The sequence below is a fragment of the Carassius auratus genome, chromosome 9, assembly GCF_003368295.1.
Source record: "Carassius auratus strain Wakin chromosome 9, ASM336829v1, whole genome shotgun sequence".
In the NCBI taxonomy this organism is placed as follows: Eukaryota; Metazoa; Chordata; class Actinopteri; order Cypriniformes; family Cyprinidae; genus Carassius; species Carassius auratus.
The window spans coordinates 21,735,351-21,807,439 of NC_039251.1; the positions used below are offsets into that span (position 1 = coordinate 21,735,351).

General features: G+C 36.3%; 4 protein-coding genes, 1 long non-coding RNA gene and 1 pseudogene across 7 annotated transcripts in view; 5 read left to right on the forward strand and 1 right to left on the reverse strand.

Annotated features, from left to right (window-relative positions):
* Positions 1 to 208: 208 nt before the first annotated feature.
* Positions 209 to 12,873, reverse strand: LOC113108726 (gap junction alpha-5 protein-like; annotated as a pseudogene).
* An 11,042-nt stretch (positions 12,874 to 23,915) lies between these two features.
* LOC113108727 (gap junction alpha-8 protein-like) lies at positions 23,916 to 27,601 on the forward strand. The gene is made up of 2 exons (XM_026272009.1): positions 23,916 to 24,300; positions 24,637 to 27,601. Exon 2 carries the CDS (start codon positions 24,650 to 24,652, stop codon positions 26,798 to 26,800), a length of 2,151 nt encoding a protein of 716 aa, XP_026127794.1. The 5' UTR covers positions 23,916 to 24,300; positions 24,637 to 24,649; the 3' UTR covers positions 26,801 to 27,601.
* Positions 27,602 to 45,350: 17,749 nt separating this feature from the next.
* LOC113109367 (uncharacterized) lies at positions 45,351 to 46,740 on the forward strand. The gene is made up of 2 exons (XR_003292945.1): positions 45,351 to 45,861; positions 46,343 to 46,740. It is a non-coding gene; the product is annotated as an uncharacterized LOC113109367 (long non-coding RNA).
* Positions 46,741 to 49,014: 2,274 nt separating this feature from the next.
* On the forward strand, positions 49,015 to 53,329 carry LOC113108728 (phosphatidylinositol N-acetylglucosaminyltransferase subunit A-like). 2 transcript variants are annotated; one of them, XM_026272011.1, is made up of 7 exons: positions 49,758 to 49,888; positions 49,974 to 50,135; positions 50,252 to 50,406; positions 50,746 to 50,878; positions 50,968 to 51,100; positions 51,753 to 51,959; positions 52,313 to 53,329. In XM_026272011.1, the coding sequence occupies exons 2-7, from the start codon at positions 50,095 to 50,097 to the stop codon at positions 52,571 to 52,573; spliced, it is 930 nt and encodes a 309-aa protein (XP_026127796.1). In that variant the 5' UTR covers positions 49,758 to 49,888; positions 49,974 to 50,094; the 3' UTR covers positions 52,574 to 53,329. The 2 variants fall into 2 exon arrangements, with proteins under 2 accessions (XP_026127795.1, XP_026127796.1); XM_026272010.1 differs by having other exon boundaries at positions 49,015 to 49,888; positions 49,974 to 50,406.
* A 197-nt stretch (positions 53,330 to 53,526) lies between these two features.
* Positions 53,527 to 57,535, forward strand: LOC113108729 (ankyrin repeat and SOCS box protein 11-like). The gene is made up of 7 exons (XM_026272012.1): positions 53,527 to 54,412; positions 55,557 to 55,636; positions 55,826 to 55,933; positions 56,024 to 56,174; positions 56,260 to 56,394; positions 57,132 to 57,317; positions 57,399 to 57,535. The coding sequence occupies exons 1-7, from the start codon at positions 54,316 to 54,318 to the stop codon at positions 57,521 to 57,523; spliced, it is 882 nt and encodes a 293-aa protein (XP_026127797.1). The 5' UTR covers positions 53,527 to 54,315; the 3' UTR covers positions 57,524 to 57,535.
* Positions 57,536 to 67,768: 10,233 nt separating this feature from the next.
* The window catches only part of sytl5 (synaptotagmin-like 5), a 14,243-nt gene continuing 9,922 nt past the window's right edge, over positions 67,769 to 72,089 (forward strand). For both annotated transcript variants that reach the window (XM_026272013.1, XM_026272014.1), the window contains exons 1-6: positions 67,769 to 67,915; positions 70,148 to 70,354; positions 70,519 to 70,634; positions 71,367 to 71,475; positions 71,858 to 71,960; positions 72,059 to 72,089. The exon at positions 72,059 to 72,089 is cut by the window's right edge and continues 99 nt beyond it. In XM_026272013.1, coding sequence (XP_026127798.1) covers positions 67,791 to 67,915; positions 70,148 to 70,354; positions 70,519 to 70,634; positions 71,367 to 71,475; positions 71,858 to 71,960; positions 72,059 to 72,089 — 691 coding nt within the window. In that variant the 5' untranslated portion in view covers positions 67,769 to 67,790. The remainder of the gene's footprint in view (positions 67,916 to 70,147; positions 70,355 to 70,518; positions 70,635 to 71,366; positions 71,476 to 71,857; positions 71,961 to 72,058) is intronic.

The window sequence follows — 72,089 nt, forward strand, 5'->3', positions numbered from 1 at the left end:
GACTCAGGGCTATTTAAGGCATGACATTTCAGTTTGTGGGTGTGCAAAAAACTACAGGTTTTGTGCCAGCTTCACAAACTGAATAAAACCTATATTTCAAATAATCTTTTCAGATAATATAGCTTATGTATGGTGTAAAAATACTGGTTTAACTTTATAATGTTTAGGGGGGGGAAAAATCATCACGCATGCATTATTAGTGCTGGAATATTTTTATTGTGTACTGTAAACAGATCAGAGGACACACCGTGTGACCGCAATCAAATAAAAAACAAAATGAAGTGAAATAAAGCTTAGATGTCATTAATTGTGAAAGAAGGATTTCCTAGACCAGCTCTAGTCATCTGTCATACATTTGTCATAAAATAGTTTTTAATTGTAAAAAATTCATACACTAATACAAGATTAAGTATTACATAAAATGAAATAGAGATGACTACATCTGAAGACTAAACAATGTTTCAAAAGGTGAGTGACAATAAATCATCTTTCTGAATGGAACACTGACAGATAATTTCATTGACACTTATTGAGATTTGATGACATTAGAGGACATACCTATTGCAGACATCAATAAAGTGCATGCTTTGATAAATACAAACCCTGCTTACCATTAATAAAAATAATTCTATTCAGACTATTAATGCAATTGTGTAAGCTATATCAAATGATGATATTTTATTAAGCTGTGATTGCTCTTGTCGTCTTTTCTTTTTGATCTGTTCTTTTCAAGGCACTTTATCTTGGCCTACAGTTTGTATGCTTTTATAAAAAAAATACCTTTGCCAAATCTTTAATATCAACTGAATATCAAACTGATTTGAAAGTTCCTCCGTTGTGATATCTCATTATAGGCTCACTACTGTAACAAATAAGTTGTTTGTTAATAATTCACACATATTTACATCAATGATAGTTTGATAAAAATATAAAAAGTATCAGGATACTTCATATTATTCTGTTATTTATTTCACATATATTTTTGTAAAACTGTAGAATAATCAGATAAATTCTGTAGCCTGTAACCTTAATAAAATGATCACACATACAGCAGGGCATGTTTTTTTTTTCCTGTTCATTTAATACTTACTTTTTTTTACAATGATCTTTTCTAAGGTATAAGTGCTTTATTGCTTTCTGGCTCAAAATGTGTTTGATTTGAGTGTTGAATTGCAAAACAAAAATAAAAAATAAAAATGATTCTTCAATATGAAACAATATGAATCAGTGTGCAAAACTACCCTGTACTCTCTTGTAAATGTTGCAAAGTTATTTTAGTAGTCCTTCCATCTTCCATCCATCCATCCATTCATCTAAATATATCAACACCCTTTTATTCAGACTTTTTGATCCACCCTATAAAAATCTACATACACTTACGACAACAGTTTCAATGAAACCATATTAAATGCTCTGATACAGATTCTCTGCCCTACACTTTCCCATTATCCTCTGATTCATGCTGATATTTAAGCCTTTCTCATCACAAATAAGTGAAATATCCCATGTAACATACCAACACACAAAAATACTCATACACACACAATAATGCACACCCCTTGTGTCAATATCTCTCATCTTAAGGCTAGTTCACACTCCCAGCTTCTTAATCCTCCAGGACGGTCCTTTAACCCAACCTACACAGCCAGATCACCTGGTCTGACTCGGTTACTACTAGTACCACTAGTCTTGCTAAGTCGGCGCTTGTCTTTGAAGCAGCCTGGTTGGGAGGATGGTGTGGAGGGGGCACTGGGTGTCATCTCACCCGGGACTCGAACCTCAGGGCTCTCGTAGCTCATCTGCAGGAAGTCCACAGCTGGCTGAAGATCACTGTGGCTGTGATGATCTCGCTCTGTGGCCATGTTGACGGAGTTCTGCTGGTGAGCCAGGCGGTTGGTGAAGGGCTGGCAGGTTTTGTGGATGTTCTGAAGATGGTGGTGATGAAGATGCGGGGGTGATGTTGGACCTGGGCTTGATGCTAGGCACTGGTTGAAATCTGGGGGTGGGGTGCAGGTTTGGGAGGGATGTGGCTGAGTCTTCTCAGGCAGATCTATTGGAATACTTGTCTTGCTGTGTAGGACTAAAGAACCAACTTTGGTGTTTTTGCCATTGACATCATTGGCGTGTTTGTCAGCATATTTTCGAAGGCATTGCTTGCACTGTTTCCATGCAAGGTGGTACAGTTCTAGCACGCTCAGAAGCAGTGAAACAGCCGCCACCACCAGCATAAACACAATAAAGACGTTTTTCTCAGTTGGACGGGACATGTAACAATTCACACGGTTGGGACAAGGTGACATGTCACAAGGATACAGAGCATTCAGGAAGATTCCATACATCATGTACTGGATAACAATGAAGGTCACTTCCATGATCAAGCGGATCACAATACTCAGGACGTACGTCCGTAGCAGCGCACCCTTTAGGCGAAACGTTGTCTTTGTATCATCAGCCTTTTTCTTTCTGTTCCAAATATTGCTTCTCTCCATTGCCGTCCTCACCCTTCTCCTCCTGCTCCCTCTGTTTCCGCTTCTCCTCCATGCGGACGATGTGCATGGCGTGGCCCATGTAGATGAGGGACGGTGTTGATACGAAGACAATCTGCAGCACCCAATAGCGGATATGGGCAATGGGGAAAGCTCGGTCATAACAGACGTTGGTGCAACCGGGTTGTAGTGTGTCACACATGAAGTCGGACTGCTCGTCGCCCCATGATGATTCCGCCGCTGTGCCCAGCACCAGGATACGGAAGATGAACAGCACGGTCAACCACACCTTCCCCACTGATGTGGAGTGCTCCTGCACCTCTTCCAGAAAATTACCCAAGAGACTCCAGTCCCCCATCACTCCACACCAATGCTAAGAGAGAGCAAAAAAGGTAAATCAACACTGATATTGACCCATGAAATGGTGTCATGGTAGCAACATTTGAAACCTATTTAATGTGTATGGGTGATTGATGGATAAGTATTGCTGCTGAATATATGATAACAAGGAAGGCTGAGTCTCTTCAAAAATGCATTTCAAAAGAACGTAACAACAAAGTTGATAAATTTTACTTTTGTTTAAATCAGTTAGCCCACAAATAAAATTCAGATGCACATGTTTACTATTATATTATTATTATTATTATTATTATTATGCACACGGTCGACCAGTGGAGTTTTACAGTTTTTTCAAATGCTTACATACATTTTCAAAACTTTGCCTCTTTTTCTTTCAAAACTTAAAACACAAATCCAAGAATTGCACACACAAAATTAAAAAAATCTTTTTTTTTTTTTTTTTTTACAAAATAAAGCACTGCATTCAAAATAGCACAAACACATCTCAAGAAATCAACATTTGCCATAATATTAGGTCCTGTTAAAATTAGTGTTACAGAATTGTGTGTTGCGTTTTGCAAAAAGTGCTTTATGAAATTGAAAACTGAGTCAAAGGTCGATAATTAGCGTATGGTTTTGCAGATTTGTTGTGTGGTTTGGGTGATTGAGTGTTAAGTTTCAGAAATTGTGTGACATCGTACGTAAAGATTTTGTTTGTGAGGGGTGAAAAAAAAAATCTGTAATCCACGCACATACAAACTGACCAATAAGAATGGATATTCAAGTGACACAATGTTGTTTGCTACCATTTAAAATTCTAATGAGAAAGGCACCAGGATATAGCAAAATTGGTCTCTTTCCAAGAAAATCGTGCTTTTTATTATTTACAAGTAATCTTATTTTAAATCCTGACATCAAAAAAGTCTCTGTATCAAAGTGAGCAGTAACCATACAGGCCTGTACCGTCAACTTTTAGACTAATTGTATTGCGACATCAAGCCTAATGTGATTATAAGGTAGAGAGAAACTTTAGTTGGATTTAGTCAAAATGGATGAAGTCCAAATTAATGAGGAATCCTCACAAGAAACCTCATTTAAGTGAGACAAATCAACAGGGATGTACATTTCCCGCAGGGACTAAGTGAAAAATGGAGTTCAACGCTTATGTGAGTAGATGTTTGATGCAATGGGGCTCTCTATGTCTAATTGTTAAGTCTGTAGATGGCGCTGTTCTGTTAGTTTAAGTCATGTTGCTACAGTTTTTTTTTTTATTCGCTTTGGTACTATTTTCACAAGTAAGGTGTATTTTTTCAGAACTCTTAGTACAAAAATCCAAACAGATCACAATTTTAACATCGTTCGTCATTCTTTCTAAAATCTAATCTCATAATTTCATTACAGTTATACATATTTCCATCCACTCAATCATTCTTTCAAAACATAAGATTATTGTACATATATATTGAGAACATTTGATTTCATCATCAAAACACAACAATATGATCTAGGCTACTTTCAATTTAGTTATTTTAATAATCAGTTCATTCAAGAGCAAACAATGCAAGATACATCTTTCAAACCACCTTGATCAATTAATTACAGTAATACAGACAATAAATGCCATGTCAGAAAATATACTTACATTACCTAGCTTGCATAAATCTCATAAAATCCATAATTTTTGTTAAAGTATTCATACAGTGTGTTACTGTATCAAAAGGTGTTATGAAGGTATGACATGGCCATAAGGTTTTGTGCTAGAACAGATTTTACTGGCAATACAGTATGACATATAACTGAATCAATCCTGTAACTGCACTTTCCAGTTGTGTTATAGTAATGTGCAGTCTCTAGCATAGTAAGGCCTCTGTGTAAAGTATCACATAGCATTATGTAATGTAAAATGCTGTATTTGATGCCATCTGTCTCCCTTCTTCTGATACATCTCTGATCTTTCTAGCTCCTCTCTCTTGTTTCCCGCTGTATGTTCACAAATGGCAAAACACATAGTTTTACAAATGAGGACATCCTCAAAGTTGTGTGTGTGTGTGCGTGTGTGTCCATGTGTCATAGTTTGTCCCCAAAATATAGGTAAGTACTAGGTACACACACACACACACACACAGGTATTCCTATAATTATTGTGACATTCCATAGGATTAATGTGTTTTAGAGCATGCTGTACAAACTGTAAATTCTATGCCCCTACACTAACCCTACTCCTAAACCTACCCTTACAAAAAATTGTATTTCTCATAGACATTTTGTCCCATAACAAAGGGTTTACATGAACAACACACACACATGTACAAAATAGTGGTTATCATCTATGATAAATCACTTATAGTGCAAAAAACAAACAAACAAAAATTCCTTACATTTGATTGTCAACAAATGATTCACTGACTGACCATTAAGATGAGTTAGATTAAACAATAGACAAGTGTATGAAACTGAATGAGAAATGATATTGCTATCTATTAGTTTATTATTAAAAACCCATCAAACTTCTTTTTGTGAAAAATGTGCTCGCTGCCAAATCTAGAAAGACTGTTCTTGTGATCCACTTAAACATTTTCAGAGGTTTCACATGCTGTGCGTCATGTATTGTATATTTACAGTATAGAGCCTGAGAGGAGACCACCGTTCTAATTTTAGTCTGGCCTGCCCCATTTTTGGGGGTAGGATGGGAACAGTGGTCTTGGCAGGGTAGGTCAGGGCAAGGTGATGCCAAGGGCCCGGAGAACTGCCACTCTGAATGACCCTGTCCAGGCCTAGATAGAGTGATCATTTTACCACAATACAGATGTCTGTCAGCTATATCATGTGTGCCAGCCTTTGTGCTCCTGTTTTTGTTTCTGTATGAGTGATGATGCTGCATGGACTAACTGAACCTCTCAACACAGAGACAAATCAAACAACATGTCAATGTTCCAAGTTCAGACAACTGTGGCAGATCTATCTATCTATCTATCTATCTATCTATCTATCTATCTATCTATCTATCTATCTATCTATCTATCTATCTATCTATCTATCTATCTATCTATCTATCTATCTATCTATCTATCTTGAAATCAAATTTTCTTAAGCTTTTTTTCACCATTATTTTTTAGATATTTTGGGAGAACAAAAATAAAAACTTTCCTAAATAGATGCTTTTTATAGTACTGTATATTCTATATTACTTAAAGTAAATAAACTCCTTCAAAAGTTTCCTCTCTGTTTCTGTAAAGCTGTCAAACATGAGCTCAGGTGTATTAATCATAGACACTATCATTAACACTGTCCAGTGTTGCTCTGCTTCCCAAAATATCATCAGTGAGCACTGTCCCATTTCCATAAATGCCAGTCCAGCCACGTCAATCTCCCTTTAAATAGTTCACTAATTCCGCAAAGCATCTTGTTTATCTCTTAATTGATTAGTTAATTCTAAAAGAAATTGATACAGTTGATCTAAATGCTTAAAAGGTGTGAGAACAATGAGAAAGTGTGTTGTGTCTTTTGCTCTGACACACATATTGATCTTCTTTTCTTTGGGTCTGCATGTGCCTGTTTTAGTTGTTTTCTTTAGCACCAGTTAAGGTTACCTCGGAAAGGGCTTTCGATTTAATGCTATTTACAGGATGTTGTCACTCAAATACCCATTAAACCTCAAATGTTTAATGAAGCACAACTGCGGCCACACTAGAGAGTTCACTTTTAAAGTGTATGTGTGTGTATGTGTCTGTGCCTGTCTCTGCTCTCACACCCATCCTGTACCAAACCCTGTTTTGCTAGTACTGTCCAAATAAGGTCAGACAGTTTTGAGCAGAGGCCCTCCTACTTTTTGAGCAGATTTAAAATAGTCAGATTGTCTGATTAGTATTTAGTGAGAAAATTAAAGAAGTGGGCACTAAGGAAATAACTGGAGTTTATAGTATAAAGCAGCCTATTTTGTTGCACTCACTTTAATGTATATGCTGATTTTATTATTACTTTTTATCATCTTGAATTTTTTCTTTTATCTTTTGGGAAATATATAGCTGAAAATGTATATTCCTTAGTATTTTTTGTTAAATTGTCCCAAATGTACTTGAGACATTAATTTTAACCTGATAATTTCCTGTGCATGGCAGGGTCCTGTTCTTTAAAATAGCTACTCAAGAATAGGGCAGTGAACAGCTGACTGAACAATGAAATCTTACTATGTGTCAAATCTAATTATGAAAATTTATCAAACGCAAAGAGGAAATTGCTGTCTTAAAGGGGTTGGTTCACCCAAATTTTTTTTGATGAAATCCAAAAGCTTTCTGATCCTCCATAGACAGCAAGGAATACCACGTTCAAGGCAAAGAAAGGTAGTAAGGATATCGTTAAAATAGTCCATGTGACAGTGGTTCAACCCTAATTTTACGAAGATATGAGAATACTTTTTGTGTGCAAAGAAAATAAAAATAACGACTTTATTCAACTATTTATTTTCTTCTGTGTCAGAATTCAACACAAGTTCACATCAGAATTACACCACATGCGTGTGCATTCCTCTGCTTGCAAACAAGAAACAGTGCATTTGATTTCTACGTCAGCAGCACCACATGCATGCATTGTGTTACTCTTGTGAATGTGCAATGGAAATGGACATGGAAGAAAATAAATTGTTGAATAAATAAATTGTTGAATATGAATGTTGATTTCTTTGCACACAAATTGTTTTTCGTAGCTTCTTAAAATTTTGGTTAATTTTACTAATTTAACTAATGCCACATGGACTATTTATTCTTTTTGGGCCTTGTATGTGGTAGTTGCGTTGCTGGATGGTCAGAAAGCTCTCAGATTTCACTGAAAATATCTTAATTTGTGTTCTGAAGATGAAGGTGCCATAAAATGCATTGATTCAATATTTTAAATTGTTCCCTAATGTCCCCAGAATGTGTATGTGAGGTCTTATCTTCAAATACCCCACAGATCATTTTTTATAGCTTGTTGAAATTGTCACTTTTAGGGTATGAGCCAAAATGCGCTGTTTTTGTGTTTGTCCCTTTTAAATGAAAACAAGCTGGTGCTCCCGCCTCACTTTTCAGATGAGTGCGAAGCTTCAAGAGCTCATGCTCGTGGGCATACTGCTGATACAAGTAACTGGTGGTGACCATGTTACTAACCTCACATTGCTTCTAAATGTGATTTTTAACTACCACATTCCTATTCACGATCATTCTGGTAGCAGGTGTAGGCTGAATTATGAAAACAGGCAGAGAAAATGGTAGCTTTAGCAACATTAGCCTTACAGAGAGCCAAGAAGCTCTTTTGGAAAACAAAATATGATGTGTGATGCTTACTTTGTCTGTCCCTCTTTCAGAAGCAATCTTTGTAAAACTTTGTTAGGACTTTTCAGTTTTTTTTTTTTATTTCCTTCAAAAATGAAATTTCACCACCATGTCCTCAACAGTCTATGGAGACTGCTATGTCGGTGTGTGCATCCCAACACAAGACACTTGTAATGGCTCTTTGGCACTGAAATTGTACCTCCAACAGCTACAGCAAGAGAACAGTAATGGTTGACTGCTGCTTTTCACTCAGGGCTGTGTATATGCTAATAGGGCAGAGAGCGTCACAAATGGGCGGGACTTTCCAGAGTATGATGTCATCGTAGTGAGAAATTTGGAATTGCTCGACTGTTTATGATTTACTGGGATTATAAAACAGTGAATGGGTGGATTTTTACTATTAGGCTGGTTGTTTACTATTAGGCTGGTTGTTTTCACACAATGTGGCCACACAACTGTGTTCAAACACCTTATAAAAGTGATTTTTGCATTCTATGGCACCTTAAAGAATTTGCAACAATATGAGGGTGAGTACTTAATGACATCATTTAAATTTTTGGGTGAACTATCCCTTTGACTTTGTGTGCAGCAAAGCACAGGCTTTATGAATAACACTTTCTTCTAGCATTTATAGTGCTTGTTTGTCTTACTTTCTTTTCTTTTATACTAGAATATGCAAATTTGCCAATTGTGCACTCTGGTTCCTAAGAAATTCAGCGTTTCTTGTTCAGTTATGATGTTGCTAATGCATGCCATCTCAAAGGTGTTTTTTATGTGGCAGTGGCACAGTCTTTCCCCAGGGGCTGGATTCAGGAAACATTCTTAATAAGAAATTTCTTATCAACTGCCATTTTCTTCTTATTTGTTAACTTAAGAAAAAAATTAAGAATATTATGTATTCCCAAAAATTCTTCTCAAGAATATTCTTATATTTTTTCTTAAGATGTTCTTAAGAATATATTTGATATTCTTACGAACTTCATAGATTTTATTTTAAGATAAAATTTTCATAATTTCATCAGCTACGGGAACTCTGTAAAGTCGGGTGCATGTGTTATGTTGGCAAAGGCTGTTCAGAATGGCATCGGTGGGAACGGAATCTTAATCATTAAAAAAAAAAACACACACAGAATGAGGACGGATATATCCATCTGAGTCACACTGACTGGGCGATCTCTGTCGCCAGAGTGCTCTCTCTTTTTCATTCTGTCTCTCCATTTTCCTTTTTTTTCCATCTTCCTTTTCTTCTTCTCTTAGGAAGCAATTTCAAACAATATGATTTCCTCCAGACTTGCTACTTTAAGGGAAACAAGTCTCTTAGGGTCTACAAGTGCAAGGGTGTTTTCATTCCCAAACAGAGCAAAAGAATGACACGAGATAAGAGTTCATTTGTGCGGATTATTTTGCATCTGGTTAACGCACAAAATCATAAAACCAAAAAACTCTTATCTTGAGGTATTATTAGAGGTGAAAGATCGCTGTATTTCTTGAAGATAGCAAACAATGGGACTTCAGAGCGCATACACGGGTTGGTGAGATGAATGACAAACAGGAAGAACTTTCACCTACTCTCATATGATTTTCTGTTTGTGAAAGGAAAGAGGTGACATTGGTCATTGACCTTAAAGGACCTTTAATGTATCTACTCACACACTATTGTAAGCAGGTTAAATACAGAGACATTTACCCCTCAATACACAAAACCAATGTATCTGTAATTTGATATTAATATGTATTTATTAATTTATTATTAATATTTAATATTTTTGCTCCTGCTAATTAATATATTAATAATGTCATAATTTATGCAAATAAGATAGATAGATAGATAGATAGATAGATAGATAGATAGATAGATAGATAGATAGATAGATAGATAGATAGATAGATAGATAGATAGATAGATAGATTTTCTGAACTCTTCTTAAGCTTCTTTTAAATTGTTTGTTAGGAATCATCAGAGCTTCCCTTAGCCCTCAAGGATTCTTTGTCTATTCTTTATGACTGTAAGCCACTGTCAAACATTCAATAACAAAAATAAACTTAGAATAACATGCAGCCTCGCACTCCCATTTGCATCAGTTTAACAAGCTGGGAACATTGCCACAACGCCTTTGAAACATTCTAGTAGCACTTCACAAAGGTGCCAGGCACTATTGGCAAGTGATGGCATACTGCTTTTTCTCAAAGTGATCGTGTTGCTGCGGGCACACTGATACTCACACCATAAGAGGCTCTGCAATGCCCACGCATGCGGCTGCCCCCATAACTCTGAATAAATATTTATTTAAGCCCTTTCCCCTCAACCTGATGTCAGGGACTAACAGAATTAGCATGACACCACAGACTGTAGTCATATCTTTGTCCCAATATACCAGAGATGTAAACTAGGCAAGACACAAAGGCAAACACTTTGGACAATATAGTTCTAAGTTTATCCTCTGCAGAATCTGCATGATGTTTACCTTTTTTTTTTTTTTTTAAACAAGAGGCATCATAAAAATTGCATATATGAATAAATGATGAAGCTATTGCCAGATATAAGCAGTTTAAAAGTTTGGGGTCAACAACATTTTTTGTTGTTGCTTTTGAAAAAATAATACTTTTATTCAGCAAGGACACATGATATTGCTCTAAAAGGTAAAAAATGTATAAGGTTAAAAAAAATTCTGTTTCAAATAAATGCTGTTCTTTTAAACTATTCATCAAAGAAGCCTGAAAAAGCAGAACAACTGTTTTCAACATTAATAATAAGAAGAAATATTTCTTGGGCTCAGACTCTATTAGAAATAATGATTTCTGAAGGATCACGTGACACTGAAGGCTAAAGTAATGGCTGTTGAAAACTCAGCTTTCCATCACAGGAATAAATGAAATTTTAAAACATATTAAAACAGAAAAACAGCTACTTCATTGTAACAATATTTCAAGATATTATTGTATTTACTGTCTTTTTGATTGATTAAATTAAAAAACAGATTGAATTTTTTTTGTTAAAAACGTTACAACCAGTCATAACCTAGCTCTGCGATTACCTAATTAAATATCCATGTACACTGTGAAGTCACAATTACTGGACAAAGAAAGCTGTCATCATTTCCAGTTGAAGTCTAAATGTGTATATGCACTTGTGTTACTGGACTTGAACGTGCATACTAATGCTAAATGCATGCTTTAAACAACAAAGGACAGAACAACTGTTTAAGCCAGGCATTCCAGGACTGACACAGACCACTTTAATGGATGGAGAGGTCAAGGATGAGATGCTGAGGTTAGCCATATGAAGTGAGAATACCCCTCGCTTACTCAGCCCATTGCAGAACCCCATTATAAAAAGACACCCCCACATATCAACACCTGCCATCCAGTGAGATCCCTCATATGGGTCATGAAGGCAATCCTTTCTCTGCTTGTCAGGCTGCTAACAGGGTGATGTGTTTCCTTACATGGTGGTTCTGTTTCTCTCTTCACAGTCAAAGCAACTGTACTGACTGGTCTTATTAATCAAGACAGACACCACTTCACATCACATACAGGGCTTTTGTACTTTGTTATTGGGAAATGAAAGATATAGGATATATTTAACATACAGTGACGACTCTTAAAATGTATTTGGACACTCAAGCCACTTTGTATAAAGGTATGAATGCCACTGCATAAAGAAACAAAAACAATAAGACCAACAGAATTTTCAACTTTTAAGCAAAATATTTCACAAAATAAAAAAAGGTTGGATTTTTAACAAAAATGAGGGGATTAGGTCGGAAATTGTTTTTTTCTAAATTCTAGCATCATTTGTTTGTAGTTGCAACTTGGTTTGATATTTAATTTAATATTAATACATTTGTAATTCTAGGTTAAGTTGAGAATTATCTATTTATATAAGTTAAACTAATACACCAATCACAGCACAGGTGATCTAATTCGCTTTTCTACTTATTAAAATAGTCTTTGGCCAAAGTACCAAAGAAATATAATCCAACGTGATGTCATAATGTGAAATGAGATTTGATTCAGAATTCTTATTTGTGACATTGTAAAATGAATAAAAAAAAAGAAATGACATAGAAAAATCTCTAAATAAAAAAGGAAACATTAAAATGTAAAAAAAAAAAAATCCATTAATAAATTTTTAAATATTCTAAATATAATTACAAAATATTTAAATATTATATAAATAACAAAAATCAAATCAACTAATACAACAATACATTGTACAATGTCTAAAAATTATTTAATAAATAATTTAATATTTAAATATTATTTTAAATATCAATATTTTAACATTAAATAATAAAAGTACCAAAGGATCTCTGTTTGTTTTTTTTGTTTTACAAAATTCTGCATTAAACCTCAAAATAATGGAAATAAAGAAAATAATGGAAAAAAAAAGAAATGATTAAAGTGATGCATAAAAGTGAATTACCTGTCTGACTTCTGAGACTGTCTTTGGTTGAGTCTTCTGTGGTCTTGTCCTCTTCAGATGAATGAGTGGGCTGTTATTCTGTGGCCCGGCGCTCCTGTGGATGCAGCTCTGTCTGTATGACAGTGGGGATATACTGAGCAATGGAAAAAAATGGCAATGTAGCTCTATAGAAAACACTTGAGCAATTTCTGGAGTTCATATACAGCACAGGCACCTTTGTGCCCGTCTCACTGTGGGAATAAAGCACAAGCGTGGGACACTCTGAGAAATACTGGGCCATCTCAGGGAGTGTTTCAAATCCCCTCCACTCTTCCTTTCCCTCCTCCCCCTCTCTTCCTCCATCCCGCCCTCTCTCTCTCTCTCTAGTTGACCCCCCCACCCCACCCATCCCAATCTAAACCACCCCACCTGCTCCCCCATGAGAATGCACTTGGTGGCACTCTGTTCTGGTGAGAAGAATACCACAGGGTAAAGAGAGGAAGTCAGATTGTAATAGAACACAATGGCTGTTCTTCTCAGGCTGTGTGTTGGTGATGGGATGTGATGCCTTGTGCTCGTGTCACTTTATGTGTTTGTTGAAGTTTGAAGTTTTACCCCCTGTCCTGACCCTTTCATGCAACAACCACACAAAGATATCGCACCACACATGCACTTCCACATGTAAACTATGACTTCCATTTTAACAAGTAGTTCTCTCCCTCTTTCTCTATATTTATAATTGCATGAGGTTGTGTTAGGGATGCACCGAAATGAAAATTCTTGGCCGAAACCGAAAACCGAAAAAGAGAAAACCAAGGCCGAAAACCGAAACCGAAACACCGAAAGAAATTATGCCAATTATTAGTACTATTGCATTTATTGCTATGACCGTGTACTAACTTTACTAAAATTAAGACATTGCAATTGCATAAATTAATATTAAAGTTTCAAAGATAATTACAATTACATAATTTATTTTAAAAAAACATAAAAATACATAATTACAAATGATGCAAATATTTATTAAGCACATTGCAACAATGCACAGTATAAAATAAAATTCAAACTAAACATTTATCCCACTCATGTGTATATTTAATAATAATGTACAGGCCTACTGGCCTGCAGAAAGGTTTTAAAATGAACAGTTCTCTCATAAAAACAAAGTGCATTTAGGTGAAGTGCATTTGAAATTTTTCTCTGTAGCACTAGAAAGTGCATTACTTCTCCAGTTGGCAAGACTGTTATCACTTCTGGGGATGGGGACTTCAGACAGATAACCATCTAGCTGTTAAGCAGTTGAGCTCCTGCACTTGGCGCTTCTCCGTCTCCACGCGGGTTCTCCGCATCCAGCGCGGCCTGGATCATTTCTCGTGCGCGCTGCCTTATTTCCGCATCCAAGTAATGATCTTTATAACGCGGATCAAGCACATTCGCGATGAAGTGCAGAGGATCCGAAAAGATCTCGGTGAGAAGTGTGCTAACAGACTCTATAGGACTGTACTTTTCTTTGTTTTTACTTCGTGGTCCGTCTTAATCTCTTTGTTAGGAGACGCTTTAGTGCTGCGAATAAAGGAATAAGAAGAGAGAGAATGTTCTCACTGGTGTTAAGTGAATGTCGCGGGGAGCTCGTGGTCTTTGCTATGCAGGTGCACGTGCAGGTCGCGGTTTCTGTTTGCGTCATCACAACATTTCGGCGTGTTGTTTCGGTGATAAAAGTCTATCGGCCGAAAACCGAAAAGGCCATTTTCGGCCGAAAATTTTCGGTGGCCGAAATTTCGGTGCATCCCTAGTTGTAATAGCTCAGTGCAGTTTTTATTTACAATGCAAAAGCACACTAGTTAAATCAAATCAAAATTATTATTTCATATATAAGGGACATTTCAACTGAATCAGTTATCACAGTGTGATATTTTACAACATTTTAAATTTCATATTAAAAGGGGGAAAAGGGTCTTGAGTGTGGGTAAATAACAACAGGTTTTTTTTAAGAATGTTTGAATGCTTTATTCTTTTTTTTTAAACTAAAATCAACTGAAACAGATTATCATTTAATTTTTTGGTTGTTGTACATATTGCAGTAATTGGGGCATTAAATGTTCAGCGCATGGCACTAAAAGGTTAATACTCTTATTGTGTTTGCAAAACAACATACTATTTCCACCTACACTAAGCCCTCCGACAAATCAACCAAAAGTGTATTTTATCATGACACGTGTTTCACAGGACTTATTCACAAGCACTCCACTGCACAGGTGAGCTACTGAGCAAGTTTACTACATCAGAAAAGTTATGCATACGGAGATGGATATGTGATGTAAATGTCAAAACATACTGATTTTTAAAACATACAAAAAGTGTTTTGAGGTCATATTATTGTGCAAGGAGCCTCACAAAGTAAATTGTGTGTGAACTTTTTGGAGTTGTAGATGTTTTTGGAGGTGTAAAATGTAGGTAGATGCATAGGTTGGCAAATTATGACAACTAAAGCTGAAATTATTGGCACCTATAACTCACAAAATGGGCATTGAGTTATATAGCAACACTCTGGCAATTACCACGACATCATAACATCCTGCTTGTGAGTTTAACACTCACATTATCTACAGAAAATGTACAAGTGTAGTAGTTTTTCTTCATGAGCTGAACAATACGATGCATTACAATTCAAAGTAACAACAATGATTGTATCAGTACACTACATATAGGATAATAAAATCTTGTACCTGATTACATGATCCCTTTTTCTTCTTCATTCAGGTCTCCTTTTCTCTCCCCATCACTTAGTCTTGTTAGGCTACTGTATCCAAGGGAGAATTAAATTTAACCAACTTTACGGAGACTAATTTAAACAGAAGCCTGAGCTATAACCCCTCTCTCTCTTCACTTCTCTTTCATTGCTTCTGCTGCTCATCGGCTGAGAGCCAGAAGATGTATGTCAGCTTTATATAATGGCAATCTTTTAGGTTTCATTCCTCCTTGCTTAAGGGGCTGTGTGTGTTTATGTTTGTGTGCACGTGTCTGTCTGTGTGTGTGTGTGTGTGTGTGTGTGTGTGTGGTATTTGAGTACTTCTCACAGCTGGGTGCATGTGTGTTTGTGTCTCTGTGTGTGTGTGTGTGTGTGTGTGTGTGTGTGTGTGTACAGCATAATGTGCACAATGATGGTAATTTGGTGTAAGGCACACCAAAGATTACAAAGGGCTGATGATGTTTTTGTAATTAACAGATCACTCACTTATTAAGAGCCATAGAGAAATAGAAAGCAAGGAAAAACAAGCAAATGGAAAGCTTTCTTGAGAAACCCCAAAAGTGACGAGGGACAGTTAACAAAGGACATAAATATAAGGGGTGTACAGAAATTGTGTCAATATATTTAAGAGACTGAAACATAAAACAGATGCATTAGATGCACATATTGTGTTCTTCATAAAAAGAACAAATCAGCACAATTGTGAAATATAACAAATCTATACCTGTTACACATGCACACATAATGCCCTCATGACTTTTGTCTCAGTCACCCTGTTTGTAGAAAAAATGATTGGTGGATGTTGGCGAGTGGAACAAAACAATATCTACGTCATATGCTCGTGTGACCCATTTTAATGATGCTCACAGAAATTCTCCAGACATCGGTTCGACATGCAACAGTTATCATCAGTCTGGTGATGGCACTGAGGATTAGGTTAGTGACGCACCATAAGAATAGGTTACAAATAGAGTGTAACATCTTCATTAGGTCTCCAATTCATGACTGCTCTTAATTCTGACCCTCGATATTGTGAATTTTGTATTTAGTTTATACTATAACGAATAATCATGTATTTCAGACAATGTCAGCATCCATTTAACAGAATAAACCACATTAGTCATCAATTAAAATAACTTGGAATTTCCTCCAACATTATTCCAGTCTTCAGTGTCACGTGATCATCTAAATATCATTCTAATTTGCCGATTGCATGCCCAAGAAAGAGTTCTCATTATTTTCAAAGCTGAAAAACAGTTAATAGTAGAAACTGTAATGCATTTCTTTCTGTTTTTATGAATGGAAAATTAAAAAGAACAACAATTATTTGAAATAGAAATAGTTATTTTACCATATTTTTCACTAATGTCCTCACAGTTTAGAATTAAGTTTTGGATTACTTTTTTATACTGAAATAACCTTGGTGGAATATGGCTCCCTTTCAGTCTTAAATGAACATTAAACATGCACAGACAAAATCATGAAGAAAAGAGAGTGCCACGGATGCCTTCTATGCCCTGTTTAAATCCCAGAGCCTCCTGCCATCTCTTGACATTTATCTTTTTGCCTTAACTAGAAAAAATAATCCTGGTTTCAGTATGTGTGTGTGAAGAGAGAGAAACAGCCAGAATCAACAACTAAGCAACTTACATATGCATATTATATGTCTCATAACTGAAAAAAATGTACAACTGCTGCAAAATTGCATATACGCATTTACACATTTGCTTATCAAAACAATCATGGATCACATAATTAGAAAACAATTTCCAAAGTGTATCTCAGATCTTCTATACCTATTCTGAAACACACACAAAAATTCTGTACCCTTTACTGTAAATATGCTACATATATGATATACTGAAACATAGCTAAGGCAAAGCAAGCAGAGATGTGCAAAAAGCACTTTTAAAAGCACATTCCACCCCAACAAAAACACTGCAATCAACACTTTCAGAGCCGGCCCAGGAAAGAAGGAGACTGACAGACGTTATTCTAAGAGAAAGGAGGAAGTTGGACATGCAGATGCTCTGTTTTTCTGCACTGGAACTGAAACATGGATTTCGGTGGACAGACACGACCATTCAGACAAACACAGGAAAGGAGCCACCTTGAGACAGTGACTCCAGGCATGTGTAGGCTAATTTGGCTAATTTCATTGTCAGTTCAGCTAATTTAATCAGAATGGCACAAACAATGCCAAGGAGCAAACAAAAAGACACGATATATAGGCCACCCTGAATGCACTGTAAGTCACTTTACATAAAAGCCAAATGCATAATTCTAAATGTCAAATGAACGGGCCCTGATGTCTAGTTTATCCTGATGATAAACTTTAATTTATAGTCCAATAAAGGTTTAACCTTTTTTAAATTTCTGTTTGCATTTTATTTCTGTGAAACTGAAGCAAAAATATTTGAAGTTGCAACAGCTATAAAGACAGACACAGAATGACATAGTGAGAACAGAAATGAAGAATGAGAAAATAAGACAACAAATGGAGAGAGAGTGGGAAATTTAGGAAAGATGGAGAGTGCTTTTCATGGCGTTAGTTTGTCACATCCTCTGATAACATTGTTTTCTGTAGTGGTTCAGTGGTGGGACATCATATTTTTAAGCTCGGCATCTAAATGGCCATCAGCCTCTTTTCCTTGTATATCCTCTACTACTCCTTTGACCCTTCTAGAGGGGCATTGTAAGGGGGACCCCCTGGATCACGATTTTAGCCAGAGCCTAACAAAACTTTTAGTTCCATTGACTTCCAATCATACGCATGTGAATGCATCAGACCGGAAACACAACTCCGTGGAAAGATATTTCACATTTCACTGCATAGCACAGTTCAAGCTTGGCCTGCGAATTCGCATCACGTTGTTCATTGTTCATTTTTGGGTGAACATTACCATTAAACCCACAATAAAAGCCACTTATACCTAAAATTACAAAAATTCTATGGCTTTTTATGATCTTTTAAGATCCAGAGTTTTCCCACAGACCTTGACTCCATCGTTGCCATTCACTACTTTCTCCTGTTTATTCTGTTCCTCATTCACCCCCCTTCTCTACATTTTGTCCCCTCATCTTTTGCTTCATCCATTGTTTTAACAGCATCTCAGCATTGGCTCCCTAGAGTGACCAGTGCTACACTTACAGGAAGTCCAGCGTCTGCTTCCTGTCAGGTTGAAGAGAACAATCAATCATTTCCTCTTTTGACCTTCACAAATAAGTCTGGCCATGTTATATGCTTGTGTGTTTATAGTAGTTTGTACATAACAGGGCTAGAGAACATTTACACATGTGAACCAGACTTCTTGACCGTTTACAAGTGGCTCTTATTGTACTTGGTGATCTCTGTTTCCTTTTTTTCTGTTGAACAGCAGTCAGCACAGATCTATAAGGGAACCTGGATAATAAGCTGCTTGATATGGCATAGACTGACTGATAAAATATCCTTGTTTGTGTATTAGATAATCATTTGATTTGCCAAGTTTGCAAGATTAGCTGCATTAAATCATTGTACGCTTTTCAGATTTGTTGGAGATGGCAAAATTTAAAACATTAATAGTACTTTCAAGGTTCACACACACATATAATCTCTAACAATAAATAATAATAATAATAAAAAAAACATTTCATCTTCAGATATATTATTAAAAAATAAATAAAACAATACTTTTATTGTTTCTCAGTTATTTTGGTAAAACAAAATTAATGATGAAAATGAATAGGGTTAAACTTAGACTAAATACCACAGCTTAATAAGGAAAACTATTTGAATGGCTATGTTGTGTCTTGTTACTGATTGGTTTACCAAACCAAATTCTCTAAAACAATAGATTGGTGTTGTGAGTCATAACTTTCTCAAGAGAACTTTCAGAGAGTTGGTTCTCTTGCCTTGATTTTAAAACTGGCTCAGTTGAACTGAATATTATTAATTCCCTGGTATTAATGCAATGTGAATGACTCAAACAACAGAATGCTGAAGCACTGGTTTAAATAGTCGGCTCCCACACTTTTCGGCAGTTTGTGCTTTTGAACCCTTTGTGACAGTAACTTCCATAGGAAATCACTTGTTCATTAGAAGTTTTGAATTTCAATTTGAGGAAGGGGAAGCTTGTAGCTGCTTGTACGTATGCCTGCCGCAGCTCGGGTTCCCTGTCTGTCATTCTTTCTCATGCGTGGAGTCTGTTTTCCCAGTGGAGGTTTCTAACATTATTCTGGAATTTGTCTCTAGTACATTACTCTAGTAATGAAGTAATCAGAAATGGAGAGCTATTTTCCTTGCTTACATTTTTATTTATTTATTTATTTGCTCTTATTTTGTTTTGTTTTGTATTTTATTACTATATTACAGAATGCTGTTGTTTTCCGGATATTAGCGAGCTGTATACAACACCAGCAGCACAATTGCTTTTATTCAACTGTTAAATTAGAAGTTAATAATGAGCAACTTACATTTTAAACACAATATTGAGATTTGTTTGATCCGTTTTTACTCTGCAAACAAAAATATTTGAAAACGAAGTAAAATCTAAATTGTCAGTCCCTGGCTCCCAACAGGAGAAAGTAGTGGGGTTTCACTCTTGAATGAATCAGTCGCCCCTTTCACACATACTGATTTTACTGGTAAGTTACCGTTAAGAGACCATGTGTACACAGGACCTTTTCAAAAATACTGTTTAATTAGTTCACAGCAATTTTCCAGTATGATAAGTCGTAAACATTTCCCGTCAATTACCTGTAAATCTCCTCTGTGTAAATACAGAACAAGAATACCAGAATGAGCATGTACAAATTCAGAATACACTAATGTAAAACATCTATTCTGGGCCTATTTAACTGCTCTGGGCCAATCATAACATTCTGATGCAGATGACGCATTTACTGTGTGCTGTGTAGTTCAATTTGAAGTCGTCTAATATGATGTCCCTGGGCCAAAAGCAGCTGCATGAATGTGAATATCTGATACAAAAATGAAAATATCAACAAAAAAAACTGAACATGCATACCCCTCCATGTGAACAAACACATCACTGGGAGGTGAAGACTTAGATGCCATTTCTGGTCAATGATCTCACAGAATTAAAAAAGATGTGTGAACAGTTCTTTACCAGGCTAATGGTGCTCTTTAAAGAGGCTAATGTTTTTTGGCGGTTAAGTGAATGACCATTTATCAACTTTTCAAATATAGATCATAGATTTCAAGCATAGATCACAGTAACGTAGCGCTGGTGCCTTTTTAATTCAGATGAAACGTCTAATGCATTATAAGTGAGTGGCTATATTGTTGTCGCAGGTTTCATTTCAGTATGGTCAGTTAAGCACATTGGTCCGAGAGTCTGGCATATCAGCAGGTCAACAGAGGTGAGGGTGTGTCAAATCTGTCTAGAGGAAGAACGGAGAAGGCCAGGTCTTTCACCTCCGTCCAAAATCAACATTTGTTCCTGTGGCATACACAATTGTGGCTGGGCAGCGCCGGCCGTCACACCCATCGAGGTGTTCTTTATGACCACAACCGGTCGACCAGCACAATGACCTCAGCGCAGTTACCTGCTCCATACACCCATAAACACACCACGCGTAATCATGCGAACACACACACTAATCAGGAATTTAGGTTGGCTCAGACTGATGTCCGTTTGGGTGAGTCAAAAACAGTGTGTATAAACTGTGATCGCTGAGAACAGTTTGTGTGTACATGGAGGGAAGTGAAGAGAATGCTTTGTGTATTCGGATAAATTAATTAAACAATCATTGGAAACGGTCGAAAATATAATTCCCAGAGGAAGTGAGGCTCAGTTCAGGAATAATGAGGAGAAATGAAGATATATGCTGGAGGTGTGAACAGGGCTGAGAGTTCATAGGAATGATTTTATTTCAAAACTTCAAGTTTAAAAGTAATATATATATATGTTTGTATGATAAGTGCCCTTTTTCCTTAATATCTAGAAACGGGACAAATACGACCTTTTCTATTAGAAGCCTTTAATTTTAGTGGAGAGATTTAAACAAAATCTTTCATATTTCATTGTCACAGTGTCTTTTGAAATGATAATCATATTTAAATCATCCCTCCTTAGCATCGTCATCCTCTTTTTAGCAGTGAAGAGCTGCTGAAGTCTGCATTCATTCAGCTGTAGGAGATTTGCCATGTTAGACAGAGTTAAACATTGCTTTGACTTCAATTCAAATGGTTGTGTCTCTGTTTGACATATGAACATTGTTAGGAAAATATAATTTCTAGACTTCATTTAGTAATCTTCAAGCATACTTAATATTCTCTCTAGGCTGGACACTGTGTATTTTTAGGTAGTAGGTACTTTACTGTACCTAAAGTGCATAATTCAACTGTACAGTGCCCCAGAAAAACATTTGGCACTTAAGTCTCACTCGTCAAAGATGTATTCATGTAATTAAATACATTCAGTTAAACATCCAATTAAGTGTCATTTATAAACAAATGGTGCCAGACTGCAAAGGTTTATATGAATTTCTGAATAGTCCATAACACTAATTGTGTTAGCTTAATTAATTAATGTTTTTATTTTAGAAAAGTCAATATAAGTTTAAATTAATATTTTAAAGGAAAGCAATAAATGTATTATGGGCCGATTAGCATTTGATATTTGTGTTATAGCTTCACGAGCGTCTGCTGCATTGGCACAATGTGAGCTCACGCCTGACTGCACATGCTCCATAGGCTCAACGCTCTAGAATGACATCATGTCTTTCTGTGTCATCCTATCACTATTCATGTGGCTTATCCTGCCAGTGTCCACTATATCAACACACAAACTCCTCTAGGGCACAATTACCAGGGTCCGAAATGCAGGTTATACCATGAAGTCAGTGAAAATATTGTATAGCATCAGTCTTTTCCAGTTTGATATCAATACTTTTTATTTTTAATGAATTAAAAAGATGGGTTAATGTATGTAAAATTTGAATATTATTTTCTTCCTAATGTAAAATACATAATAAATATTGTATTGATACAATTCTAGTTCCACGTATTATTCTAGTTCTCACGTATCATGTTGTATTTGCAAATACTTTCTCATTAAAAAACAAATACATTTTTTAAGGCACAGTTTCTCTCCTGTGTTGACATGAAATAATAAATTGAACATTTTAAAATGCAACATACTATAATAAACGGCAGATTATGATTAATAGTGAGAGGGTAACATAGGACAAAACTTGTTAGAAAAGTTACGATTTTGATGAGACATTTGGCATCATAATTTCATTAAATGATGACACATTTAAAAGATTTCATCCGCTAGGAAGTTTATTCTTATATAGCCTATCAAACACACAAGGACAACATAAGTGACAAAGACTTCAGTCTTCTATTAAGCGGTTAGTTAATTATGCTCTTCTCTTTATCTTGATGTTTAGTCCTAATGTACACAGCAACCAGTCAAATGTTTATGAGAGATACTGTGCAGAATGGGGAAATGAATTGTGTGACTTGGAATAAACTCTCTGTCTATGTGGCATGAAACATTGCCCATTGACTGTCAGTCATATTGTTTTCCCTTCGAAAACTGTAGCGCAAACTGTTTCCCCTGACAACAATAATTCAACAGTTTAGATAAGTGCTAAACAATCCCAAACTTTAAATAAACCATTCCTGAGTATGATAGGGTTTTGCCAACTGTTGCATGTGCTCTCTCAGTCAGGACTGCTACAGCATGGAAAACAGTGATCTGGGGGTCTCAGAGACCCCTCAAAATGACAAATATGCTCATTTTTTGACCTTTCACCATTGGGTTTTGTGTAATGCTTGGTGTGAACCAACACTGTCAAGAATGTGTCTGGCCAATGATTCAGCTGCGCAGGAAGTTTTAAACAGGGTATTGTTGAAGTTTATCCATGTGTGTGCGTGTGTGTTAAAGCTTCCTGGCCGATATCATAAATATGCCATTGCACTGTTGCCCCGTTATCACAAAACCATTAAACCGTATACCTCCAACACCCAGTTTTCCTGCATGTGTGTGTTTGCCCAAATTCTTTATTATCACCATTTCCTAAGGCTGTCTCACTTGTGAAATATCGCTGTTGTCATAAGGTCGGTTGGCTCCAATACACAACCAACATTTTGTTGAAGATTTGTGGGTGGATAATTTACTGTGTGTATCCCACTACAGTTAAATGCAAACACTGAAATAACAAGAATCCTGCTCCACCTAATACGAGAAGCTATGTCATGAAGTCTATGTCACAGTTTCCTAATTCAACACATGAACAATACAGTACATATTTTATACTGTTTTCTGTGTGGGTCAGTATTCATTTCACTATATGAAGTATATATACTGCTGTTCAAATGGCTGGGATATTGTTTGTTGTTTGTGTAAGAAGTGTCTTCTGTAGGCTGTGCTACATTTCTTTGATACAATAAAAACGTTTCTTGGATATATTCTGGTTGTCAAACTCTGTGGAACATATACCTATTTTAATGTGTAAATAATGAAATCGATATATAATGTAAATTTTTATACTAGATGTATATATATATATATATATATATATATATATATATATATATATATATATATATATATATTATCAAAAGAACAGGACATTTAATAATCACAGATTGGTTTTAATCATCTTATGTATACTTACAGCATGTCATAAAGAAGCAGAACATTGCTGTGGGCCTCTTGCCCAAATTTTATTTCTTTTTTTTTTTAAATGTGTACATTTGGGACAGGCTTGTGGATGGTGTCCTGTCCCTCTGGCCCCTCTGGCTGTGGGTATGTTGATCCTATTGTCTTCTGCATCAACACTCGTGGTCTGGTGCATAAAGGGCATCTGGTTAGCAGCTTAGACTCTACAGCAGGCATGAAAAGCAGCCATCATAGCCCATTCACTCACATCTGCTCAGTGGTGCGACAAGGACGAGGACTGAGTCTGGCTGACTGGGGGACAGGATTTCAGTTTGCCCCACAGGCCACAGGAGCAACGGACTGAACTGGACTGCACTGGACCCACCACTGTGCAAAGGTGACTATATAGGCTCAGTTAACTTTAGCTCTTCATTTAATGCAATCGTTTTTTTTGTCCAGGCCTAAATTGTTGAATGTGAGCCTGTTGGTGATGAGTTTTGGCAAAGTCTTAAAGGTGTTTCATCGTCCTGTTTGTAAATGGTCTGCTCCGTCTAGTTTTGTTTATCAAGAATTTTACTTATTAATTAATTTAAAAAAATCATAATATCAATCATAATGACAATGGTTTTATTATTAAATCTTTGTATAACAAACCAAAACCGCAAGCGTATGATATATCACTCTTGGACCATCTTGTTTCTCCCTAATTCCCATTTGTCTTTCTTGTACACAGCTAATACACAACCATGGGAGACTGGAGCTTCTTGGGTAATATTTTGGAAGAAGTAAACGAACACTCCACTGTGATTGGCCGCGTTTGGCTCACAGTTCTGTTCATTTTCCGCATTTTAATTCTGGGCACGGCGGCAGAGTTTGTCTGGGGAGACGAGCAGTCCGATTACGTATGTAACACTCAGCAGCCAGGTTGCGAGAATGTGTGTTATGACGAGGCCTTTCCAATCTCCCATATCCGCCTATGGGTGTTACAAATCATTTTTGTATCCACACCTTCACTTGTATACGTCGGCCATGCTGTCCATTACATCCACATGGAGGAAAAGCGAAAGGAGCGTGAAGAAGCTGAGGTTAGCCACCAACAGCAAGTAGGTGAGGAGCGTCTTCCACTTGCAGATCAGGGAAGTGTTCGCACCACCAAGGATGCCAGCACGAAGGGTAGCAAAAAGTTCAGACTCGAGGGCACTCTGCTTTTCACGTACATATGCCATATCATCTTCAAAGCTCTTTTTGAAGTAGGCTTCGTGGTTGGACAGTACTTCCTCTACGGGTTCCGCATCCTGCCGCTGTACCAGTGCAGTCGTTGGCCATGCCCCAACACAGTGGACTGCTACGTCTCCCGACCCACTGAGAAGACCATCTTTATCATTTTTATGCTCGCAGTTGCTTGTGTTTCACTGTTCCTTAACTTTGTGGAGATCAGCCACCTCGCCTTGAAGAAGATCCGATTTGTATTCCACCGACCAGCTCCAGCGCAGTTGGAGCCTCTTGGACCACCTGAGAGGAGCTTACCATTCCTTTTGACCACCCCTGTCCAAAAATCGAAGGGTTACAGGCGCCTTGAAGAGGAGAAGAAAGACGAGGTGGCGCACATATATCCACTAGCTGAGGTTGGTATGGAAGAGGGCCAGTTCTTCTCGCCTCAGCTGGAGAAGGAGCAGAAAAGGAGTCACGAGGCGGTTATGCCAACAGCGCCACCTGTAGAGGAGACAATCATATGCGATGAGACTCAAAACTCCTTCATTCAGGTCACAGAGACACTACCAAAGCTTCCACCAGAAGAACCACTTCGGGAAGGAGATGAGGTAGACAGCTTAAAATCTCCAACAGTTTTCCCAGAAGTACTGGAAGAGCGTTCAGAAGGGGAAAGTGTGGAGGAAACATATTTAATATCACTTGAAGAGAGTTTGGATATAGATCTAGGAGAACTGGCCTGTAGAGAGGTGACTGAGGAAAAGTCAGCGATGGAGAGTAGCTTAATAGATGCTGAGCCAACACAGGAAGAAAGACTTTCAGGAGCAGAAGAAGAGAAGGAAAACTTACAGGAAACTGGGGAAAAAGAGCATAACACCTTTAAGGTCCAAGAGTTGAGGAAAGAAGGGAGTTTACCTGATGTGCTTGAGGTAGCGACAGCAGTTGAGGTGTATGACCAAGAGAGGGAACTATGTGAAATTGAGCCTTTTGTTAATGAAGACATTTTGGAAAAGGTGATTACTGGTGATCTGGACATGTCTAAAATATCTGAGGGGGAGCAAGAGCCTGAGGCTTTAGGGGAGGTAGCAGGGTCAAATTTACCTGACATAGAGCCCATTGGGGATGAAGTGGATATGGGAAAGGGCAAAGCTAAGGGGGGTGTAGAAGATATGGAAGGGGATGAAGTTCAACAGGATGTAGTAGACTCAGAAGTGGCCAAACCTTCAGAGGAAGTGGTAGATATAGGAAAGGGTGAAACTCTAGAGGGTCTAGTGGATGTAGGAAGAAGTTGTGCTTTAGAAGATGTATTACAAACAGGCAAGAATGAAGTTTTAGAAAATCTGAATGAAGTTAGACCTTCTGATGCCGCAGTCAGTAAAGGTGAGGAGGTTCTAGATAAAGCTGTAGGACTTGCTGCTGACACTGAACAGGTGGAGATCTCCTTGAAGATAGAGGATCCAGAAGAGGTCCAAGTCTCTAGGGAGTGTGATGGGTCAGGGAAAAAAGAGGATTCTGTGGAAACTGGAGGCCTAGAGGAGGAGGAGTATTCTGGAGAAATGAAGGCCACAGAGGAGATGTTGGATGTATCACCTGCACCTCTGGAACTAGACAAAACAGAGGAAACAAGATCATTAAGTCGTCTCAGCAAAGGTAGCAGCAGAGCCAGGTCAGATGATCTAACAATATGACTGAACAACAAGCAGAAACTTGACAGAAAAATCCCCAAATTCCCAAGAGCCACATTATCAGGTGAATCATTGGACAAACATGTTTTCTTGGGGTTTCAACATGTCATGAAATGCCCCAAGTATGAATTATCCCCCTTATTGAATGTATATACTTCATGTATAAAGACCCATTAATACTGTATGAGAAAAAAAACATATTATGAATTTCTTGTAACCACCTAGGAGTTCTGGACACAATTTGTGTGTGTGTGTGTTTTACACACAAGTTCATCTAAAAAGAAAGGCAAAGGTACAAGAACAATGAATGATTTGTAGAGATTATGGCAATAACAAATTACAATCTTCTACTAAAAGTAGTAGCTTATTTATCACAGGGAACATTACTAGGGACATACCTTCAAACATAATTCGATTTTCTTTTCTTACTTTTCAAAAAGACCTTTTCTTTATTTATTAAATTTCTTATATCGTAAATCCAATGCAAGATAATCAGAGTGACATTCTGAAAAAACTGTCTATTGCTTTGAATATTTATGTTAATCTATACATTTGCCTGTTATTGTTTTATGATTATCCTGGACCATAATCATTGTGTTATTGTTTATAAATCTACAATCAATTTGTTTACAACATTAACATTCCTTTTCAGTAACATCTGGACTTCTGATATAAAGTAAATTAAAAATACAATATATTGTAATTGAGAAGTTTGAGAATTTGTAGCGTTTGATTGCAGGTAGCAGGACTAATATTTATATGAACTGTACAACAACCAAAATGGGGTTTTATGATGTGTGTAATACCCGGGTTATTTTTATTTTATTTTATTTTTTTGAAGACCCTAAATAAAGATAGCTACCACACTGAGTGATGACCAGTTGTTCTGTTTGTATTCAAATACGTTTTCAACCTGCCTATGAACAACAACGATATCTGACAACAACAATTAATTTTTTTAAGTGTAATAAAATTTTATTTGCGTAAAACGTGTAACAATACGTGACATTGTGGAATTGGACAATAATTACACATGTGCGACCTCTAGTGGTCATAATCTAATCTAATCTAAAAGAAGAAAAAATAAATTAAGGTAAAAGGTCAGGTGTGACAGCTGTTTGAAGAAGATCCAAAACAAGCCTTCTTCAGACCAACATGAGAAAACATGAAATGAGTCAAGATATTTTGGTTTAGTAACCGTGTGACATTGTGGGTGTTTGCAACTTGTTCCGACACATATTTTGCAAATTTGAAACAATTAGGATCATAGTCATACATTTACAAAAACTGTTTCTACAGAGTGTCTGTTCATCTTTGTTTCTGTTCACAAGATATCTTCTGTTCATGCCTGCATGAACAACATACAAATGATACTACACAGTGTATATATTTACAAAAAACATCCACATACATAACCCACATATTTAAATGTGTTAAAATTCATTCAAAGGAATGTATATATGATATAAATGAGTCTGCCATGATTTAAAGGTTTTTATTATAATTTAAGTATTCTTTATAGATTAAAAATTATTATCATCAGTCATACGTCTTTTAACACTTTCAATGTTTTTCTTTTTTTGCCTACATGTAATGATGCCGAGAGCTGTAATATTGGTGGTATGGAGATGCCGTTCAAATGATGATTGTCAATCTAGAAATAGAAAGAAAATATACTGTAACTAAAAATAATATGCTTTCCAGATGATGAAATGTTTCTCTTTCTATATGAAGGAAGTATTTAATCTCGCCCTTTCTTGTAAATGCTCAGTTTCTTGTTCTTATAAAGGGGACCACAGACACATTCAAGTGTGAAAGTAACACCTATGTAAAATAAATGCCTAACCTTTTGTTGAGGCTTCTGTACCTAACCCTAACCCTAGCCCTGTTCCTTTACCTTACCTTTAAATTAAATCTTCAAAATTAAAATAAAAACATAAAAGTTAGATCATCTATGGCACTCAATGGTTGGATTTCCAGTGTGGAAAGAAAAGAATATAACATGCACAATATGTTTAAAGTTTGCCATTCCAGTTGGGTTAGAGTACGTTTTACATGAAAACAGCTGAAGTGGTTTTCAAACAGCAGTCAGATCTTGGGCCTCTTGATTCAGTCTCTATAAGTCTCTTGATTTTTAAATGACATGCTCTGAAACAAATTCTCTCGCCCTCATTTTGACCATTATAAAGGTTTCCTGCATATTTTACTTTTCATGTTTCTGATATACGAATGTGCCTGTAGAAACGAGATCTCAGTATGATACCTTTTCCTTAAGTAATGTCTTCATGGTAAAGTCCATAATTGGAAGCATGTTGATCAGCTGCCCTTTTTTCCATTGTCTGTAAAGATTCAACAGTTCTACTCCAGCGTGTCCTTCTTGACACACTGAGGACTAAATGAAAAGAAAGAAATGTGAAAGACAGTCAAATATTCTTTCATATGCACAGGATTAAAATTTATGATCAAGTAATGTAGCTTTTTTTCTTATCACTGACCTTTGGAAGTGACTGCAAAATATGAATTAACCACTGAAAATCTTTTAGAGCATTTTTCAGGCTCTGATCTTGATGCGTTTTGATGTTCAAAGCTTCCAGACTCCTGAATTTCTCAACAGTGGAAATCTGATGAGATACCAATTTTTTTTTTAATGATAAGAACTTTACAACTCATCTTTTTCTTGTACCTGTAATAACTTTTCTGCAATTATATTACATTTCAAGAGATACAGCTGAGGCTGATACACTAGTTGTGGTTTTGAATGCATTAAATATTTATCAGGAATAATTAGCTAAAATAAACCAAAGGGACTAATTACAGAGGCTCCTTTGGTCATTTTTATTTCATTTTACATATAAATAAACACGTCCATGACCTTAAAACACAAATTCCAATACATTTGAAATTCTATGAAAAAAAAAAAACATAAAAAATTCCAAATGTATTTTCTTTTTTTTTTACACGAGATCTCGAGTAACTTTTTACCTTGCCCATGTTGTTCTTGTATTTTGACTTCAAACATTTCAGCTCTTTAGACCATCTGAAAATAAAACCTTTACATTCATCTAAACCTAAGTCATCCACCACCTTAAAAGATTGGGGCTTTCCAGAAACCTGAAATATCAAATAGCAGAAGGGGTTATTCATTCACTGTCTAGACAAGAAGGATGCCAAAGATAATCGCTCAGTTCTTCATAATTTAGCTGTCCAGATTATTTTCTATATGAATGAAATCTTATCAGCAGAAACAATGTGTAGCCTAATTTACCTTTGCTGTGACTCTGTTTAACTGTGTTGCTAGGTCTTTTATAATCTTGAAAATGTCCAAGTTGTTTTGCTTCTGTGTGGATACAAAGTGATAGACACATGCATTTAGCTATAACTGTTATTCAAAACAAAGCATATTGAATGTATAGGCTTATTTAATTACACTGTAAAAAATAATTCAGTGGCTTAGTAAATTTCACAAAAATAAAGAGCTATATTAACTTAATAAAATCTTTTGAAATCATTTAAGTGATATTTTGAGTGGGTCAGATTAAAAAGAATAATTAAAAATCCAACAAATAATTTCTCTAAAATTTACATATATTATTTAAGTTTATGTAATGAAAATAAATAAGTATTTAACTAACTAATTATATTTTTAATATACCTTCAATATTTCTGGTGAATTCTAATAGAATATTTGATAATTATTTACTTGTACTGATCTGTTTTAGAAACTAAAATTATTAAGTATTTCCAACCAATTTTCCTAAATAAAGTTCCAGCTTAATAAATGACAGTTTAAATAAATTGAGTAAATTTCGCGGCTAAAGTGATCACGTGTGCAGCTCCGCAGGAAAAAAAAAAATCTGCTTTCCTCAGCAGCGACGTCGACTAGCCATACACCTCACAGCTCCTGGTAAGTAACGTTAGTCAGCTAATCCTACTTACGTTTGTAACACTTTATTAAAAAGTTAATAATTATTAAGCATTTTCTAACAATTGTCTTTGTATTTTACGTCATATTCAACAAGTTTCGTAGCTTAATCGAAGTCACCTGAAGGACGGCTTTCCTCAGCAACGGCAAGACCCGCACTCCTCTCATATTGCGGTACGTTATGTAATTTAGCCAGCTAATACTAATTATGTTTGTGATGTTTAATTCAGAAGTTAATTATTAAGGATTTCCTAACAATTGTGTTTGTATTTTGCGTTATCTTAAGAAGTTTAACAAGTTTCGCGGCTCAAACAAGAGGCACCTGTCACTGAAGGACTCCTTTTCTCAGCAACGACGTGAACAGCATTACTCGAATTTCCTGTAAGTAACGTAGTCCTTTTATAACTATGTATATTTGCAATAATGTTTTCAAAAGTTGATTAAACATTGACCGTGTGTACGTGTACATAACAGTGTAGTTTTCGAAGTTAGTTAGTGGGGCAGCCATATGTATGTTAGTTTTTTTTTTTTTTTTTTTTTTTTTGGAGTGGGTTAACGTTCGTACTATTTGGATCACCGTTTATTTCAACCGCCATTTGAAAGTCTAACGATAAGTGTACCGTGGTCCAGCAACTATAACTATACATGCCCAATGGAAAACGATTTTGTACAGGTTCCCCTTTGGGGTCAGTGGCTTGTCAAAAGGGAACACATCATTTATGAACTTTCAAATGACAACATTCTTTCTTGTAAAAAGCTGTCACGTTGTTGTAAAACATCATAATTACTACACGAACTCAAGTATGAGCTCTTAAATCACCACTACAAATACGCCATGCAAAAGTATTTAAAATGGTGTGGACATAACATAGACTGGTGCGTTTTAATCAGCTCCCACTATAGGGAGTCGGCCAGTTTAAGGCCTGCTCCGTTGTAAAATCATTCTAGTGCACTGAAACCTAGATCACATACAATATCGGTCAAAAGTTTGAAAACCGTAAGCTTTTTAATGTAACAAATCCAGACCTGGTGGGTATTGAAGGACAGCGGAGGCTGGGGGAGGGGTACGTTGTTTTAATTGAGTAAACTTCCTAAATTTCTTAAGAGTGTGTTTAAATATATTCATTTTGATTTGAAATTATTTGTAATATTTTTGTTCCCTGAAACAGATCAGTTTAATTTTCCATCCTTAAATTGATAGAAATTTCACAAATATATTATGTGTATTATAAATAAACAATTTGTTAGTCTAATACTAAATTGTTTTAGTGGAAAAAATAAAATATAACTGTACATTTTAGATAAACTGTTGTATTTTTAGTCCATTAATATGTTTACATTTATGCATTTGGCAGACACTTTTATCCAAAGTAACTTACATTGCATTTCAAGGTACACATTTACAATTTAATCAATTTTTGCTAGCGCCGACGCTCTACTGTTTGAGCTACAGGAAAGCCATCTTTTGTATAATCAAGTAAACTATATTCAGAGATTTTATTAAGTTAATAAAGTTAAATATTACTGTAATATTTACTAAGCCACAGAATTATTTAGAGGGTTAAGGGTTGAGTGTGAGGGTTAATGCAATGCATATTTTTTTCAAGTAGTGCAATTAAACAAGCTTTTTTGTTTCAAAACCATTAGTCATTTTACTTAAATATTAAACATGTTTATAAAGAAAATTGGTTGAAATAATGCAGACCTCAATAAAAGCCTATAGCATTGATTTACAGCATAGAAGCTCGCAGTTGGTCTCTTTTCGTTTTTCTTCTAGGTTTATTGTTAAAAATAAATGTCCCTATGTAGAAAATTAACCTGTCCTCTTGTTAAGAAGAATGCTGTTAATTTTTGCAACTCCTCCCCCTAGTAAATTTTGTTTGAGATTTTACCTATCATATGGTCCAACAGAATGTTTGCTTCTTCAGGTGCTACTTGTTTTGTGTATTTGTCACTTTCTTGTAACATTCAGTTTTGAATGTTAGCTCTAACCAGTTATCTTTAAAATTTGCCTGTAGGGTTCAGCTGATCTACCCGTCTTCATACAAGCAGAGTTGGCAGAGGAGGTCATAAAAATCTACATCCTTCGAAACAATGATGGGGCAGTCAGCGATGTAATCTTGGGAATCTCAGCAGAGCCTGCTGCCATCTTTCAGGAGTCACATTGGATTTGAGATATCCCAAGACCCACAAATACAGGTCCTTCTCCAAAAATTAGCATATTGTGATAAAGTTCATTATTTTCCATAATGTAATGATAAAAATTAAACTTTCATATATTTTAGATTCATTGCACACCAACTGAAATATTTCAGGTCTTTTATTGTTTTAATACTGATGATTTTGGCATACAGCTCATGAAAACCATAAATTCCTATCTCAAAAAATTAGCTTATTTCATCTGACCAATAAAAGAAAAGTGTTTTTAATACAAAAAAGTCAACCTTCAAATATTTATGTTCAGTTATGCACTCAATACTTGGTGGGGAATCCTTTTGCAGAAATGACTGCTTCAATGCGGCGTGGCATGGAGGCAATCAGCCTGTGGCACTGCTGAGGTGTTATGGAGGCCCAGGATGCTTCAATAGCGGCCTTAAGCTCATCCAGTTACTTGGATGACCCTGCCCTTGATAAAACACAGTGGACCAACACCAGCAGCTGACATGGCACCCCAGACCATCACTGACTGTGGGTACTTGACACTGGACTTCAGGCATTTTGGCATTTCCTTCTCCCCAGTCTTCCTCCAGACTCTGGCACCTTGATTTCCAAATGACATGCAAAATTAGCTTTCATCCCAAAAAGTACTTTGGACACTGAGCAACAGTCCAGGGCTGCTTCTCTGTAGCCCATTTCCTGCACACGCCTGTGCACGGTGGCTCTGGATGTTTCTACTCCAGACTCAGTCCACTGCTTCCGCAGGTCCCCCAAGGTCTGGAATCGGTCCTTCTCCACAATCTTCCTCAGGGTCCGGTCTCCTTTTCTCGTTGTGAAGCGTTTTTTGCCACACTTTTTCCTTCCCACAGACTTCCCACTGAGGTGCCTTGATACAGCACTCTGGGAACAGCCTATTCGTTCAGAAATTTCTTTCTGTGTCTTACCCTCTCGCTTGAGGGTGTCAATGATGGCCTTCTGGACAGCAGTCAGGTCGGCAGTCTTACCCATGATTACGGTTTTGAGTAATGAACCAGGCTGGGAGTTTTTAAAAGCCTCAGGAATCTTTTGCAGGCGTTTAGAGTTAATTAGTTGATTCAGATGATTAGGTTAATAGCTCGTTTAGAGAACCTTTTCATGAAATGCTAATTTTTTGAGATAGGAATTTTGGGTTTTCATGAGCTGTATGCCAAAATCATCAGCATTAAAACAATAAAAGACCTGAAATATTTGGTTGGTGTGTTAGTTGGTGTGCAATGAATCTAGAATATATGAAAGTTACATTTTTATCATTACATTACGGAAAATAATGAACTTCATCACAATATGCTAATATTTTTGAGAAGGACCCTGTACTCACTTGAGTTGTTCCAAAAACTGTTTCTTGAGCTGGATCCTCCAAAACTCTGTTAATGTTCAGAGGTTAAAAAATTATCTTCTTGCATAGTAGTGGTTCATGGTCATCCCACAGAATGGGTATTCCTGATGGAAGTGTTTCTGTTATCTGATTAATTCTGTTGAAGACATAGTTCACCCCAAAAGATGATGTTGTCATAATTTACTCTCCCTCAATTTGTCCCAAACCTGTACGAGTTTCTTTCTTCTGTTGAACACAAAAGATATTTTAAGTGAAGTGACGTGACATTCAGCCAAGTATTAAAGAGTGTTGGTTAACGCAGTTAAAGGTTGCCATTGACTTTGCATAGTAAACTTTTTTTTTTTTTTTTTTTTCTATCATGGAAGTCAGTGGCAACTTTCAACTATCTGTTAACCAACATTCATTAAAATATATTTTGTGTTCAACAGAAGAAAGAAATTCGTACAGATTTGGGACAACCCGGGGGGGCGAGTACATTATGACAACATCATCTTTTTGGGTGAACTATCCCTTTAATATTGATGTAAGTGTTGCTTTTATATTTTTTTATGGTTTAATGTTGAGTGTGACTGCAAAATGGCTGGTATGCACCAGGAACAAAGATGTAATTTCTCTTACGGCTATCGTATTTTACATGTAATCTACTTGAATACTAAGATGGATGAAATGTTTCATAAGGTTTAATCATTTCCCTTATGGCTACTTTACAGTTTTTAATTTTTGCAATCTACTGGAATATTAAAATGGATACAATGTTTCAAAGGTTGATTTTAGACTTTGTCTTATGTTTAATTGACAAATAAATTTTCAATAAAAAATGTGTTTCTTTCTTTATTTGGTTTTATTATATTAATTATAAAGGGTAAATGGTGTAAAAAAAAAAAGTGAATGCAGCATTTTGATAAATTATAGTCCGATATTAAGTTAAATTCACTTTTACATGTAGTAAACGTAGCACATTTTTTTGGGTAAAATTTCATCCAATATTTCAATTATATCTACTCAATATTTTTTGTTTATTTTACATAGAATTACAGTTGTGGTGTTTTATAATTTTGATTATATCCAATTAATTTTATTTCTCATATAAAGTAATTCAGTTACTCAGATTTACTTAATTTTTTTACTTACAATTACTCAATTTAAACAGTATATTTCATTGATTTCACAGCTTTAAAATTTACTCAATTTTTTTGAGTGTAAAAATGTTTCACCAAAAAAATTGAGTAAATAATAGTTAAACTTTTTACAGTGTAGTAACTAAATCAATGTAAATATACCTGTAGAAATGTCTCCTTCGACCCTAATGTATCCCTTAACCTGTTTACCTGTTAGATAAAATTGGGTAAAATGTCAATAGATAAACTGTCTGCACACTTGAATCCTTAAAGCAAATTTAAACATCAAGCTTTTGGTCAAAGACCATCTTCAGGGCATATAGATAAAATTGGGTTAAAATAAATTGAAAAAGTTACAGCCCTCCATGTCTGTTCATGTTTTTTCCATAAACAAACAAACCAAAAACTATGCACACATTCAGATAATACCAATAGACGTAGATGTTTCATGATGAAAACTTACTATTGGTAGTAGACAACTCGGGCTTTATGAACGGTTCAGACGTGCGATCATATTCTATTTGAACAGTCTCACAACTAGTTTTAGTTTTCCATGTGGACATGACATCCCGTCCTTTAAAAGTAAAAAGTATCATATTAGCATTTATATCTGCGAATTGAATAAGAAAGTTAAGCCAAATGAATGACCGGTCATAGTTGACTTAGTTTAAATGAATAGGCTAGCTACATGTTTCCATTACCACACAGGAGGTCATTATTCATTGACGTAGCCTACCCTTCCTTGGCGAATCATGTTGGTTCCGAATACACTTCACAATCATCATATGTTCTTATCCTAATATTCTTATATCGTAGGCTATTTCAGACAGACGAGCGCTTGAGAAACTATAGGATCCCGAACAGTTACCACAATATATTTCAGTGGGTGGCGCTTAACCAACTTCCTCTTACTCGTGGGCTTTAACTGGAATCACATAATTTCCCAGAACCTGTCATAATAGCGCAGCTGATATCACAGCATTAAAACGTTTTAAAATAGGTTGAGCTCAAAACTCACTTTAATAATGCGATCCGATGTGGATTATGATCACCATGCAAGGCAGAAATATGTATAAGCGAAGCAATAGACTATGCATAGTAAACATGGTAAATGCGGCCGCTTGAAGAAATCAGACGTCAGCTTCTTATTCTCTATCACAATCGTGTATTTATTTAGTAACATATTTTATGTCATAAGTCTCGTCTCGAGAGTTTAGCTCCGCGTAGCATATGTCCTAATATATAATGTTTTTTTTTTGTTGTTGTTCGGGAGCTTTTTAAAAATATAGAAATTATAATTCTTTCCAAATGTGATGTATACTGTGTGACTACAAACAAACAGAAACATACTAGACTGAATTAGCAGGCTATGTTCATAACGCTTTATTTCTGTGACTAATTTTCAATCGTGATAAATAAATTAATTATGATGCATCACCTTATTATAGTAAAACATTTGGATTTAAATATTTAACAAAGCATGCAAACAAACGGCCGCTTTTCCAGTGACTTATTTCTTATTCGTTTTTTGATCATTTCTTTTTGTGGTGAAATTATGGGGTTGCATGAAGTTGTTCCTGATAGGCGTATTAAAGGCGGTTCCCTTTCAAGGATATCTTTCTGACTATAGCCCTCCAGCTCAGATAAGCCTTCCATTTTTGCCTGATTTCCATAGAGAGGTCCACCAGGTTTGTCCAGCTTCCTCCCCCTCCATCGGATCCAACTCACCACCAGGTGGTGATCAGTTGACAGCTCTGCCCCTCTCTTTACCCGAGTGTCCAAGACATACTGCCAGAAGTCAGGAGAAACGAGCACAAAGTCAATCATTGACCTCCTGCCTAGGGTGTCCTGGTGCCACGAGCACTTATGGACAAACTGTGACTTGCACAGAAGTCCAATAACAGAACACCACTCGGGTTCAGATCGGGGGGGTCATTCCTCCCAATCACACCCCTCCAGGTATCACAGTTGCTGCCCACGTGAGCATTGAAGTCCCCCAGTAGAATGACGGAGTCCCTGGTCGGAGCACTTTCCAGCACCCCTCCCAGAGACCCCAGGAAGGCCGGATACTCTACACTGCCATTTGGCCCATAAGCACAAATGACAGTAAGAGACCTATCCCCGACCCGCAGGCGCAAGGAAGTGACCCTTTCGTTCACTGGGGTAAATTCCAACACATGGCGACTTAGCTGGGGAGCTATGAGCAACCCCACACCAGCCCTACAGAGTAGTAGATCCATCCTCTCTCAAGGGGGGTGGTTCCAGAGCCCAAGCTGTGCATGGAGGTGAGCCCGACTATCTCAAGTCGGTACCTCTCATCCTCCTGCACAAGCTCAGGCTCCATCCCTGCCAGTGAGGTGACATTTCACGTACCTAAGGCCAGTTTCCGTGTACAGAGATCAGGTCGTCGGGCCCCTGCCTTCAACCGATGCCCGATCCACAATGCACCAGCCCCTTATAATTCCTCCCGCATTCGAGCCCCCGCCCCGAGCCTGGCTCCGGGCGACGTCACGGTCCTTGTTTTTACATTTTTCATAAAGGGCTAAAGAACCACTATTAGTCTGACCCGTCACCTAGGACCTGTTTGCCTTGGGAGAGCCTACCGGGGGCATATAGCCCCGGACAAAAAAAAAAAAAAACGTTTAATCGTGTAGTCACGTTTAATTTGAACTATTATTATTATTGTTTACTTTGTTAGATTGTAATGAATGAGTGAGAGCTTTTAATAAATTTAAAGGGAGCACTCTTTGCATGCTTAGGCTATAAGATAGAAACACAAAACAGGTCAGGGAGGAAAATCATTTCCTGGTAAAAGTTCCTGGTACAATTGTTCCGGGTAATTTCAGTGAAACCTCACGAGCAGGAACTTTCTGGGGGGAAATTTTTTTACCTGGAACTTTATTTAGAGTAAATAACAGGCTATTATAAGCTTGCCATATTTCTACTTCCTTGTAGGGCAGACTAGGGATTACAATATATTTCTTGTAATGCTGTATGTATTTATTGCTTTATATATCACAAGTATAGATAATCTGTTGTAACTGATTTAGTGGACAAATAGAACAATAACACAACAGTAAAATGAATGCTTGTGTTTAGAATTTGGAAAGAACTGCATTTGAATAATGGCTTGTGAAAAAGTAGCCTCAAATTACAAGTGTTTTTTTTTTTATACACACACACACACACACGTATATATATATATATATATATATATATATATATATGTATGTATATGTATGTATGTATGTATGTATGTATATGTAACACTTCTATACATAAAAATCTGTACAAACACGATCTTAACTCCTATTGTAACATTTTGACTTCTCATTAAAACTCAAAAAAATAAGCAAAATACTTATTGTAAAATGTTTAGGATAAACCTACATGTTTAGGATTACGTAGAAGTAAGTGAAATGTGTTTTACCACATATTTTCCTATGAAATCATAACACTCTGTCTCAACAGTGCCAAACCCTGGGTGAATAATTACCGTTTCTTTAAAATCTATGTTAAATGTGTGAGTATGTCTTCCTCTCTTTGAATCATAGAAAGAGATGTGGCCCTCTTCTATGTCCAGATTAACTCCTATTTTAGAGGGTGTTGGCAGCTCCAGTTTAGTGTCTGGTTCAGTCAAAGCCATCAAAGGGTCCAGCTGCAGGAGCAGATTCCAGTGCCCTGTTTTTGTGTTCACTGTGATACCCATGAGGAGCTGATTCCATGCCAGTGACTGAGACCTGTAAATTATTTTGCTCTCACTTTTTTCCATCTTCAAAGACTATAGGAGATCTTGGTTGGCTCTGTTTGGATCCAAAATTACATTGGCTTCAAGAACAAAAGGAAAATATATTGTATTGATTCTTGAACTCTGTATTGTTCATTTACATTTATATACCATGATTATGAAAGATGCAGTTGAGCTTTGAGGATTAAGTGAGACTGGCGGTTATGGAAGAAACCAAGATTAAATTGTGCGGCAAAGCAAAAAATATGATTTATGAAACAATGTCTTAAAGTACTTACCTAAACATATTTATTATTATTTTTTGTTATTATTATTATTATTATTATTATTCTGACAGGAATCAAACTTTTAGATCTTTGTCAGTGGCTGCGTCCGAAATCGCATACTTAACGAGTAGGTACTACATTTCAATAAATACTTACTTAACGAGCGCTAAAAGAGTACGTACTCTACAGCCAAATCTCGTTGAGTATGAATGAATTCCGCGGGGGGCGGCAAGATGGCGCATAGTGAAGACGTGCTTTAATTAGCTCTGCTTTGCCAACTTTTATTTTGATCGTGAAAAAGTAGTTTTTTTCATTATAAAGACCCAGTTTTCTATCGTTCATCTCAGATTAGTTGTTTATATAATACTTGGTTGACTTGTGGTGGAAAAATGTCTGTAAAGCAAAAAAGAAGAGGATCGAATACAGGTGCTAACTCCCTTGGTTCTTCCAATGTCTTAATGGACGCTTGTCATGATTATGTCGAACAGCTGATTACTGTCAATGATGAAGACTTCCCTCAATTACCAGTTACTCCTAGGGAATCCCCTGCTCCAAAAAGAGAAAGAAGAAAAGAAATAACTATGGATGGTGACAATATCATCACCACGCTTTCCCAGCTAATTAACGATCGGGCAGACGGAATTGAAAAAAAGTTGGGTGCTAGATTGGACGAATTGGAGAAAAAAATTGAATCAAGCGGCGCTGAAGTTGTCATGCTTAAAGAAAACGTGTCCTGCATGGAACAAAAGTTACAGAAGTGTACTACTTCAGTCGATCAGATCGAAAACCGTGTGTACGAATTGGAAGCGTACTCTAGGCGATGGAACCTCAAATTATATGGAGTTCGCGAGACCGAGGCAGAAGACGTCCGGAGGGAAGTTATAAAGATCTGCCAAGCTTTGTTACCGGAGGAGAAATCTAGGCTTGTGGATGGCATAGAGGCAGTACATCGCCTGGGTCCCAAGAGGAAAGAGCAGAAGGATTCCAGAGTGATCATCATGAAATTCATCTCCCGTGCACTTCGTGACGCAGTTTGGAAAGCAGCCAAAAAATCATCATTTTTGCAAGTGAACAAGCTTCGATTCACCGAAGACCTGTGTAAAACTGATCGCGAAAAGAGACTCTGTTATGCCCCGTGATTGATAGCGCACGCAAGGCTGGTAAGAAAGCGTACTTTGTGGGTGGCCGAGCATTTATTGAAGGGAGGGAGGTGTTTCCCCCTTCTGTGGCAATGTCTGACTGATTTGGACGATGGATTAATGAATCCATGACTGTTTGTTTTGAAATTCGCTTTTTGTAAGTATTGATTTTTGGGTTTTCTGTATTGTTTTACTTTTTCACAGTTTATCATTGTCTGTTGGCTAAGTAGCATGGAATATTGTTCAGCTGACTGAAGCAGCTTTTGTTCAAGGTTGGTTGTTGACATGTCATTATCTTTTGTTTCTTTAAATGCCAGGGGGTTGAGATGCAGTATTAAACGCAAGGCGTTATTTTTGTTTACTAAAACCCTTAAAACCGATTTTGTCTTTTTCCAGGAATCACATTCTACCATTCAGGATGTAAACTTTTGGCGATCACAATAGGGCAATAATCTTTGGGCTTCACATGGTTCAGAACATTCAGCAGGTGTTTGTACCTTTCAAAATAATTTTTCTGGTAGCATCTTACACAGTGATTATGATCATACTGGACATTATCTTCTCTTAGTGATTGGATTCAACTCCCAGTGTTCCAATATTATTTTGCTGAACTTTCATGGTTATAATTCAAAATCTGATAATGAAGTCTTACTAGATTGTGTTGAAGAACGGTTACTGTTTTGGCTAGATAAATATCCTGATTCCTTAATAGTTATGGGAGGTGATTTTAATACTGTTCTTAACAACTCACTTGATCGATGGCCTCCTCGCTCTTCTACCTCAGGAAATTATTTTAAAGATTTTATGGAACGCTTTGATTTGGTGGATATATGGAGGGAAAAATTTCCTTCAAAAATATCATATACATGGCAAAATAAAGTAGGCTCCTATCGATCTCGGATTGATTTTTGGCTAGTTTCCAAACAATTTATTAACAATTCATCTGTGGATATTTTAGTGACCCCTCTTACTGATCATAAAGCTATATATATTAACTTGTATCTTACACAGGATTATAATTATAGAGCATCTTTTTGGAAAGTAAACAACTCTCATTTGAAACATGAGTCTGTTAGACTTCATTTAGAAACTTTAATTTTAGAGTATTTAGGTAAAGCTACAAAAGAAAAAAAAATTAGCCTTTATTGGGAACTGTTTAAATTTGAAGTGGGTAAATATCTATGAAGATATGGTAGTGATTTAGCTAAAAAGAAGAGGTCTGAAGAAAATGAAGTCATTTCTAAAATAGCATTTCTTTCTCAGAACATAGTAACATTGACTGACCAAGAAAATATGGAACTGTCTAAATTGCAGAATAGGCTAGATGAGATGTATAGAACCAAAGCCGAAGGAGCTTTTATTAGATCTAGACAGCGTTGGTTAGAGCATGGTGAACAAAATTCATCTTATTTTTTTAAACTTGAGAGACACAATTCCAGTCATAATACAATTCATAGACTAAAGATTGATGGACAGATATCTGACAGTCCAAAAAAAATTGCACAATTTTGTGCAGATTTTTATAAAGATTTGTATAGTTCCTATTTTGATTACGACGCTACTACATGTTTCTTCGATTCATTACCTAGTTTTTGTCAAATTAACGGGGCAGACAGAAACATGTGTGATCTACCTCTTGTTTTGGAGGAAGTCACTGAAGCCATTAATTGTCTTAAACTTAACAAATCTTCAGGAGTTGATGGCTTGTCTTCGGAGTTCTACAAATTATTTGCAAAACAATTAGCACCTTTTCTTTTGCAAGTTTTTAGAGAAAGTATTTTAAAAGGCTCTCTCCCCCCTACACTTACACAAGGCCTTATCACATTGCTCCCCAAACCCAAAAAAGATGTTCTTTGTCTGGATAATTGGCGTCCAATATGTCTTCTTAATAATGATTACAAAATTTTAGCCTTAATTTTTGCTAAACGTCTTAAAAAAGCATTAAATTCTATTATAGATGAATCTCAGTCTGGTTTCTTATCAGGGAGGCATATTTCAAATAATATTAGATTAGTGTTGGATCTTATTGATTATTCTGATTTAATTGTAGATGAGAGCTTTATTTTGTTTTTAGACTTTTATAAGGCATTTGATTCTGTTGAACATAAGTTTATTTTTATAGCGTTAGAAAAGTTTGGTTTTGGTCCTTTTTTTATCAAAGCTGTTGAAAAACTTTATGCAAATGCGAACTGTTCTATCAAATTAAAGACTGGCTCATCTAGTAGATTTAATTTGCTACGTGGAATTAGACAAGGCTGCCCGATATCACCATATTTATTTTTATTAGCTGGTCAACTACTTTCTGTTTATCTTAGGGCAAGCGCTATACAGGGCATTAATATTGCAGGTAGAGAGATTATACTGAGTCAACTCGCAGATAATACAACACTTTTTTTACGCAACTCAGGTTTCTTTAGCTATTAATATTATTAGTTTATTCTCTCGGGCATCAGGTTTACATTTAAATATTCACAAATGTGAATTATTTTCAATTAAAAATTGTTGTTTAACAAACATAGACCGCATCCCAGTGAAAGAAAAAATTACTTACCTAGGCATAGTCGTTTCTAAGGATATGAAGAATAGATGTGTTGATAACTTCTCTCCAATGATGGAAAAGACCAAAAAGAAGCTAAATCTATGGTTACACAGAGATTTGTCTCTCAAGGGTAGAACTTTACTTTCTAAAGCAGAGGGTCTCTCACGTCTAGCCTATTCTGCTACATCTCTTTATGTTGATGCTCAGACTTCCAAAACAGTTGATCAATGTTTATTTAATTTCTTATGGAAAAATAAGAAACACTATATTAGAAAATCTGTAGTTATGAATTCTTATGAAAAAGGTGGACTTAATTTTATCAGCTTTTCTACCCTTAATTATACATTTAAAATAAATTGGATAAAAAAACACTTAAAAAAATCCCACCTCTTTATGGAACTTTATACCAAATTTTATTTTTTCTAAATTAGGTAGTCTAAATTTTCTGCTCTTGTGTAATTATAATCCTGACAAAATTCCTTCCAAATTATCTCATTTTCACAAACAATGTCTTTTATCATGGTCTTTAATTTACAAGCATAATTTTTCCCCACACAATTATATAATTTGGCACAACAGAGATCTGCTGTACAAAAACAAATCTATTTATTTTGATAATTGGGTTAAAAATAATATTATTTTGGTGAGTCAGTTATTCAATGACCGAGGAATTCCATTAAAATATGAGGAGTTTCTGTCACATGATAAAATCCCAATTACAGCAAGAGAATATGCTATTGTTTTTGGAGCTATCCCTTCTGGGATTATTATGTTTATGAATGGTTTTAACAACAAGGTCTCTCAGTTTGTGCCATATCTCAATGTATTTGATACATATGTCGGTAAATTATCCCTAACCACCAAATCAAATAATAGGAGTATTCGTGCTCTGTTCCAGAATGAGGTTGTCTCTTGTCCGAATGCCATCTTTTATTGGAACAAACATGTAGGTGAAATTAACTGGGATAGGGTCTGGGTTTTGCCTCAAAAATTATTTTTATATAATAAGACCAAAGAAGTGTCTTATAAAATTATACATCGGTGCTATCCCACAAAATGTTTTTTACAAAGGTTTATTTCTGAGGACTTTGATGTAAATTGCTCCTTTTGTGGTCTCCAAGCTGAAGATTTAACTCATTTATTTTGGTATTGTGAGTATACTAAGAATCTGTGGAAAAACATTTTGAGAATTTTTTGTGGTATAATTCCTGACATTTCCTTGAAATATGAAAATGTTATTTTGGGTTATATACATTTTGAAAGAGAACAATCAGATGTTTTTTATTTACTTAATCTTATTTTGCTTCTCGCCAAATATTTTGTCCACAAATGTAAATATTGTAAATGTAAGCCTTTCTTTAACCTTTTTCTGGAAGATTTAAAACTGTATCTGTATTTGATTTCTGACTCTTCCAATAAGAAAGCTGTAAAAACTGTGAATCTTTTTAAAAGGTATATTATTTTTTTGCTCCCTGGCATGTAATATGTTGATGTCATTCTGTGTTTCAAATGTCATTATAATAAAAAAAAAAAAAAAATGAATGAATTCCGCCATGTTTACGTTATCATGTGACCTATGACGTTATAACAAGCGCAACAACTTCAAATATATGACTGACTGCTACAGGTTTAATATTTACTACCTAAATATTTTGATATTGATGCAATTTGCTCCTTTTTGTGATCTTGTTGAATACACAAATGCCCTTTTATTGCTAATGTAGTTTAACCAATATATTTGTGTTGTTATTGTTTTAACTCTATTGAAATGACCCACAGTTTAATCCTTGAAGATTAAACCCTTCGTAGCATCAATAACTCCACAACCCTACCTCGTACGGTTTTCCTCAGCTTTTGCAGTATTTGTAATATCTGCACAAATAAGACGTTGATCAGCTGCTTGAAGATCTCGCCTCTGAAGAAGAATGTTGATTTTACACTTGAAAAATACTACCTAAAAATTAAAATTACCTCAGAAAGCATTTCTAGCCCACCCCAACACTTATCAACAATATTAATGATAAATAGTGACTAATAATTCTATATATTTTTTTGTAAAACAAATTGTAATTTTTTTTTTCATATCTATGCATAACTTCACACTAGACAAATGCAGCCAAGATGAATACATCTAAATATTCAGTCAAGTAATGAATTAATGTATGTGTTAATAAAACAATAAGGTTATATTTTATTTACTGACAACAACAGGAGACATGAATAAACAATTAAAATAATAAATAAAAGTAACCGTCACAATAAATAAACACAAGTCAACAACCGATGAAATAAAGCTTTATTCAGACATTGTTCTGTTCTTGAATGTTTACAGACGGTGAACCCACATCCGTCCATCAGGTCCCTCACTGCTGCAGTCAGACTGAATCTGATCATGATGAGAGAGGGACATCGAGTCCTTGTCTGAGTGCACAGAGAGGATGAGGAAGACCACGATGAAGACCCTGAAACACACAACCCTGAACAAGAGCAGGAGAACATGTGTGGGACGATCTGACTGCTGCTGTGTCTGCTCCAAACATCTGTGTCTGCTCACCATGAGCATGACTACCTGTAAAACATTTACACAGAGTAAAACACTTTATATCATGTTGTCAGCATTCTATTTATTGCTGAATTTAATTTTACATTTTTACAATTGCATGTTAATTTGCTATAGCTACATTATTTCTGTGGTGTAGTGAACTGGACTGGTGAGCAGAAGGTTTCTGGATCAATCTCCACCGGTGTGTCTTTACTCCAGGTGACTCCAGAGGGATTGAGATCCTGTAATAACAGCACTGTAAGTCACTTCAGATAAAAGTGTCTGGCAAATCAATACATGTAAATGTGAATTTTGTGAATGCTTTTTTTGTGTCTTGGGCAGAAAAATGCTAAATAAAGCTGCTTATTTCTTAAAGCTTTCTTTCTTCAATGTTCTACTATAATATTAATACATGCATACATTTAATACAGTTTCTATTTTGGATTTTAAAGGGTCAGGTCATCTAAACATATAAATTCAGTCATTAATGACTTGCCTCCATTCTGTTCAATCCTTTGCCTGAACATAAAAGGTGATGTTGGTCAGGTTTCTCCTGCTGGTTTGTGTCCATACAGTATCAGTCAATGGAGCCTGACTTTCAGATTCTTTGTGACATTATTTGATGATACTTTAGAAACTTCTGAAACTCAGGCTTTATTGAATAATGTTGTATGAACAGAAACCAGCAGAACAAACTTGACCAATCTCACATCCTCAGTGTCTTTTGGTCTTTCTCTAGATGTTCTCGCTGGCTCTGGGGTCACTGAAGATGAAGAGACCACAGCAGCATCTGGCCCTGATGAGAAAACAAGAGGAGATGCAGTGATGGAGTATTTCACCCATGACACTCCATCTTCTTCATCCTCAGTGCACACGGCAGTCTGCAGACATTTCAGATCCTATAAAGATGCACAAACACAAAACAAAAGCAGTCATTTTAACAGCACAGTGTCGTTTCATTTCTGTATTAGAAGTAACAGAATGATCTTACTTTAGATTTTTCTTTCAGGTTTTTTTCCACAGATGCTGCTGTCACCTGCTCCACCACAAAAGATCTGCATCAAATGTACAGCAAACAAGAATCAGAAAAGTGCTGTAATAACTGTTTATTAATAAACTACAACTTAAGATCTAAAAGATGTTTGATGACTGTAGTGTACTCACTGAGAATCTTTTATGGCAGCATTTCTTTATCAGTCTCTCTGCAGCAGATGAACACACATGTGTCTGATCTGTCCCTGTAACATCCAGACAAGAGTTAGTCTCCTCTGTCATTTATCTGTGATATACTGCATTTACATGTTGAGCTAGATGCTGATGTGCTCACTCACTTTATCCAACACAAGAGCTCCACAATTTATCAACAACACTAATGGTCAAATGAAATAGATAACTTATGTTTACTTAATGTAGATTTATTTATTTACATTACTTACATTCATCTAAAGCAATGTAGACAGTCAACTGACAAATCAACAGCTTACTCTACAGTAGCTCAACAAATACGATTTTATCACATGGGAACCGTGTTTTGTTTTATAATACTCATATAATGCTCTACTTCACGTTCGATGACGATTTATCCCTTTCGCGTGGCATTCTGGGATTGAAAAGTATCCCCGATGAACCTTTCAGAATCTTCGCTGAAGCAATAGGACATCCGGGGATTACTCGCCTACTGTTTTATGGTACAAGGTTTCGAATGTACTTCTTTCTTCACATACTCTTTTTTCCCTACTATATAGTAGGTGAGTAGGCATATTAGAACGCAAATTAAGTATACGTACAACTGAATCTCGCGAGAGTTATTGCAATTCTCGCCTACTCTTTTATGAACGCAAAAGATTCAAACATACTAATTTGTCGCATACTGCTTTTTCCATACTATATAGTCAGTGGCGGCTCCAGACAATTTTGATTGGGGGGGCAATGGGGGGTCCTGGTCTTTTCAAGGGGGGTCTCATGAAAACCAACAAAAAATACAGTGGACATGGCTAATAACTGCATATTACTGCTACTAAACAACAAAAACACCTTTGCAATGTAAACAAATGACAGGCTACATTTGTTATTCATATCCTGCACACTGCACTTTCATGTCAGGTATATTATGCATTTTTATTGACATTGATATTTTTACATTTATTTCCAGATAGATATTATTGAGTTTACAGGCTAAAGTGGTCTTGCTGTTGTAAACACTGTTGCTATTGTAGAAAAAATATTTGCATCACATATAAAATATAATTATATTTTAATTCATTTCTGAATTGTTTTTATTTCTATAATGATAATTCAGAGAATGAGAAAATCTGAATAAGCCTTACCAGTGTTGTGATAATTATTTTTACGTGTTAAAAATAAATAAGTAGCCTACTGTAATATAATAACAGTTTATTCAAATAACATAAAAAAGACCAGACCCCTCGATGCCTGACTGTGAAACTGTTCTCCCTCAAACAGCACGCTAGTGTTACTTCTACACTACAGGCTACACACAGCAATATAAACAACGTATCTGCATGTTCTCACATCACATCGTTCTTGTTAAATAATAATAAGTAAATAAACATCAAAATCACTTCGCTGAGAATGAAACACCACTTACCAGCTGCCACGATGTTGAAAATATCCTCTAGCAATTAAAAAATGCGCGTGCAGCGTGAGGAATCTTCCCGGTTGGATGAGGTCGTAGTCAGGTGAACTGTCATCATGCTGGTCATTTTATTTACGGCTAAATTATTATTAATAAATTGTACTAATATTATGATTGGGCGTGGGCAGGCATTCACAAATGTTTATGTTATTACAAAAAAAAATTGAAATTTTGCTTTGACAAAAGGGCACTTAAGGGGCAAAGGAGCAGGTGCTCAAGTGAACCGGTTCTTTCGGACAATTCGATCAAATAAACCAGTTGAAAAAAAAAATGGTTCACCGGTTCTTTTGCGCTCGATGTAATGCCGTCATTGGCGATGATTGCCCTTCATTCAAGCCTTTGGTTTACCCGCGCTTATAACATTAGCACAGAATCAGTTCAGAATCAACCACCAAAAGAATCAGGTCGGTTCAGATGCGCTCTGTGTCAGTCTGCTTCACGCTGAATCACGCATGCGCAGTTATCATCAGCTCATCGGTTCTCGAATCGGACGCGTCTGACAGAAACGGTTCTCGTTTCAGTGTATGAATAAATATCGAAATAATTATTTATTATTGTTCTGCGTAGTTTGAAGAGAAACATTTTTGGATCTTTATCCCGAATATATATATCTTTTTAATCAGGAAGAGGCTGGGGGGTCAAATGGGGGGTCAAGGCATTTTTTGGCAGGGTATTGAGACCCCCCAAGACCCCCCTGGCGCCGCCGGTGTATATAGTAGAGAAGTATTCGATTTCGGACGCAGCCAGTGTCCTGTAGAGGGAAGCACTTACCGTCGCATTGAATTATTTTACCCCATGAAGAAAAAACTCCCTAAACCACGGAAGTGGACGTGATGAACTGCTCTTTTGCTTGTGTTTTATTCCAGAAAAAAATGCTATTTTTAATTTCTATGATGGCAGAACATGACACGAATTAACAATGGATTTAAGATGTGCTAAATATGTGTCTAGATCAAGCGCACATTTTCCACAGTGTTTGTTCATTCGTTGAGGATTCAGTCTCATATGTTAACAGCTAGCGACTGACTGAGAGTTATTTTTGTATTTTAGTGTTATTCCTGTAAATGACACGTAGAGCTAATGTACGAAGAGTGTATTAAATTCGTAAAACTCAAGATTCTTTAATTCATCCGCTTGTCTATTAAGTCTCCGTCTATTGAATCAAATCTCTTTTGTCACATCACCATAATCAGTAATGGTGAGTGCAGTTACAGTGTTGTATAGTAAAGTTTTCAGCCATAATACACTGCAGTCTATATAGTGTGTCTGGCTTGTGCTGAGGTGCATCTCTACTTTTGAATGAGAGAGCACGGAGGACTTCACATCACCATGGTCCACAGGAAGAGAGGTCACACTCATGCCCCTAAAACTCCTTCATCTGTGGACACACACTCCTCCAGCAGCACACTGCGGCACACTGATCATGAGCTGGGCATGAAGCACAGGATATGTATGGTGTCAGACTTCTTCTACCCAAACATGGGTGGTGTGGAGAGTCACATCTACCAGCTCTCACAGTGCCTCATAGAGAAGGGCCATAAGGTCGTGATCGCAACTCATGCATACGGAGACCGTCGTGGGATTCGCTACTTGACCAGTGGACTGAAGGTGTATTATCTCCCACTGCAGGTGTGTTTTACAGTATACTACATTAGTTTAGAGTATCATACATATCACACTTGCCACTAACATCCCCATGTCTTTTTCTTTTAAGGTCATGTATAATCAGTCCACAGCGACCACCTGCTTTCACAGTTTGCCGTTACTCCGGTGTGTGTTCGTGCGTGAACGCATCACAATTGTGCACGCCCACAGCTCCTTCTCTGCGATGGCCCATGATGCTTTGTTCCACGCCAAGACTATGGGACTCAACACCGTATTCACAGATCACTCTCTCTTTGGATTTGCAGACCTGAGCTCTGTACTGACCAATAAGCTGCTGACTGTCTCTCTGTGTGACACCAATCATATTGTGTGTGTGTCGTACACTAGTAAAGAGAACACTGTACTGCGAGCCGCTCTTGACCCCGAGATCGTCTCTGTCATCCCTAATGCTGTCGACCCCACTGACTTCACCCCTGACCCCTGTCGCCGGGACAACAGCAAGGTTACAATTGTGGTCATCAGTCGACTGGTTTACAGGAAAGGTAGCTTGAGGATGGTTTTGGTTTTTATTTGCACTACAGAATAATGTATTGATTATATGCTAGTTCTGTTTGGGGGTAATGCTAAGAAAAGTTAATTTAACGATTCAAAAAATGTATTGTGAAGTAGCAAAAATAAATATATATAAATACGCAAATACGCCTTGAATACATGTAAGAGTAAATCAAATTAAAAATAAAAACATTTTTTTTTTTTGGGGGGGGGGTGTTATTTTAAAAAAAAGTAACAAAACAAATAAACATAGCTAATATCAAGCTACTTAAGGTTTTCTTATCTTTCATCTCATTGACCCTGTGATTTGTTCGCCGGTTGTTTCGCAGGGATTGATTTACTAAGTGGAATCATTCCTGAACTATGTGGAAAGCATCCAGATCTCTGCTTTCTGATTGGTGGAGAGGGACCCAAAAGGATCGTACTGGAAGAGGTTCGAGAGAAATATCAACTTCATGACCGGTATGAAAGTCAGTGGGCATGAGAAATTATCTCTAGATAGAGTTTTTTTTGTAAATTCTTTACTCTCCCTTATTGTTATGTATATAAAGGGTCCGTCTGCTGGGAGCTCTGGATCATAAAGATGTGAGGGATGTTCTTGTTCAGGGTCATATCTTTCTCAACACCTCTCTCACCGAGGCCTTCTGTATGGCTATAGTGGAAGGAGCCAGCTGTGGGCTGCAGGTATGTGGGGGTTTTCTATTAATATGTAAAATAGGTTGCTATTGACATATCATGTTGACTGCAAGTTTTGCAAAATAATATTGTGTGACATTATGCACAATATATGTTAGATGCATACATGTTTTAAATGTATGATTAACTGGTTTCTAGGGCTGCACAATTAATTGAAAATGGAATAGCAAAGGCAGTAAATCGCTATTAGGCAGAAGCTGCGATTGTCATGCGTATCTTTCAGTGAAGCTCGGTTCTGTGATCAATGGTAAATCTACATCCAAAACCCAGAGGGAGCTCTCGTGCTGAAAATCCAAATATGCCCCGAAGAAGAAAACCAGGATGCAGCTGAATAAACAGAAGATTTATCTGCTTTCATTGATTAAACGTGACTAATAAACACACAACTACATTTTATATAGCTTGTCAGAGAACTACGGCTGTGTTTAGTAAATGCTGCTCCACCTGAAAACAGGTGATGGAGATTTACTGCTAATCACAGAACCGATTTTACTGACAAAATGTGCATTACAATCGCAGCCCTGATGGTTTCCATGCTGTAAGTTTCTTTAATTGAAAATATCTAAATAGCCAGATTTTTGAATGTTCATCAGTGATCAAATCTACATGATCACTGCTCTGTGTGTCTGTGTGTATACAGGTGGTGAGCACCCGTGTTGGAGGAATACCTGAAGTCCTCCCTGATGAGTTGGTGACTCTGTGTGAACCATCAGTCCGTTCCCTTTGTGATGGCTTGGAAACTGTTATTGCGAGAATACGCACAGGAAATGTGGCGTCTCCTGCCACCATCCACCGCAAGGTCCGAACACTGTACACTTGGAGAAATGTTGCCGAGCGCACAGAAAAGGCGAGTTTGAATTATTTGTTGGATGTACATTTGTTGGGTAACTTTAAAAAACGATTGGTAAAGTCTTTTAATGCTCATCAAGGCTGAAACTGGAACCTGGTTCAGTTTTTTTTCATGAATCTTTTAATGAATAGAAATGAATAGAAAAAAAACAACAACATTTATTTGAAAAAGGAATCTTTTGCAACATTAAAAATTACTTTTTGATCTTTGTGATGCACCCTTACTGATAAAAGTATATATTTCTTTTAAAATAAATTAATCTTACTGACCCCAAGCTTTTGAAAGGTATTTTATTATCAAATGTTATTAGAATAATTGTGTAATGAGCCCACTCTCTCTGTGTGTTTCAGGTGTATAATCGGGTGTGCAGGGAGCCCGTTTTGCCATTTTCTGAGCGACTGCACAGACTGTGGTCTCAGTGTGGTGCTGTGGCAGGCTCGATTTTCTCCTTTTTTGCTGTTATTAGCTTCCTCTTCCTGCTTCTCCTGCAGTGGCTCCGCCCAGATCATCTGATTGATGTTGCTATAGACTCATCAGGTCCCCACAGCCGAACGGGACAGCAGCTTAGTAAGAAGAAAGTAAAACACTACACTCAGCTGTGTCAGGATTAATAATCTAACATGTCCTCACATTAGTCTCATGATGGACTTTATTTAGAAGGGTAAGGATGCAAGTTATGAACTAAACTAAACCCGTTGTACCGGTACGTCATATTGTACTGTGGTACATCAAAACTGTGCTGACTATTGTTTACATTCATGTATAAAACAGCGACCTCAGGTGAAGAGAAAGCTTTTAAAAGTTATCTTCAGGCACTCCTATAGTCCAGCACCTGCTTTTGCACACTGAAAAGCTGCCTTTAACTGAACCCCCATCAGAAAATAGTATAAACAGGATGAAATTGTTGCACAAATATGTTTTAACGTGTAGAGACAGCTTTTCCTGTATCACCTTTACATTTAACTGCACATACTTCTAACAGCACATCTGTATGGTATAGATGTGACTTAAACTGATATAAATGAGCTGAACTAAAAGTTTTAATGCCAAACAGAGTTTTATGTGCTCTAGTGGAGGTGTGAAATGTAAGATGCATCATATCTGTTCATTTTTTTGGATGTGAAAGTGCTTGTTTGTCTTTATACTTGTTCTTACTGAAATAGCTTTTTTTATGGGCAGATTTTGCAGTTCACATTTGATTTTGGGTGCTGTACATTTCAAACCTGCTTTCTTTGCACTTGTTTTATATTGACCTTCACTGTGAGTTTTGTGAAAATGATTATAATGCACAAAAGCTCATCCTACCTGAAATACTACTTGAATTATTTTTGTTGACACAATCTGCAATAAACTTTCTTACAATACCGTAAGTATACATTCTTTTATGTTTTTTTTATGTTGATATGAATGCATTTGTGGGTGCTATTGAGATTTTGGTCATGCAAAATCTAAAATCTATGTAAAATTCTACTTGAAAAGTGCCACTGTTGAGTATAAGTTTGGTACATTATGGTAAAGTAGTTGTTTCTGTTGTAGATAAGTTTGGTACATTATGGTAAAGTAGTTGTTTCTGTTGTAGATAACAGGAATCTTATGCTAACACCCGAACAGGACAGATAATACACACCCTCACCCATTCAAGGCTATACCAGGAATCGTTAACACACACTTATCACCCGTTCTGACTGCTTTCACACACATGCACATTCAATAGCCTCCCTATCCAGCTTGGACGGTCCTGTTCCTGCATAACACTGCATGCAAATCATGTTTTGCTGGAGTGGCAGATATCACCATTACATTTGCAGTTATATTGGCTAAGGTTCGTGGCTCATTGTCTTTTTTAAGTTTTAGCTATTTTGCCTTGCTGTCTATGCAAAATCATATCTGTTTTTGAGGTTGTAGATCAAAGTTTGCCATTAAAAATAAGATGAATTTATAGTGGCTCATTGGTAGAGCATTGTGTTAACAGTGCAAAAGGTTGTGGGTTCGATTCCCAGGGAACACATGTTAGGTAAAAACTGTTAGCCTGAATGCACTTTAAGTCACTTTGGATAAAAGCATCTTTTAAATGCATTAATATAAATTGTCTTGACTTTGTTTCTGGTTAAAGGGGTTTTGTATGTTTTTGACTCATTTTGAGGGGATGTGTTTATGCGGGGGATGCTCACCTCTCAAGTTTAAGGAGATGGGGGTACAAGGACATACTGATAACAGTGGGAGGTGCATTCTCGCCAAGGGGGGGTTTTGTTTCTCTGAAGGCCATATAAACTCTGAAGAGTTTCTCTGTGCTACTATCTGAATTGTTCTCTTCCTGCGAGGTCTCTGAGGTGTCTTCTTGTGAGGTTTATAGATGGCTGTGGTTCATGCTGAAGTGAATGTCTGGAGTAAGCCATGGGATCACAGGTTTCAGTTGTATGGAGGACATGTGTGTAATACACTAATGGCAGGTAAGTTTTCATCCTCTACCTCTGTTGTTCTCCCTCTTCCTGAATGTTTTTAGCAGTCAGATTTAAGAACCAAGGTCTCTTTTCTCTTCGTTACATTTTTGTTGTTGTTGTGATATCCCCTGAACTGTCAGCCCTGGACCTTGAGAAAGATGTTATATGATAGTATTGCCAAGTCCATACAATTCAGTTATTATACTCACTGAAAACAGAAAAAGGAAATAATGGTCTAGATAAGCCTGTTTATCTTGCCTTTGCTCTGGCTTACCTTTAAATGCTTTTAAGGTATACATTTATTCTAAAATATTGGACTGTATGTAGGTTCATTGGTTATACTTTGGGGATGAAACAGTCTCCGGATGTTTGTTCATTTGACCTCTTATTGAGGTCAGAGTTGTGACTCAGTGGGCTGTGCACATGCTCAAAACATTCACGAACCATTGGCTTAAAATTTACAATTTTTGCCCTGGGACATTTTCCTATTCCAGTCCCCCTAGCTCACCAATTAACTATACTTTACTATATAACAATAGCAAAAACTGAAAATAAATAAATAAAATACTAATACTCATGGAAAAATCCTTAACCTTACCTTTAATCATTAAAAGATAAGAATCACTAATAAACAAAGTTTGTTTATGCAGCACATTTTATACACAATGGTAATTCAAAGTGCCTTATATTAAATGATTTTAAAAGATCATCAAAAATAATCATAATAGATGCATAAGGAATAACAATTAAAAATGCTATAATAATAATAATATCCTTTTTTATGTGTTCTTAAAGGGACAGTTCACCCCAAAATGAGCAATTTGTCATCATTAACTTTGAAACAAATTGTTCCAAATGTGTTCAATTTTCTAATGTTCAGCACAAAAGAAGATATTTTGATAAATGTTGATAACCAAACAGTTGATGGTGATCTTCTATAGCGTGGAAGAAAAAAAAACTGAGGAAGTCAATGGCGTTTGACTATATAATGGAGTAGAGTAGAGATTATTTTTTTTTCTGTATATTACTGATCTATATATGTCTCTATTATAGATCAGTGCTGTATATACATTATTATTAATTTAATTAAAAACAACAAAAGTATATATGGCACAAACCTCATTTACAAATGTCCATGTCTCTGCTTTATTAGATTCCTGGGATGACAGAACACCTCTTCATGATGCTGCTTTACAAGGAAGATTGCTGCCATTACGAAGACTGCTTTCACAGGTACTGATGGAAGAAACACTGCCATAAAATGTTTTACACTGAATACAGTAGTTCACAAAAATATCTGGACACTTAAATATGTGTCATTACACTATAACAAAAATCAGTCCTTAAAAACAGACTTTGTATGAACTGAATACTCCCTTTTTTGTGAATGGAAATGAATTGTTTATGTTTGCATGTGTACAGGGATATAATGTGGGAATGGCTACATTAGATGGAATCACACCACTGCATGAAGCATGTGTTGGAGGCCATTTCACCTGCGCTAAACTTCTCCTGGAACATGGTGCTGATGTATGTATATACCTTCCCCTTTATTTACAGCCTTTATTTTGCTCATTGTTTCTGCATAAACATGCAATAAATGGCTATATATGCATTCAGGCCAATGCTGTCTCTCTTGATGGAGCCACTCCTCTCTTCAGAGCATGCTTTAGTGGAAATCCTGCCCTCGTCAGCCTCATTCTGATCTACAGTTCTGTCCACCATCCAGCTCATCTGCAGAGCTCACCTCTCCATGAAGCAGCAAAGAGAGGTATGTGTGATGATTTGTGTGAATTTACAATGCACTGAAACATTGGGATATCAGTAAACCAGACGTCTTTATGTATCTGTTTCAGGTCACACAGCATGTGTTGAACTGCTGCTGTCTCATGGTGTGAATGTGGACACGGAGGTTCCCAGCATAGGAACAGCGCTGTACTGTGCATGTCAATCCAAGGCAACAGAATGTGTACAGAGCCTGCTGATCTCAGGTCAGAATCTCTCTCTCTCTCTCTCACACACACACACACACACACACACACCTCTTAATAGGGTAATAAATAATTTTTAGGGCCATTACGATCATTACAGAAATATAATTTTTTTAAATGCATTTTACAGTAAAAGTGTTTAATTTTGCGTGTTCTCAAGGGTTCATTATATTCTGTAGTATAATTTAAAAAATATCCTGTAGAGATCATGTTTTCTCTGTTTAGGTGTAAATAGATTAAATAAACCCACACACACATCATCATCATCGTAATTTTTAATATACTGTTCCAGCATTTATTCATATTTTTATTAGCTTTTATTTTGCAGAATTTTTTGAGTGTACAGTTTAATTTTAGTAATTTATATTATTATTTTTATATATATTTGTACATGTATCTTTCATTAATTTTAAATTTTAAGTTTAGCACTAAACATGCTTTTTTTTCTTGTCATATGTACAGGGTACTAAGTACAATGCAATTCTGATAAGACACTACACAGACATGTACAGTATATACAGTGCTAGATGTACATAAAAGTATAAGTATGCATATAAAAAGTTACATTATTAAATAGATTATTAAAAAGCAGCATTAGCAGCAAAATAGGAGAGATTATCAAAGCTCTCAAGGTTTTAGTTAATAATACAAAAACTGCCAATGAGAATAAGCTTGTTTCAATACGGTAATAAAAAATTTGGGTGGAAATTTTAACACTGCTTCTTGCCTCCCTCCAGGTGCTGATGTACATTGTGGGCGGGGTCTTGACACACCTTTACATGCTGCAACCAGGGTGGGCGGGGCAAAAGAGGTGGAGCTACTGTTAGAGCATGGGGCTGATCGGACCTCAAGGAACTCTGAAGGAAAGAAAGCTCTGGAGTTGACATCAGATCAGAGCATCAAACATCTCTTGCAGACAACAGGTACATGAAAATATAGGATATCACATGAAAACTCAGTGTGCACCTGTGTGCAGCAATACTGATTTTGGCTTGGTTCTCCAGGTCCATGCTCCCTGTCTCAGCTGTCCAGATGGTGTATTCGACGTTCCCTGGGACAAAAAGGACTAAACAAAACCAAGATGCTTTGCTTACCACATCTCCTGCACAATTATCTTCTCTATCATTAATATACACATAACCATGGTTCTCACAGTAATCATTTATTTTTTTATTTTTTTGTACACATTTTTACCTGTAAATAATCTTTTTTTTCTTTTGTACAAATGTATCCTTTTTTGTTTTGTAATAAATATTTGTATACATTCAAAGTCTTAATTTGTTGTAATTAATGTATGACTATATCCATACAAATAAACAAACAACACACAAACATCATATATTTTTATAATGTACAAACTTTATTTTCTATCCCCTTACCCTGTCCCTACCTCTAAACCTACTCATCATGAAAAAAAATTTAGATTAAAAAAAGTGTATATATATATATATATATATATATATATATATATATATATATTAGTCTAAAATAAAGTGTTTGTTTTAGATTTTTTTTTATTATGTACGTATGAGTGTATATGTTATATATATAAATCTAAAATAGAAAGTTTTGTTATTTCAGATTTCCCCCCAAAAAAACAACAACAAAAAACCCATTTGTTTATAATTCTTTTTCCTCCCTTTCCTCAATTCTCTCCCCACAAGGTCAACATTTACTGGTATTACTGTAATTGTGGGGACATGTGATCCCCATAACGAAGGGAATATCAGGGCGACACACACACACACACACACACGTATACGTGCCCACATGAACATTCATTATGCCTACTAATTCAGACAGAGTGAAGACTAAATTGACTACTAAATGTATTTTTTTTTACTCCGTAAACAAGCATTACCTGAACTAAACAGCAGATGGCACCTTTGTAACATACTTTATAATTATTTTAGTAATTTTATTGGATAAATTATGATAAATCACACCCCATAAATGGCTTTAAGATTCTTGCTATTTTCAGTTTATAAGTGCTTTGTATGCTAGTTTTTTAATAGCGTCAATACAAAACAACAAATGGTGACTCCGAAAACAGAGGTTAGTAAAACTATAGGCTAGCAATAGCATACATTAAATAAATAATAAAATAATAATAATGAACATTAAGCTACATTAAGATATCTATCTGTCTGTCTGTCTATCCATCTATCTGTCTATCTGACTGACTCAACATATGCTGATTCTGAAATATGCTGAGGATATTCCCTCTCCAGTCGCAGAGAGAGATTATGGCACACTTGCGATGCAGACGCATAGAAGACTCTGTCTGTGTGTGTGTGTGTGTGTGTGTGTGTGTACTCGGTCACGGGGAATCCGTGGGAGCGCACACTCCGCCCACGCCATGATCATCTCCACACGGTGAGCGCGTGGGGGGGTTGCCTCGCGCGCGGAGCTCGGGCTGCAGTGAACACGCCGCTACAGAGCTGCTCTTGACGATGTAACAGGACTGCAGTTCACGGGATACTGACGAGCGAGCGCTGCGGCAGGTAGGACACCAGTTTATATGTCGGTGTGCTTCATGTATGCGGCTTGAGGGAATAAACGTGGATTTACGCTGATATGGACGCAGGAACTTCAGTGCTCCCATTCTGTCTCCTCTTCAACTGTCTGTTTCTTCTTTATATTCTTCTATCGGTTACATAATCTTAAAACAGTCTAAACCGCACCAAAGTCAATGTCAGATGATATTCCCTGACAAGTAAGTATGTTTTAACGCTGTTTGTGGCATTACCTATAATGTCGTCTCACCAGGTGTTTGAACAGGTGCAATGCAGCAGAGCGTTTTTCTGTTTATCGAGGAAACGTGAGCCTCAAGTCGTTTTCATATCTTTGTATAGGCAATTTTTGCGAAAGTTTAAAAGTGTCGCCACGGTTCGATCCGAGGTGTTTATTGTACATATTATGTGATATGTGTGGCAAGTTGTCCCACTTTTTACTCCGTGAATATTAATATCTCTATTAATATTAATATTAATAATATTAATTTTGTCTCATTTTGATTCTGTTGTATTCACTTGAATGCTATTGAGTGAATATGAGGATACTGATATATTTTTTTTTTGTAGCACATAATTCACAAATTTAATTTAATTGAATTAGGCTACCTAATTTAGTAAGGAAACATTAAGAAATCAAGCCTGTTTTGCAATTATATAGGTACAGGGCCGCGGGAAGTAATTTTGAACAGGGGGTGCTGTGAATTTTTTTTTTTTTTTTTTGACAAAAAACCTATGAGCCTATAGGCCTATTTAAAATACATTTTAAAAATAAATACATTGAGATTTACTACTTTATTGTCATATACACTTCAGTGCACAGCCAGCAGGGTCTGAAACACACAGACATCAGTTCTCAGATATGCGCAATGCGCTATTAATCTGAAGCAGAAGCAGAAATAATATTTTAATAATCGAAAGAAAACGAAATAATTACTTTCATTACAATTTCAGATAGCCTATCCGTACATGCAACTTATTTAGATACAACAATTATATTACAACAAAATATAATATTAATCAAACTTATAACGCTATAACTTATAACACAATAACGCTAAAACAATGCAATCGGTTTGGTCAGCTGGCTTGAGTCACTGCACATTTATGTCACACGCAACTCTATTAACTCCAAAATCTTTTTACGCACACCACAAGGAAATAATCTCTGACTATTTAAGCAATTTGTTTATTGAACAGTTCTCCACATCCATTACGCAAAAAACACACGCGAAGTATAACGCTTTCTGTCTCCATCTCCAACCTTTTTACACAAACCACAAGGAAATAATCTCCGACTATTTAAACGTTATTTAACAGTTCTCCTCAACCATTACGCAAAGAACACACGAACGAAATAATACTCTCCATCTCCATCCCCACCACCTTACAAAAATACTATAGTGTACTACTTACAATTGCTTCGCTAGTCAAAGCTGATCCCACACTTGTTGCCAAAAAAATAAATGTTACAAGCGCAGCAGCACAATGCTCTCACCTGAGCTACATGCAGGCGGGGTGCCCTGGTTACAGGTGTCCAAATGTCGAGGTGCGCTGTATTATATACAGATGGATGTATTCTGCATGGAACGAGCGGGAAACCTCGTTACTCGGCGACCAAACCTGCCTGCCTGACGTTGACAACATAACTTCCGAACCCGTGTTGATTAGGCCTCAAAATATGAAAAAATATACGTAATAGCCTACGTGTGTCAAAATCATTTTCTAAAATATTCATAAGGAATTTATAAATTGTGCAAAATATTTTAATAGGCCTACATTTTTTTTAATCTCCCTCTCGTCACTAGGGGGTGCTGCAGCACCCCCAGCACCCCCACTTCCCGCGGCCATGTATAGGTATGAGGATAACTAACATAAGAGACAGGAGCTAAATCACCTTTGTACAGTGATGATTTTTGTCATCCACGAGATGTTCTTTAACCTGTTTACATGTGATTATCTTTTAGTATGATTTAGTATCCAGAGCTATTATGTGACATCATGAATGGCAAACTGGCCCACTACTAAGTTGTTGCCTGTAAACTATTATCTGTCTAATTTGGTTTACTCCACCTCTTTAACATTTAGAAACACAATTTTTTAAAGCTGTTACAGTGATTATCACACTGAGAACCAGAACAGATGTCCTACTAGTGTAGACTACAGATTAAACTCTGCATGTGACCGCTCACACGAGTCGAAGAGTGCTGTTGGAAGTTATACACACGGATTTGAGTAGTGAAACACACAGTGATGGGGAAAAGATGTGATGTGTCATCTTTTGTGTTTTATGGGCAACAACATAGTAAATCACTTCTGTTTTCTGAAGCATTAGCTATTAATACCTGAGTGAGACATAATCAAGATCAGAGGCAGCTGGATGAACAGCACATCAGTTTGACTGGACAGGGGAACACTGTATTGCTCACTTGTTCATACTCTTTCATAGCTCCAGCTATTTATGTTTAACGAAAGTATCAGATGTTCATTCTAACACAAGAAGTAGACACTAATGCGACAATTGTGAACATACAATATGAGTATAGAGCTGTATTATTGTATTAATTTTTTCATTTTATATATATTTTGTAAAAAAAAAATGTTAAAGAGTATATTGAAATTTATATCCTGCCAAACCAAAAAGTTTTTAACATTGTTGCTATTTTTTATATTTTATTCTAATTTTTTTCTGTAACTGGAGACTTTTTAATTTTACATTTTTATAATACATTAATACATGGAGTTTTAATATCATTAAAATAATGCAGATATTGATAGTATAAGTATTTAAACCACAAAGTAAAATAAAAAAACACATATAAAATTGACCCTTTGAACATGGAATTTTACTCCCATAAAATCACTAAGTGTCCCTAATATTTGTAACCGAGTGACTGATACTGATACGCACAGAAAATATATTATAGCTTCCCTAAATAGGAAAATAGAAACACTGACTGTTAACTATGCAGACAGGAAACATTAGTGGCAGCTGGACTGTGAGAACTAAATCAATTTCATTTCAATTCAAGACTGAAAGCAAGCTCATGAAAATTTTAAGGCCTTTTTGTAATTTTAATGTGCACTGGTCCTGAAAGAGAATGTGGGTTGGAAAGTTTAACTGACATCACAGAGGGACCAAAATCTGTCATGTCCAGACAGTAGTAGTATATATAAAGTGCTCTACCATATGATTAACTGCACAGATCATTCTACTTATGTCCATTTTAACAATCACAAACATACTCCCCATAATTGACATTTGATATTGATTAGTGTGTATGTGTGTTTAAATAAGATGCATGCATTAAAGATTCAAAGGGGCACAGCTGGAGAGGAGGAAGACAATACATTACATTGCACGTCGTTAGTCCATTAGTGCATGTTATACTTCAGAATTGGTCTGAATGTGTCTGGAGGGACTCTAGCGACATCATTTGATTTATATCTGCCTCTTTACATCCATGTTAAACTTTGTGAACCATTTATTTGCCATATACGATGACTTTGAAATAGAAAATGTTAATTTTATGATTAAAAAGTTGCTTCTCTTTGTGTTAGTCTGTGTAATATAATGTAATTTCTGACATTAAATATAATAAACATGTACATTGGCATTATATTGACTGTTTTCCGTCCTGCTTTCTATAGATTTTGATATTTGTCATTTAAAAGTCAAAATCTCGTATCGGTCGACCACTACTATACTTACAACGCAAAACCCAGTTTTTTCTTGCTAATCTGCATTTCATAGCTTTTTGTCCCTTTTTTATTATGCTAATAAAGCCTATTTGAAAGGCATTAAACATGTATGAGTCTAATCTCTATTAAGCCAGGTGTTGTTGGTGAATGTGTCTCCATCATTAGAGGAGTAATTACTGAGCTGAGAGCTGGACTGGCAGCTTGTTGACTTGCTCTCTTGAGATTTATGCACTGGACTACATTTCCCATGGTTCTTGCAGCATGCTTGTCATCTGTAATGTTGCTTTCATATCACGTTGGGATGATCGGATGGCATCATCGCATTGTCTTAATTTCACAGAGGGAAAAATCAGGAATGTGAAGAGTCACGATTAAAACGTGCTGAAATTGGTGTTGTTGTGTCTTTTTGAATTTGAATAGAGGAGCATTTTATTTCAAATCCTTATGACCGGTCACAAAAGGAGGCAGATAGTTTATCACTTTCATTGAAAAAGTGCAGTGTGATCATTTATCTAAATATCTATTTTTGTGTTCCATGGATGAAGGAAACCAATGAAGGTTTGTAACAACATGGGGGTGAGTAAATGATGACAAAACTATTAATTTAAAGTACACTGCTGTTCAAAGTTTGAAGTCAGTAAGATTAAAAAAAAAATTATTCAAAAAGGATGCATAAATTGCATTAATGTTTTATTTATAGTCTATAATCTATTTAAAATAGGCTATATTTATTTAAATGCTCTCCTTTTTAATTTTATATTCATTACCGAAATATGTATGCAAAAATATTATGCAGCAAAACATGTTTACCATTGATAATGATAAGAAATCTTTCTTGAGCAGCAAATGCCACTGAAGACTAGGGTTATGATGGTGAGGAAATTTTCCCACCAGTCAACATATGACAACACTGCTAATAGCAGTATCACCTTGGGGGTGGGCGTTCCCTCTTTTCCTTGCTTTCCTTAACTTTTAAGTAGCTTGTAAAAGTGGCATGCACATTTTACTTTCACTTTCAAATAGTGACAATTCGGCATAAAGCAATTGTTAGTTTGAATTTTCTCACTTTTCCTCGCTTGTCTTTTAAATGGCTTAAAAGCACCATGCGCATTTTACTTTCACTTTCGAATTAGCGGCAATTCATTGTTAAGTGCTTAAATGCAACAACAAAATACAACATCAAATTCACTTTAGCCCATATATAACTTTTATTAACAAAACAAATAAAAATACACCATGCTATAGGGCAGGCTATGCCTAATATAAAATAACAAACAACTTACATAAAGTTTAAATAGGTATACAAAACTGGAAATAAGTAAACGTATAATAACCAAATAAATAAAAAAAACGTTGAACGTTTATCAGCAAAACAAATTAGAAAGCATGGAGGCACAGCATACACCTTGATGGCAAATAAAATTAATAAATTACATAAAGTTTAAATAAAGTAAAAATCAGCAAACACTGTGGAACTAATTAAATAAAAAACACATCTTTAAAAAAACTTCCACAATCACCTTAGATAAATGGCAAAATTCAACAAGCTTTTCAAAATCCAAAATATTGCCAAACAGGTGCTTTTGCATTTTGTTTTCAAAACTAAATCATACGCCATCGTCTTGTTTGTCTCACCACTCTTCATGTCCATCAGCTCGACTCACTCTCCTCACTAGAGAAATGAAGTCTGATCTGTGATGCGATCATTTGACATGCTGCATTGAGTAGCCGCGATCAGTTTCTAATTGTAGTGTGTTATTTTGCTCAACTAAATTATTTCTATTATCATAAAATATCAAAATGACAGTGGGGGTCAGTGCCGTGGTAGTCAAGTGACGTAACCAGCGTTACGGCTCTACACCAGTAGGCATCAACTATCGTGGCAAGCCTAATCAAGACAGTAATGGTTGCTAAAACTTCAGCCTTGCATCACAGAAATGAATTACTATATTTTACTAGATATTTTTTTTATATATTCAAATAGATGACCATTTTTTAATACTTTACAATAATTTTAGTTTTTACTGTATTTTTGATCAAATAATTGCAGCCGTGGTGAGACTTATTTCAAATGTCATACTGGCCCCTGACTTTTGAACAGTACTGTATATTGTTGAACAGCACAAGTGTGTTGGTGTGTGTTTATACAGGGCTTTGTGTACACTAATGTGTGTACTTAGGGTGGGATCCAGTGAGTTACCGCACCTTTTGTAACCCTGTATTTTTTTTATTAAAGCAGCTCAGCAGTTTACATCTTGCTCTTGGGTTTTTTCACACCAACCTTCAGACTCAAACATATTCAAACTCAAACACTTACTAACAACTGCCTGACAATGATAGCAGTAAGAGGGAGAGGGGAGTTTTTTAAATTAGTGCTAGACATTTCTGGCCCATGCTGTCCTTTTCCTCAGGAGAGAATCTGAAGTTGCACTTTCAAAGATCATGGAGTTTGTGTGTGTGCGCGTGTTTGTGTGTCCCTGTAAACAGTTCTCGCATGAGAAATTTAAATTAATTTGGCTCCACATCTTCCTGGTGAGTCAGACACTTAATGGAACAAGAACCTCAGTTACACAAACGAAACATAAACGTGTGCAGTTCAGCTTAAAGCAAATTTTCGTGCTGTGACATTACAAATAATTTGTCACCTGTATATGACACAGATGTTTCACCGATGGCAGGCACATTTCTAAGTGTAAATGATGGTGTGAAAAACAGCTTTTGATGGTTCTGATTATGTAGGCTGGCCTGTCAGACATGGTGTATCAGACTATGTCAGACAGACAGACAACAGAATATAGGAAAGCAAGTCATGTCCACACACACACTGGAATGCATATTTTCTGTCCTTCCTATTTGTCACTCACTACTGATTTCGAAGAAACCTGCAACAAAGATAAGATGACATATATGCAGTAACTGCTACATATTAACCCAGACCATGCACACAGACAGTGCTGGGTGTTGGATATGACCCATAAATCAGTGCTTCAAAAAGGAAATTAAAGTTGTCCACAGATCCAAGCCAGTACAATGCTTCAGTCTTGATGGGGCTTCCAGCAAAGACAACTGAATATGAATGAAATTGTTACAGATCAGAGCTGGCACTTTATAAGAATACAAATTTACATAATGTACATTATTACAATACCTTTCTCCCCAGCCTGGCACAAATGGCTCAATTAGTTCTGGGCTTGATGAAGGCCCCAGCTTCTGAAAAACGAAATGTGATGTGATTGGTTAGTTATCCCAGTGTATTGTGATTGGCGAACAGCCAATACTGGTGTTTCAGTATTGCCTGTACAGCAGCACTTCTTCTTTGTAATCGTTGTCGTCTTGTGTGATGCACTCACCTGCGACCTCACCCCTCCCCACCCCCCCAACAATTCAAATTTCCATAGTCAGGAATTATTTTAATAATATTCTAATGGACCGATTTGTGACATCACAAAACCTGGAATACAATGCTTTAGTCCAAATGAGCCATTCGTTGTAGAGCTGAAAAGGTATTTTAAAAAAAGGATACAAATATCTCCCTTTGGAGTGGACTTTGAGAGTTGTAAATCTTTTTTTTTTTTTATGCCTAACCTTACACACTACACAATGAATAAAATTCAAAAAGTGAAAAAGCATAATAGCACCCCTTTAATCTTACGGGAATATCAAAATAATGACATACGTAAGCTAATTTTATAATAATTATAATAATGACTGTTAACAATATTCAAATAATCCTAATAATATTATAATAATGTAATATACATTATTAATTGTAACAATATCAGCTAAACCTATGTACGTTCTTGCTGACATACATTAGATAAAAGTTAAAATAAACAAATAATTAAATTGGTTTGTAATAGTTTGTAATTATCATATTAATATAACTAAACACATTGATAATGATCTTGTTTAAATTAAAAGCACTAATTTCACATGGACATTTTTCAGGTAGCCATTTTATAGCATGACCTTTCTTCTGGATTTTATCAAATTACAAAAAACAAAAAACAAAAAACAAATAGCATTGCTGGAAGAGAATGTAATATGTTTTCTTATACATTTGCTGAATCATTCAATGCTTATAACTGAACTTGTAAGAAAGAATTTCTTTATTTTACAGAACAGAACAATACCCATTCATGTATTTTTATTTTATTAAACTATACTGTTTCATTATTTAATAGACTTCAAGCTCTGTTATCTACCCTATTTGTGGAAAGTGTGTGCTATTAATTCAAAGGTTATAGCTTCAGTCCACAGTATGACTGATGTACGGTGATTACTGTCCTGTTCTCTCACTCTTGTGCTCTCGAGCGAGACACTTCACCCCAGATTGCCGCTGGCAGACTGCCACTGCAATTAATGTATTGTCACTTTAGATAAAAACCTAAATGGTGACTTGTTAGCCGCATCGGTTTGGCTGGGCTTTCATACAGACATCTGGACTGTCAGTCTATTCACAAAGCAGATAATAAAGATCATCATAATCCATAATACAGTTTGAAATAATGAACCACATAAAAAGTGCTTAATTGTGCCTCTGAATTATTCTTATATATATAATTTTGGATTTGTATAAATTTACTGTATGTGATCCATTTCATTTAGATATTAATTATGGTTTTAAAGGTTTGAATATTTTTTCCCCTCTGAAGTTATTTGCTAGTAAAAGGATTTTTATTTTATTTTATTTTTTGAATTAAAAGAGTAGTAATAGGTTTTTATTATCATTTTCGACCATCTCGCTCTGACCTTTTGGTTTCAATCTAACCTTTTTTTCTACTGGGACTTGGGAGCATAATTTTTCCTAATATTTATTTAACTCTTTTGACTTCAACTAGGTCATAAGGTGAATCAGAATTCACCAGTTATACAATAAGTATGAGACCCAAAATACCCTGATTGATCACTGATGGTTTTTATATGGATGTTATGCTTGCAGGCATTCGGCAGGTGAAAAGGTTATCAATGCACTGACCAATAGGATCACAATTGTCAAGAGATGAATGTCATTGTCTGAAGATCCGGGCAGATGACCTTTTTGGGGATGTGAAGATAAACTGAAGCAATCCTTCATTCTGACTGAGGATTCCAGCTGCATTCATGAAGCAAAGTTGTTAGTGGTTTGTTGCCAGTTTGATTGGCTGAGTCTTCCTGGAGCTCTGTGAGCAGTTTCTTTAAATGGTCATGGCGAAGACAACCGATTCCCTAAATCTGTCCTTCCTCCTGGAGCACGAAAGGCAGATGATCCTCAGTGTTCTCCAGAAAGATGAGAAACTCCGCAAGCGAGAGGAGAAACGCATCAGGTAGCGTCTTCAGTGCACATCATTGCATCACAAGCAGTCATTTTCTTTAAATGTCTGCACATTTATATATATATACAGTATTGTTCAAAATAATAGCAGTACAATGTGACTAACCAGAATAATCAAGGTTTTTCGTATATTTTTTTATTGCTACGTGGCAAACAAGTTACCAGTAGGTTCAGTAGATTCTCAGAAAACAAATGAGACCCAGCATTCATGATATGCACGCTCTTAAGGCTGTGCAATTGGGCAATTAGTTGAATTAGTTGAAAGGGATGTGTTCAAAAAAATAGCAGTGTGGCATTCAATCACTGAGGTCATCAATTTTGTGAAGAAACAGGTGTGAATCAGGTGGCCCCTATTTAAGGATGAAGCCAACACTTGTTGAACATGCATTTGAAAGCTGAGGAAAATGGGTCGTTCAAGACATTGTTCAGAAGAACAGCGTACTTTGATTAAAAAGTTGATTAGAGAGGGGAAAACCTATAAAGAGGTGCAAAAAATGATAGGCTGTTCAGCTAAAATGATCTCCAATGCCTTAAAATGGAGAGCAAAACCAGAGAGACGTGGAAGAAAACGGAAGACAACCATCAAAATGGATAGAAGAATAACCAGAATGGCAAGGCTCAGCCAATGATCACCTCCAGGATGATCAAAGACAGTCTGGAGTTACCTGTAAGTACTGTGACAGTTAGAAGACGTCTGTGTGAAGCTAATCTATTTTCAAGAATCCCCCGCAAAGTCCCTCTGTTAAAAAAAAGGCATGTGCAGAAGAGGTTACAATTTGCCAAAGAACACATCAACTGGCCTAAAGAGAAATGGAGGAACATTTTGTGGACTGATGAGAGTAAAATTGTTCTTTTTGGGTCCAAGGGCCACAGGCAGTTTGTGAGACGACCCCCAAACTCTGAATTCAAGCCACAGTACACAGTGAAGACAGTGAAGCATGGAGGTGCAAGCATCATGATATGTGCATGTTTCTCCTACTATGGTGTTGGGCCTATTTATCGCATACCAGGGATCATGGATCAGTTTGCATATGTTAAAATACTTGAAGAGGTCATGTTGCCCTATGCTGAAGAGGACATGCCCTTGAAATGGTTGTTTCAACAAGACAATGACCCAAAACACACTAGTAAACGGGCAAAGTCTTGGTTCCAAACCAACAAAATTAATGTTATGGAGTGGCCAGCCCAATCTCCAGACCTTAATCCAATTGAGAACTTGTGGGGTGATATCAAAAATGCTGTTTCTGAAGCAAAACCAAGAAATGTGAATGAATTGTGGAATGTTGTTAAAGAATCATGGAGTGGAATAACAGCTGAGAGGTGCCACAAGTTGGTTGACTCCATGCCACACAGATGTCAAGCAGTTTTAAAAAACTGTGGTCATACAACTAAATATTAGTTTAGTGATTCACAGGATTGCTAAATCCCAGAAAAAAAAATGTTTGTACAAAATAGTTTTGAGTTTGTACAGTCAAAGGTAGACACTGCTATTTTTTTGAACACACCCCTTTCAACTAATTGCCCAATTGCACAGCCTTAAGAGCGTGCATATCATGAATGCTGGGTCTTGTTTGTTTTCTGACAATCTACTGAACCTACTGGTAACTTGTTTGCCACGTAGCAATAAAAAATATACTAAAAACCTTGATTATTCTGGTTAGTCACATTGTACTGCTATTATTTTGAACAATACTGTATATATATATATATATATACACACACACACTGTAAAGTAGCTACTGTGCAAGCAAAGTAGCTAAATACATTAAATAATTTATAATGGAATTGCACAAGAAATTAGGGTTTATGAATGAATGAACTGTTTATGAACATTTTTTAATAAGGGTGCATCAAACTTTGTAAGAAATTATAGTAAATATAACAAAAAACTTGAAGACTACCATAAGTAATTTATATAAATGATTTCAATAAATATTAGATATTAACAACAAAATATTCAGGTTAAAATGTAGTGACTCAAATCCATGACTCTTCTTTTATGAATTTACAAGGCATCCGAATAAACCAATTCACTAGAATGAATCACTTTCCTGGACTACATACTGTATGTCAGAGAAAGTGACATAAAAATCACTATGTGGCTTTGAAAATGTCTTTTTGAAATGGATGAACTGTGTTCAAAGCAGCAGACCTGCTGTAGTTAATTTATAGGGTGAATACATTTAGTTACTCCCCAACAGTGATGCCAGGTGTCCCTCTACAGGAAACTGAAAAATGAGCTTCTAGAACTGAAGCGAGCCGGGCGGCGTAGTTCAGCGGATCAGCGTGAGTGTGCTGTTTGTCTTCGTGCTCTGGGTCTCATCTTGCAGAGGGGTAATGTGTGCACTAACTGTCATCGGCGCGTCTGCAACTTCTGCACTGCTACACCTCCAGACAGCAACTGCAGATGCACTGTGTGTGCGAAGACCGCGTGAGTCACACACAGCATCCATACACACTCTGCTCTGTAATGGTGAATAGATAGTAGACACCATGAAATTGTCAACAGTTCATAGGTGAACCAATTAGGCTGTGATTGGCACTTCTATAATTGGTCCTTACACAGTGTTGTCTGTGTGTGACTGGCTGATTTAGGGAGCTGAAGGTGGTTACAGGAGAATGGTTTCTGGAAGAGAGATCCAAGAGGTTCCAACAAGCCAGCATTACCAGCAGTGATGCAGTCAAACAGTCCATCCTCAGCAGTCCTTCAGGTGAGACCAAATCAGAGTTTGTGTCAACACTCAACACAGACATCCAACACACAGTGCCTGTAAATGTTGCCATACACACTGTCAGCACTGTCATTCTTCTCCAGGCTCTTTTGAATGATTTGAATCAGAATAGTTAAATGTTTCAGTATATACAAAAAATATATTAATGTTATTTTTGCATGTCCAGTTTGACAGCAGCTTTGACTATAAAAAGCAGAATTCCGATCAGGTTTTGCATTGATTAATGGTCATTTATAGTGAATAATATTTTATAAAAATAATAGAAAAATTATTTTTGACGGCTAAAATCATTGATTGATTAATTGATGAATTAGTGCTTCTCCAATGATGTGATTTACTCACCCTCAGGCAATCCAAGAGCTTTGCTTTGTTGAGTTTATTTCTCTATTAGAACAGATTTAGAGAAATGAAGCATTACATCTCATTCTCACCAATGTATCCTCTGCAGTGAATGGGTGCCATCAAAATGAGTGTCCGAACAGTTGATAAAAGCATCACAATAATCCACATGTACTCCTAAAATGTTTTTATAAACAAATCCATCAGGATATTTTTAACCATATTGTTTTCTCTATTTTGTTTCTCTGTTTTTGTTTTGACAATTTTTAGATGAAACTCCAAAAGTGAAATTGAATTGATTTTTTTTTTTTAGCTTAAATTGCTTTGATATGCTTCTTGTTTTATTATGAATATCTGTATTTGTTTATGAAGATGGAGGCTCGGCTCACAGATCATCAGAGATGGAGAGATCGTCTACGCCACAGCCTGAGAGATCAGCTACGCCCCAATCCCAGAAAAGCACAGGGAAGAACAGGAAAGGGTGAGGGGCATCATTTATAGTCCATTCAGTTGGCTATGCTTGAAATCACTTACTGTGATACGGTTCTTGCTGTTAATAGTGTTTGTGTTTTATGCTTTCTTCTGTATGCCTGGAACATTTGCTTAAATGTAACACTATAAACGCTGTATCCCATAATGCAATGCACTCAACCATTTACAATATGACGAATGAGCCAAGAGTAATAAAATCCATGATTTTGAACATGCTGTATGATTAGTGAGAACAATAGAGCCTCCGGCTGCTAGAAATGAATCCTGTTGCATACTGTTTCACATATTAATTTGGAAAAATGGTAGGCAGTAAGCTAGTATTTCGTTCTGTGCCAGCATGTGTCTGCTCATTAAGGCTGTCTGTGTTTTAGGAAGAGATCGGTTGCAGTGGAATCATCAGGGTTACCAACAGTACCCAATAACATGAGAGCACAAATGGTGAAAACACCGACTCAGACGGAGACAAGAAACAGGGTAACACATGATTGCACAATTGCATTCCTGTATACAGATTTGCATGCATGACAAGAAAGCAGTGTTTAGTGTCTGTGCGTGTGCATGTGTTTATTCAGCCGGATGGGGCAGAGAGCGTGTCTAGTATAC

Excerpts from the sequence above, each read along its gene's own strand:
- LOC113108729 (XM_026272012.1), top strand. The coding sequence starts at position 54,316 with ATGGCTGTGGTTCATGCTGAAGTGAATGTCTGGAGTAAGCCATGGGAT. Across the intron at positions 54,413-55,556 it reads GTGTAATACACTAATGGCAG|ATTCCTGGGATGACAGAACA; the intron begins GTAAGTTTTCAT and ends CTGCTTTATTAG. Across the intron at positions 55,637-55,825 it reads TACGAAGACTGCTTTCACAG|GGATATAATGTGGGAATGGC; the intron begins GTACTGATGGAA and ends GCATGTGTACAG.
- LOC113108728 (XM_026272010.1), top strand. The coding sequence starts at position 49,559 with ATGAGAGAGCACGGAGGACTTCACATCACCATGGTCCACAGGAAGAGA. Across the intron at positions 49,889-49,973 it reads TGTATTATCTCCCACTGCAG|GTCATGTATAATCAGTCCAC; the intron begins GTGTGTTTTACA and ends TTTTCTTTTAAG. Across the intron at positions 50,407-50,745 it reads TCGACTGGTTTACAGGAAAG|GGATTGATTTACTAAGTGGA; the intron begins GTAGCTTGAGGA and ends GTTGTTTCGCAG.
- LOC113108727 (XM_026272009.1), top strand. The coding sequence starts at position 24,650 with ATGGGAGACTGGAGCTTCTTGGGTAATATTTTGGAAGAAGTAAACGAA.